At 37.2% G+C, this 72089-nt stretch overlaps 3 protein-coding genes across 6 annotated transcripts; 1 reads left to right on the top strand and 2 right to left on the bottom strand.

The window, feature by feature from the left end:
- Positions 1-14848: 14848 nt before the first annotated feature.
- On the top strand, positions 14849-18949 carry LOC141439155 (MYG1 exonuclease-like). Of its 2 annotated transcripts, none has more exons than XM_074103312.1 (4): positions 14849-15056; positions 15502-15752; positions 16601-17167; positions 18675-18949. In XM_074103312.1, exons 2-4 carry the CDS (start codon positions 15553-15555, stop codon positions 18835-18837), a joined length of 930 nt encoding a protein of 309 aa, XP_073959413.1. In that variant the 5' UTR covers positions 14849-15056; positions 15502-15552; the 3' UTR covers positions 18838-18949. The 2 variants fall into 2 exon arrangements, with proteins under 2 accessions (XP_073959413.1, XP_073959412.1); XM_074103311.1 differs by having other exon boundaries at positions 14849-15219.
- A 27328-nt stretch (positions 18950-46277) lies between these two features.
- LOC141439156 (uncharacterized) lies at positions 46278-50641 on the bottom strand. The gene is made up of 4 exons (XM_074103313.1): positions 49563-50641; positions 49455-49477; positions 49010-49074; positions 46278-48107 (listed from the first exon to the last, which is right to left on the bottom strand). Exons 3-4 carry the CDS (start codon positions 49072-49074, stop codon positions 47777-47779), a joined length of 396 nt encoding a protein of 131 aa, XP_073959414.1. The 5' UTR covers positions 49455-49477; positions 49563-50641; the 3' UTR covers positions 46278-47776.
- Positions 50642-55895: 5254 nt separating this feature from the next.
- LOC141439154 (uncharacterized) lies at positions 55896-64033 on the bottom strand. Of its 3 annotated transcripts, XR_012452563.1 has the most exons (6): positions 62023-64033; positions 61806-61930; positions 60796-60861; positions 60558-60698; positions 56239-60398; positions 55896-56007 (listed from the first exon to the last, which is right to left on the bottom strand). XR_012452563.1 is itself a non-coding variant. In XM_074103309.1 (5 exons), exons 1-5 carry the CDS (start codon positions 62300-62302, stop codon positions 60129-60131), a joined length of 882 nt encoding a protein of 293 aa, XP_073959410.1. In that variant the 5' UTR covers positions 62303-64033; the 3' UTR covers positions 55896-60128. The 3 variants fall into 3 exon arrangements, 2 of the variants coding, with proteins under 2 accessions (XP_073959410.1, XP_073959411.1); XM_074103309.1 differs by having other exon boundaries at positions 55896-60398; XM_074103310.1 differs by lacking the exon at positions 60558-60698 and having other exon boundaries at positions 55896-60398.
- Positions 64034-72089: the final 8056 nt, after the last annotated feature.

The raw sequence follows: 72089 nt of genomic DNA, 5'->3' as shown, positions 1-72089 counted from the left end.
CTCTGGGAGCACCTCAGTATCAGCTTCTTCCATTTGACCGCATCCAGCATTGAGCTGCTAGAATTGTTGATAACCGGGTGCTCTGATCGGCTTAATCTACTGGCAGTGTGGAGGGATAAGTATATCTCTCTGCATGTTGAACCGCATATGTTTTGGGGTGCTCAGATGAATTGTTCGGATTGTTGCCTGCAGCCGAACTTCGAGTAACCATCAATAGCGGACAGACTAGATTGCTCGTTCGTGAACCACTGTTGCCAACTTCACGTGCGACGCAACACCTAAATGTTGTGTTAGTGATGTTTTGTTTTGTAGTTGTCCTTCTGTTTGTTTTAACTAACACTAGCATAAGTTTTTTCAACTGTATTACTAACTCAATGATCCAAGTTGGTGGAAAATAAAAAATATTATTATTTCATACAACCACCTTGATGGTTGCCACTTGGCAGGCTAGTACCGTCCGTTTTAAGCGGAACTTTTTACATCGTACGACAAAAATATGAGACCGGCTTCCGTGGTGACATACGAAGGAACACAAATCTTCAGTGTGTAGAATACTGACCGAAATTTCTAACAGTACCCAATGCTAATAAATATCTCAAACATAAAACTCGAGGAAAATGACAACCGTCGTAAAACGGTAGGCGTGGACCACAATAGGTCGTGACACAACATGTCTAGCACGCCTCACTCCGTCACCACGTGACCACTCCAAAACTACGTCGAAAAACGAAACGATACTACGCATCATGCTAGCACAGACGTCACTATACATTGTCGTCAAAGGGGTCAATAACCTTTAAGTATGGCTTTGCGAACCTTATCTAGTTTTAAGGCGGAGAAAATGATGGATTTTATTTTTTTCAGGTTAGCTATGACTGATTTGTAAGTGATAAGGTTTTAACCCGGTCATTGCGTTGAGATTTGTCTTTGACATGTCTAGACGTCAACATCCTGAAAAAGTCCACTGCTGGACATAGGCCGCCATCAAGGTTCTTTACGCTGGCTGATTGTATGCTGTGCTACCCACAGTCAATGGATTCCCGTCTTCCGGTCCCAATGCCAGAATCTGACGACCCAAATAGCTGTTCCCTCACACTCCTCTCTTTTTTAGGCATTTTTCAAGGGGAACGAGGTACATAAAGTACATATGTGCAGTAGGTAAGGTATACATATATGTATACGCACACCAATAAAAAAATTGTTTCGTTCGTACAGACGCATTTTAGAACAAAACTACCACAAATGCAAAACATGATGACTGATGATTCTAATGGCCAAGATTGTCATATTTAGGTGCTTGAGTAGAAGGGTAAAATTGTGAAGGCGAAATTAGCCTGCTCTACTAATAGTGCTTTGGATAACTAATTTTACATATGTATACTCGTACCTACGTCTATGACAAATTTTAGTATCACAAGTTACAAGCGGTAATCCGTAAGGGGAAGTGAAGGACAATGAAAATGAAAGCAGTAATGAAAATGAAAGTGGAACGCCTTTCGATAAATTAATCTTTGACTTAACTTAAGTATGTATAGTTAGGAATGTTAAATCGTTTTACTTCAAATGCGTGTGTAAAATGAAATTATCAGTGGTAGAATCTAAGGCCGGCCACACATTCTAGGTTATGATAACCGATGGTTATGCCTGCACAGTGCATTTGTGCAGGCATAATCAAAAAATATCAATTTGCATAATTTCAAATTTTACTTGCGCAGGCAAGGAGTTATGTCATACAGAAGTTCAGTTATGCCTGAACAAATGAACGGTGCAGGCGTAACCAGGGGTTGTGTGGCCAGTTCAAAGAAGCTAGCCAATTTTATATTCTTTAACGGGAGCAAAGCTGCCGTAGGTATGAGACTACTTTTTACAAAATAAAATTACAAAATCTCAAACTGTTCCAAATTTAATGTCTGTAGTCACAACCGCAATGACACATACTACTTATCTATAATATCGTACTTAATAATATTGTTGTGTCTTGTGTCGTGAATAAATGTATTTTCTTTCTTTCTTTTAATTCGCTAGGATTGCACAGGTGTTTAAGCAGAGTTTAGACTTGCAAGAAAAATCGTGCAATCGTGCACGATGCTTAGGGAATTCTCATGGGAATTTTGTAAAATCCCGGAATCCCAATTCAACAACCGGATCCATAAAATATCTCAAAAATGGCTGACCCGATTTATATGAAACATTGCTAAGAACCACCGCAATAATAATAATAATAATAACAAACAGACAGACAGCATCGGTGTCAGACTAACACCTCTCTCTTTTCGTTTAGAGTAAATAAATATGCCCTTGTCGGTCACAAAAGAGGTCTCGAATCAGCATGGGATTGTTTCTTTAATTCAATTTAAAAACCACGTTGATTTGGTAATCAAAAGACTTGATCCGACGCATGTTTTGCGTCCTGCATTTAGCCTTGACAACTCAACACCTCCAAACTTATTTAATCAACTGTGTCTGTAGTGAAACCTCATCTTTGGTTTTTATTTGTATCACGTAAACACGCAACTTTTGTGTAATTTTATAATGGTGGTAAGTTTGATGGAAGTAATCAACTGATAAAAAAAATATCGACATCAGTGTTGCTACCTTGTTTTTTCGGAAATCGCTAGAAAATGTGCAAAAGGTCACCAGTTTGTGGGAAATTAGCCCCAAATATCAATAAATGTATGAAAAAATGCAAAGAAAAGCCATGAGAAACGCTTGAAGAATAAGACTCTATCAGTCCCAGAATTCAATGGATAATATTACATATATTGTGGAATTAGCTTTGAACAAATGTCAAAGTCTTGGTAGCATAGTGGTTTAACCTCCTATCCTAAGCAGAGGGTCATGGGTTCGAGCCCGAACACGAACATTAGTTTTTCGGAATTTATTTGCGAAATTATGAGAGCGAAGGACAACATCGTGAGGAAACTTGAACGCACTGGCGAAGAAATTTAATAGGCTGTGTGAAGTTCCCAATCCGCACTGGGCCTGCGTGGGAACTACGGTATAAGGCCTCTCATTCTAAAAGGTTTGTGCTCTGCAGAGGGACATATACAATCCGAGATGATAGAATTTGTAGTTAAGACATATATTTATTTATCCGTCCGCAGCATTGGCAAAACGAGAGTAATGTTTTGGTATTAACACCAAGTGTGCACATGTTTCGAAATCTTAACTTCATGTTAAGGAAAAGTAGAAATGTAAGTACGTGACCGCCATAAAGTAAATGGCCATAACCGTTGATTTGATAAAAACCTGCTCGCGTTTAAGAGTTCATTATTGAAAAACCAATTTGAGCACGCGGTAATTTTTTTGTAAAATAAATACATCGACTTGTTGATTTTACAACCAACCTCGTGTGTACTTTGCCTTAGAAATTGCACAAGGTTTAGTTTACTTCTTCCCAGCTTATATAGTTTCCACTGCTGGGCACAGGACACCTCTAGAAATATCCCTATAAAATCGCTATTTCCCTTGATCACGCTATATATAAACTGAAAACGACTCTACCGATTTTATTCATCTTCTTTTTATAAGTTTTCTAATACTTTGTAAAAGGTTTTTATTACGGAAAAAAATGTAAAGTTGCATAAAATAGTAGATTTTTCAACAAGGGGCTAAAACAATCCATAATGACACGAGAATTCGAATGTCTATTAGTAGCAAATAAAATATGTAGTAGGGTTTCGCGTTAAACTTTTCTTTTCACTTTGAATGAGAGGGAAAAAAAACGACGTTCTGTTCAAAATTAAAATAGCAAAAAAAATGTAACGCGTTTTTTTTTTTTTTTATTTAGATACATTGCATATTTAGCCAACAGATTCAAACTTGAAAACTATTTTTAGTAGGGATAATAAAATGAATTCATCCTGATTATAATTGAATATAGATTCATATTCATAATCATTAATTGTGTTACACGAAATTAAATCGTGTTTTTAAATATTTTTGTACAGTTGTAATTTTGAGGTTATTTCCACGCTCTAAAAATTATGTATAGGTACACAATCACTGAAAATGGCGATAATCCTCCATTAAAAAAAAAATACTTTAATCCCAAGAGGTTAGTGAGGAGCTTTAGTTCCGATACTTTGACTTTGATATTATTTTGATACTAAAGTAAGATAAGAGCATGAGAAGTGAAAAAAATCTAATTTAACCTGTTAATAGAGACGTGAAATTTGGCACGAGTTTTTTATGCAACATTAATACGATTCACGATGTTAGGAATTCCTACAGGTTTTTTGTGAAAATCAATCATAATTTACTTAAAATGTTAAGTTTAAACAGTTCATTATTAAATCAGTAGGTGCTTGTCAAGATTTTTTTTTACCAGTTATCCAAAAAAATTATCATCATATATTTCTAATTGAAATCGAGAAAAGAAATTACATATGAACCTACGCGTCTCTTTAGCTGTATAAAATATCTAGTGCGTAAGAGTTTCACTCATTATTAGTAATGCGCCATGCCATATCTTAAAAAAAATAAAGATCAGAAGATTATTTCGATTAAAATGTCAGGCTACCTTTCCACGCTTAAATTAGGGCTGTCACCTTACAGTTCTGATAGAATCGATTTATTAGTTTAATAATATTTTTTAAACAATTTTGGAGATGAATTTGTTACTTTTTTAAATAATAATCAAATTAAAATGAACTCACCTGTATCAATAGTCCAGTAATCAGTAACCGAACACTAGAAACCGTCCACACACATTGGTATTTTCCGAAACCGCTTGTTTCCCAACACGGTATACTTTCGTACTGTCACCGGGATCGGGTTCACTTGTGGTTAGTAACTCTAACACTGTATTGGCGCAAAACGAAATCTCACAGGAAACGTAATGGATACTAGTAACATTTCTCAGCGACCACCCAGCTGAAAATATTCACAATATTAATGACACTCGTGGCTACACTTAACACTTTCCGCTACACAAAAATATCATAGTGCAACAATCGATTGCGAATCGATTGTAACATTCCCACAGGACTTAGTCGCAAAATTTAATACTGGCCGATAATTAGCCGGCCGTCAAACTTTTTTCCGGCAAACTTTTTGTCTGGAGCGTGTCGTAACAGGCTGCGCACAAGTCATTGCACTGAAATCGGCCCAAATGTGCCACCGTGTGCCAACTTTACGAAAAAAAAATTTTCACCGCGTCAACTTTTCTCTAACTGCAGCGTTATGCAACAGAGAAGCAATTGCCTCTAAAGTTAGCACGTCAAAATTCTAACCTAAAAAATGGCGGGAAGTTTTGACGATTGCACTATGATACTTTTTTTTGGTTGTCACGTGTTGCCTGCTACCTTTTTTTATCGGTTGCGTGTTGTGCGCGGCTCGAGCGCGGTGTGACGCGGCCGCGACCGTTCCTAGCGGGGTCTCACGCGATACTGACACGCCGCGCGCTATCTAGAGCGAGCGATATACAGGATGCTTCAAGGCAAGGTGTAGACTTTACAAGGGATGCTAGATAGAGACTTTTTAAACTCTTCATTAACTGGAAGAAATTCAGAGGTCAATTTTTCCATTTAACTCTTCGCTTTTTGATAGTGAGGTAGAGTCGTTTTTAAGAGTCGCTAGACAGAGATTTTACAGATATACTTAGTTAGCTGAATGAGACCCTAGGATACCTAGTTATTATGTTAGAACTTTTCAAATTAGGTATAAACGATAACTTAACTTTCTTACACGTTATTTAAAATTTTTTTATACGCAAAAAAAATTCGTTCTATTACAAAATGATAAGGATTTCGAGATAGGTCACTCTCTTATACTTACTAATATTATAAATGCGAAAGTGTGTAGACTCTTGTTTATAAGTTTTTTATGCAATAAATTAAGTATTTTCATTTTCATTTTTTCATTTATTGTACATAAAACATGTTAAAATAACTGCTAACAAGAGAAAAAGATGCACAAACGCGAACATATCCCTTACTTAAAGGGATCCCTTCCAGTCAAGGGCCCAGTGCGGATTGGGAACTTAAAACTATTATCTTACTTAAAGAAAATTATTACCAAAGAATTCCTTTTTTTTCCGTGGAGTAGATTATATTGAGCACCGTAACCGCACGACATCGTGAGTTGCGTGAAACCGGTGGATGCAGGTGGCGAGTTGTCGATCATAGTGGCGTTCTAAGGGGAGACCTTTGTTCAGCAGTGGACGTCTTCCAGCTGATGATGATGATGATGATTACCGTAACCGCTCTCTACTTCTGCTACTGACTAAATGTACCTGTACCTACCTACACCTCTTTCTCTTGTTAAGTGCAATTTAAGTGTTTTACGTACAACGACGTTACCCGCGACTCCGTTATAACCGATCGCTATCCCGCGGGAACTATGTAATGTTCCAGGATAAAAACCATCCCATGTCCTTCCCCGGGCCTCAAACTATATGTAATCCGAATTTCATCTAAATCGGTTCAGCGTTTTAGGCGTGATGAAGTAACAAACAAACAAAAAGACTTACAAACTTTCGCATTTATAATATTAAGGGGTTGTTTCACATCCTTGATTAATTTTATTTGACGGATAAATGTGATGCCGTCTCCGTCTATTCGAACAAAAGAAACAGAAACGGCATCACATTTATCCATTAAAGAGTTAACAATAAAATACAAGAAACAAGCTCTTTTTAGGGTTCGGTGCCCAAAGGGTGTCAACGGAACCCTATTACTGAGACTCCGCTGTCTGTCTGTCCGTCCTTCTGTCACAGGGCTCTATCTCTTGAGCCGTAATACCCGCTATAATAAAAAATACTAAAAATATAATAAAATAAATATTTAAGGGGGCTCCCATACAACAAACGTGATTTTTTTTGCCGTTTTTTGCTCGTTATCGTTATTAATAACGGCAACAAGTAGACGCTTGAAATATTCACAGAATATTTATTAGTTGTATAATCTTTAAAAAAAAAAAATAATATAAAATAAATATTTAAGGTCTAATGTTGTATAGATAATGTAGGTACGTAACCCTTCGTGCGCGAGTTCGCCTCGCACTTGTCCGGTTTGTTTGTTTTCTCGGGGTAAATAAGCTACGGGAAGAAGCTAGTCCTATTAATATAATTAACGCGAAAGTTCATCACTTTCATCAGTATGTCTTTCACGTAAAAACTGCAGAACAGATTTAGATTTGATCGGTATTTCGAAGTGGCAGAGCGTCAAATTTTTTTGTAGACCAAACAAAAATGACTCTACCGGGTAGAGTCTACCCTATAAGTGACGAGTGAAGAGTGACAATACAATGCAATGACTCTTATATAAATAACACTAACATTAAACCGGCTAAGAGCGTGTCGGACACGCCCAAGATAGGGTTCCGTAGCCATTACGAAAAAAATCAAGTAAGTAATATTATGTGCATGAAACTACCGTGAGACTCACTCATATTAAATATAATGACCCGGATAACTCACGTCTTAAATCGAGTTTAGCTCGACATGTTTCGGGCTAATCCGTAGCCCTTCGTCTTCGGAGCAACGCGACTCAGCGGCTGCTGCAACACGCGTACTAAGGGCACGAAGGGCTACGGATTAGCCCGAAACATGTCGAGCTAAACTCGATTTAAGACGTGAGTTATCCGGGTCATTATATTAAATATAATATTATGTGCGTTATAACACAATTAAAACACTTACTACAGTCTTAAAATCGATTACCAGAAAAAGAGCGTATCTTCACAGCACTTACGCCCTTTTGTTAAGAAGCGCAGTTTTTCGGCAATAACTCAAAAACGGTACATCCGATCATGTTGAAACCAATTTTCGTTGAAAGTATTTATTAAGCGTTACCTTTCCATATTTTTTGCATATTTTTGGACAAACGGTTTACAAGATAGAGGGGGGGGACACAATTTTTGCTACTTTGGGAGCGATTATTTCCGGAAATCTTCACTTAATCAAAAAAGTTCAACACAACCTTACTATCCTATCCTACCCCTTACCCTACCCCCCCCCCCTTATCCTACCCCTTATCCTTACTATCTTTTCAAAAGAGTTATCGAACTATGTGCCACACGTGATGCGAGTTAAAAACATTTTTTTTAATTTTTTTTTTCAATTTCTGTTACGTGTATGGAGTGCCCCCCTATAAATATTTATTTTTGTAATTTAACTACAACACTAAATAGCGACTTTGACAAGACATCTGTACCTACTCCAAATTTCATTTATATACATCTTGTAGTTTTCGAGTAAAATGCCTGTGACATACGGAGGGACGGACAGACAAACAGACAAACGGACTTGACGAAACTATAAGGGTTCCAGTTTTGCCATTTTGGATCCGGAACCCTAAAAAGTAAGCAGCACAGAAAACAGAGGTAAACAATAGGCGACCTTATCGCTTTGGAGCGATCTCTTCCAGTCAATCTTTACAATGGAATGAAGTAAAGAATATGGAATTTGCAAATAATAGAATTCAAGATGTCCAAGATGTGACGAGGCCACATATGTAGATATTTGAATTACCTGCTGCCGGCTGGATATTTGGAATAACGCATAGGCTACTTTTTATCAAGAATTTTCTAGATAATGAGGGCTATCGCGTGTGAATTCGCCGCTGGAGGCGCCAGTGTAGCTAGAGGTCTCCGGAATGTCAAATCTCACTGTTTTTGTGTGAGCTACGCGGGTTTATTTAGGTATAATTAGGATTAGAATAATTTTGTGAATATTTTTCAATACCTATATTCGTTAGGAGGCCTGAATGTCTGTGTTTTAAGACAGTTTTGTCTTTCGGAAAAGTTTGTTCTCCCTTTTTTCCAAACAAAACGGGACTACGCATCACTGTGGCATGCTCGATATTTTTATAGTACGGTGTTTAGACATTACATATGATTTAAATGTAAATTTTGTTTTTACGCCCGTAGTAACAACTAACCACTATACTTCAGGCAGGACCTTTGTCTACAGTGGCGCGAACTGGTGAGCCCTAAAACGGTAGCCCTCATTGGCATGCATAATTATCCTGAAATCTCAAACGTTAAGTATAGACTTAAAAAAACCGGCCAAGAGCGTGCCGGACACGCCCAAAATAGGGTTCCGTAGCCATTACGAAAAAAATAATTAATATTTTTCTAAGGATTTCGTATTTTATACGGGATCTTCCAAGTTTAGGTATATTTTATACCTTAGGCTGCTATTTACTCATAAACTACTAATAATTCTCAAGAAAACTTAGCCGTTATAGTTTTCCTTGAAAGATTGATATATTTACTACCATCCTGAATTTTTTCAAATTTTTCCACCCACCAGTTTAGATTTTAGAGGGGGGGGGGACGCCCGATTTTAATGAAAATTTGCACTTTAAAGTTGAATATTTCGCAAACGCATCACTGAATCGAAAAATCGTCTCAGCAAACCCCTAATGTTTTTAAAAGACTTATCCAACGATACCCCACACTATAGGGTTGGATGAGAAAAAAAAATCACCCCCACTTTACGTCTATGGGAGGTGCCCTAAAAAAATTTTTTTTTGAATTTTTAACTATACCATTTTGTCGGCATAGTTTACTTATATATTCGTGCAAAATTACAGCTTTCTAGCATTGATAGGCTCTGAGCAAAGCCGCGGACGGACAGACAGACAGACAGACAGACATGGCGAAACTATAAGGGTTCCGTTTTTGCCATTTTGGCTCCGGAACCCTAAAAACAGGGTTTAATTTAGAGCTTTCCCACGGGTATTTAAAATAACTGCCACATTTAGTGACTAGCTTTGGCCCGCGACTTCGCCTACCAACAATTCGTTTATCGCTAACCCGCGAGGCATATGCTCATTTCCTATTGGGTGGGAGGGTGCGCGAAGTACTAGGTGGGGGTAATGAAATCTATCGCAGCGCTCATAGTGGCCAAAAGAAGAAATAATCTAGGCTCTGTCATCTGTCAGACTCATATGAATCTGTCATTAACAAAGCAATTTGTATAGACTTTAACTATCTAATTTTAGTAATATATGTTTGTGTTATGATGCGAGCTTGAATTATTGAACACTGTCCCTGTTTTGTTCTTAATTCCTCTACATCTCGGACATGTCCAGCAACAATTTTCCTTATGAAACGGTCTGTGGTTAAAATTTTATATCGAGTGATACTCACAAAACCGGTCTTCAAAATGATACTAATTTTGATCTGAAAACGATATTTAATTTATTACTAGCGATATAAGAACAATTAAGGTAACGGCGCCTATTACCGTGGTACTTAAGGAAGTTTTCAAATGAGTCCCAAAAATTAAGGGTATCAAAGCTCCTTAACAAACGAGAATTTTTTTTTTATTTAAGAGCGTTTATTGAACTTTCAGTGTCGTGACTTTTTGGGCTTGTTTTAGTTATTAGTATTTGATAAAATAATTATTGAAATAAAAATACCCAAATCTTCTATTACCGTGGTAATGGACAGATTGAGCTTCTATTACCGAGGGTATAAAAAACAGCAATTTTTTACCATCGGTAAAAGGAACCCGACTCATGATTTGGAACTTAATACCGAGGGATTAAAAAAAGGTAGGTAATGGCTTTGGTTCTGTGTAGTGTATATTATATTGTACACCAATTTTTTTTGAGTAAACTAAATAAAAAAACTAAAGTATGATTTGAATACTGTATCCAGCCCACTGTATTTTTTATGCTTATGCCACCAGTAATATCAATATGTACCCTTAGTGTAAATTTTCGGTAACAAACTACGTCTCGATCGCGTTCGCGTTAAAATCTCAATTTGTTTGGAATGGAAACACGAACAGCGCCTGTAGCGGAATATTTGCGATTATGTTCGTAGCGCGGGAGGCTGAGCAGTAGTTAGTACTTGTGCGAAATACGAATTGATTAACGATGCGTCAGTGCATTTGTGGCACCTTATATATTCTGTGCCAGTGTGTACGATCCTTCATACTGCGCTAGTAGCCCGTTGAGCGAGCGCGAAGTGTAAGTATATACACTTGAGCGTTCACTTGTGACAATATCGAGCATTCACTGTCTTGAAAATTTCGAACTGAGCAAATAACAGAGGCAGCTTAGAACCAAACATCGCTACGAACATTTACACGATCTCACTAGAACGCTCAAGTAAATGCTCGTCAAAATTTTTATTGAATTAAAAGAATTTCTTTGCTCACCCGCGACCTTATGGTAGTTAAGTTTATGGGTACCTACCTATTATATTGAAGCACCTATACCTTGAGTAATTCAATGGTATGTGTGAAGCTCCAGTCCGCGCTGGGCCGCGTGGGAACTACGGCCCAATTTCTCTCATTCAGAGACGAGGCCTGTGCCCAGCAGTGATGAGCAGTGGGACGTAAATAGGCTGGGATGATGATGATGACCTACCTACCTCCCGAAAATACTTAAAATACAAACTGAGACATGGATGCACAGAAAACCCAGAAAAATAGACCAGCACTGGGAATCGAATCCAGGTCCTCAGCATTCCGTGCTGCGTGCTATAACCCCTACACCACTGCTGGACACGATATCTTCCTATGCATACATATCTCAGGTTGCTTATTTCTACTTTGCTAGTTAAGCAGCACTAGCGACATCTATGCGGCGTCGTCAGACGTCACACTCTTTCGCTTCTTTGTCACCTACCTCCCTCTAAATTTATGGTCTACCTAAGCCTGAGGAGTGAAAAAAATATTCAAATTGAAATTCAAAATTCAAATTATTTATTCAGTAAATAGGGCGCAAAGGGGAACTTTTACACGTCATTTTTTTAAACTACCAGCGCTTTCGGAAAGACCATCATTGCCAAGAAGAATGCGCCGCAAGAAACTTGGCAGAAAGTCATTTTTTCATAATAATATAATTACAAATAAAATACTTAAAAACTATGTTATACAATTAAAGAAAAAAAATACAAAAAATAATAATAATAATAATAAAAATACATACAATAATAATAATATATACCCATCTAGATAATGTAACCTTACCGTGTTTCCCAATTCAACTTCTGAAGAGAGTCGCTTCAAGCGACTCCTAGCGCCATCTAATTAAGAGAAACTGCTATATTCTACATCGCACTATCGAAGTTTCTCAACTCAGATAAATAAATTACAAAATTCAACTTTCAATAATAATAGTAAAATTGTATAATTTTGTAAAAGAAGTACTTAGTAGATAAAACGACGAGAGAGTAGTAGCATAAAACGAGCCATTTTACCCGAGACGTTTAAATAGCCACCCTCGCCGTAGACACGTCGAGGGGAAAATGGGTTTAATGTTCGAGTTTTACACTCTGCTTTTCACTTTGTTGGCGAGGAAATTAAATATCAACAGTGGAAACAATTGTTCACTTGCTATGTGCCTTTTATTGTTCATGCATTACTATACTTAACAACTAATTCTACTATACATAATTACTATTACTTAATTACTATAAATTTTTACTTTTATTTATCTATTTTCATTAATTTGATTGATTTTTGGTTTTAGAAAAAAAATATCAAAGAAATATATGTAGAAACTTCTTTATTTGTGGTTGTTTACACCTGATTGCATTGGTCTTAGACGAAGATTTTACTTTATGCACTAGAGCATAAAAAGTAATTTTATGTCGCTTAGATCCAGCACAAATACCTACGAACTTTACGAGCATGAGAAGTGAAAAAATAGTATTTTCGCCATAATTACCCATACCGCTAGCGCAGCTCGGTACAACGCTGGCAGCCAGCAGTAGGGAAGCTACTACGAAATTCGTATCGTACCGTACCGTTCCTCTCACTCTCGTATTAAATAAAGTAAGCGTCAGCGGGACGGCAAATAACGAAGTTCGAATTTTACACCCAGCAGTACAGTACATACATCAAGCACATTACTCCCTCAGGCTTAATACGCGAAAAAAGGTCCTTGGGTTTTTCAGGGGGGTTCCAACCAAGTTAGCCTGCGTGTTACGATCACTACGATATACTGCAATTAAGTTTTTTTTTTAATCACTTAGTTGCAACCCCGTGAATAAAAGCCAATGCCTAATGGCATTATGAGTTGTTGCGTGTACCTTGCTGCTGGGCGCGCACGTGGAGTTGCTGAGCACCAACCAGGCCCTGTACTACGAAGTGCAAAATTCGAACTTCGTATCTTGCCGTCCCTCTAACGCTATTATTATTTCATACGAGAGTGAGAAGGACAGTATGATACGAACTTCGAATTTTGTAGTAGCCCCCCAGTACGCCGCGCACACGCACGCAATCCCAGGCACCCGCTGCTGGGGCCACTGGCGCTGCCCGCAAGCTGCGCCAGCGGTATCGGCCATTTTGGTTAAAATAATAGAATAGAATCTCGTTCGCAATTCCTTATTTACCGCCCTTAAAACATAATGTACTATTTTGTACATATTATATTGTACAAGTTTTACGCTGATGAATATATAAAATAAATTTTATTTAGCCAATATTTGTTAGTTTAAAAAAATCGTCTTGTGGATTTTGCCGTAAAAAAAAATATTATACGAACTAATCTATTCTAATTTGAATTTATCTTTAGTTTAATGTTATGTAATGTGTAGGTAAGTTATAAAATTGTATTTTTTTAAATATATATATATATATTTTAATTCGACTGGATGGCAAACGAGCAAGTCGGTCTCCTGATGGTAAGAGATCACCACCGCCCATAGACACCTGCAACACCATTTATTTATCTATTCCATATCTATATTAATGTAATAAAGAATAATCATGGAAGCTAATTAGACAAACGTTGGCAGTAGCGCTGCGAATCAGTAAAGGCCTTTGAGTATTTATTTATTTATGTATTTATATAGATAAATACTCAAAGGTAAAGGCGGAATAATACTACTTTAACGCGACGCCACGCCATGTCGTCTGACGCATGTTTCTACTGTAACTACGGGGCTACTACAAAATTCTAAAATCGAAGTTCGTGTCGTTCCGTCCCTCTCACTCTCGTATTAAATAATATAAGCGTCAGCGGGACGCCAAAATACGAAGTTCGAATTTTGCACTTCTTAGTAAAGGGCCCGGCCATATTAAAATATAATATAATAATGATGCCGTGTTGGCCGAGTGGTTTGACCTATGGCCTCTCAAGCAGAGGATCGTGGGTTCAAATTCCGGCTCGCACCTCTAAGTTTTTCCGAATTCACGTGCGAAATTACATTTCAAAATTTACGACGAGCTTTACGGTGAAGGAAAGCATTGTGAGGAAACCTGCACAAACCTGCGAAGGAATTCAATGGTGTGTGTGTGAAGTTCCCAATACGCACTGGGCCCGCGTGGGAACTACGGCCCAAGCCCTCTCATTCCAAGAGGAGGCCTGTGCCCAGCAGTGGGACGTAAATAGGCTGGGATGATGATGATGATATTAAAATAAAATAAGGGCCTGATTAGTACTGACATGCGTTGGGTAGCGTGTACAAGTGTGGCGTGGCGTCGGGTTTTAAATAGTATGTCCGCACCTTAGATTAGATTAGATTTTTAGAAAAATATGGCTCTGTCCATTGGAGAACAATTTTGCTAGTATCTAGTAGGTTTTGCCGGTGTACCTACGGTAAAAAAAAATCTAGAAAACGAAATATGAGAGGTAATGGTGGTGTCCGCACCTTAATTTGGACAATTTGGCACTGATTGACGTTTTGATTTTGATAATTAAAGTATAAAGCTAACAGCACATTATCAAAATTTTGTTGAGGTAATTAATAAATTTGATAGAATTTTTGATGTAAAGATAAATTCATACAAATCCTTCAATAAAAAATGAATTGTTGTTATTAAAATGTTCGTGTAAAGACATAAAAATCGATTATACTAAATCGATTCTGTTAGCGATTTACGGTTTTCCTCGCATAGGGCAGCCCTACGTTACCCATTCAATCGTTTTCGTTCATTCAATTCAAGATGGCGAATTACAGGATTTGCCGCTTTGCGTTTGCGACTAATTGTTCACATATATTATAAAGCAAAGAGTAGTATAATATACAAAGTACTCTGTGACTAATTGCGATAGCTTTTTTCGTTGTGGGTGACGTATTTATTTTGCTTTGATTGAGTCTGTTGTGTTGTCCGTCGTCGGAGCGTCGTTCGTTTTGCGTTTTGAGCTGTAAGTAACTGATTACTTGCCACGGCCTGTTATTGTCGTTAACTGTGTAATGTTTAGGAATTCTTTACGATTATTCCCTTTTTTATTCCGTGTTTCCGTGAAACATTCTGAACTTGGTGCCGCTCGTCCGTTCTCGAAAAGTACATATTTTCAAAACATGAAGGTTAGTAAAATCACGTGGCTTTTGCATTAATTTAGATGTAGTTGTATGTATAAATAAAGACAGTTTAGTTGTTTGTATAAAGGCATTCACACTTCAAAGACCCATATTGTGAATCGTCATCAAAATAACTACATAATTATTATAATAACGACAGTAGGTAGGTATGTTTGTTTCGTTAGTAAGGTGTTTATTAAACTCGGCGCGGCGTGAATTCGTTCAACCGCAATCGATTTCGGAATAAAACTCTGAATTCCTTCTTTTTAATCCATATATTTTTTCTAGATCGGGACCCATGATGGTGTTTTCCATTGTGATGAAGTTTTGGCCTGCTTCATGCTCAAGCAGCTGCCTGAGTATAAGGATGCTGAAATCATTCGGACTCGAGATATGCAGAAGCTCAAGACTTGTGACATAGTAGTGGATGTTGGTGCTGAGTTCAACCATGAGACAAAGCGCTATGACCATCACCAGAGGGAGTTTGCTGAGACCTTGAGCTCCTTAAGACCCGAGCTTGGTGATAAATACAAAATCAAGTAAGTTTAACAGACAATAACATACTACAGTCAAAACCATTTTAGCAACCAGTTAAATCAACACATCAGATGTAATGACCAAGAAAGAGGTCACAACACAATCTTATAACTGAAATAACTTTTTTTATTCTAATTTTACTGTCCCATTAATGTTGGTTGTTTTAAACACTTTTGACCTGTGTCTCCACCCACGGCGGAATTAAAAATCTAACTTCCGCATAAGAATTTCATGGTCTACCGTGTCAAAAGCAGAGCTAAGATCAAACAATAGCTTCTTTAGTCCCTATTTTTTACTGAAATCCAAATTGCCGTGGGTTGATAATTTGTTTCCTTTTATATGTTTTAAAATGAGGGTTTTATTAGTTTTTCGAAAACTTGACAAAATTATTGCTAGGTTGGTGGAAATTCGTACAAGAAAAACGTTATGTTTTAAGTTAGGAATGTGAAACTTAGGGAAAACATTAAATAATGAAATATGAATAAATTCAAAATAATTATTTACTGCTGATTGATAAGTATCACTAGAGCCAACATCAGTCAGTCAGTCAGTCAGCCAGTCGTCAGTCACCACATTTGTTTACCAGATTGCTTAATTCCATTGAATTCGAATATAGGCATCCTGCATTGCTCGCCACTTCCCACCACTTTTACCAGGTTGTCAGTCCACCTCATCACCTGCCTACCAACATTTCTTCCCCCGGTTCTGGGTCTCTACTCGATCACAGCCTTCCCCCATCTTCCATCACTACTGCAGCATATGTGTATAGCCCACTTCCACTTCCTTTGGGTAATTACCGTGGGCTGAAGGAGAGAGTTAGAGATTAAAATATAGTTTCATATTTTTCTAGGTTGAGTTCTGCTGGCCTCATATATACTTACTATGGTGAACAAGTTATTCAAACAATTGCTCCAAAGGAGTGCCCACTCCTACCTGACGATCTTAGAATTATCTACAAAAAAGTTTATGAAAACTTTATTGAAGAAATTGATGCAATAGACAATGGAGTACCCATGACTGATCAAGAACCTAAATATAAGATCAGAACGCATATTAGTAACAGAGTAGCACGCTTAAATCCAGAATGGAACTCTAACTTATCAATCAATCTTGATGAGATATTCAAGAAAGCTATGAAACTTGTTAGCGAAGAGTTTCTTTATGTAACTAACAATTTTATCTCGGTCTGGCTTCCTGCAAGGGATTATGTCAAGTCTTCTTTAGAAAATAGATTTGAAGTGCATGACTCTGGGCAGATACTGGAGTTCAAGGAAAGGTTTCCGTGGAAAGAGCATCTGTTTGACTTGGAGACTGAAATGGGGATTGGGCATGAGATCAAATTTGTGCTGTTCAATGATAAGCCAAGCTCTTGGAGAGTGCAAGCTGTTCCCGTTAGCCCCTACAGCTTTGTTACCAGGTGATTATTTTTGTTATTGTAATGAATATTTGAGTGATTGCCGGTTTCTGTTAGTCGCCATTGTTATAAGTTCCAATATATTATTCAAAACTTCTACCTAAAGTGTAGAGAGTAAATATGATTGACAGTTAAGATATAGACTGAAAACATAAACCACTACAGGTCAATTTGTCAATTCCCATGAGATAGGTTCCCCTAGTTCAAGCACTAGTGTTCCTGTATATACGTAAACTAGAGTTTACCTGTGGCTTTGCATAGTTAAACTTTTCGATCTGGTAGTTACAATTGAAATTCCGATATTTTACAAAATTCCCCTGGGAAATCCCAAAATGTATATTGTGATCTTCATTGAGGTTGTGTTAAGAACAACTGTACAAAATTTCATGACTAAACCCAGCATGCAGCAGTGGAAATTTCAAGATTTTATCCCTGTCCTGTGGGAATATCGGAATAAAAAGTAGCCCATATGTTATTCCAGACGTCCAGCTACCAAAGGTACCAAATTTCGTGACTCTAAGCCCAGCCGTTGTTATTTCAAGATTTAATCCCTATCCCGTGGGGAATATTAGGATAAAAATTAGCCTGTGTTATTCCAGACGTCCAGCTATCTATGTACCAAATTTCATCCAGATGCGTCCAGCTGTTTTAGCCTGACGGAGTAACAAACATACACACAAACACACAAACTTTCGCGTTTATAATATACTAGCCGTTACCCGCGACTCCGTCCGCGTAGAATTCGTTTATCGCTATCCCGCGGGAACTGCAATTTTCTGGTATAAAAACTATCATATGTCCTTCTCTGAGACTTTATCTGTATACCGAATTTCATCTAAATTGGTTCAATGGTTTAGACGTGATGAAGTAACAAACAAACAAATAGACTTACAAACTTTCGCATTTATAATATTAGTGGGATAAAGTAGGATAAGTAGGATTTTATTAATTAATGAGGGCTATCGCGTATGAATTTGCCGCTAGAGGCGCTAGTGTAGCGTGAGGTCTCCGAAATGTCAAATCACATAGTTTTTGGGCTTGCTACGCGGGTTTATTTAAAATTAGAATAACTTTATGAATATTTTGCATTACCTGAAATTAGTTATGGCAATTTTGCGTTACGGGGCAATGCATGTCTGTGTTTTGTGACAGTTTTGTCTTTCGGAAACTTTTTTCCTCCCTTTTTTTCCGAACAAAGCAAACTGGTTGCTCGATATTTTTATGGTACGGTTTTAAGGTGTATTACATATGATTTTAATGTAAACTTTGTTTTCACGCTCGTAATAACAGACTTTGAAAGCCACACTTAAAAACCTCACGCATAGTGGCGCCATCTAGAAAGACAAAAAACGATAGCCCTCATTGCATTACTTTGTGATGGAGAAAAATACTGCAGCGTATAACTCTCGTTTTAAAAGGAGACCTGTGTCTAGCATGGTTACTTATTTGGGCAAATGATCGCAATAATATGCTAGCCATTTGCTGAATCAACTGTATGTTTATATTTCAGGAAGCCCCTCCACAAGGACTGGTGGGGAGTTCGAGATGAGATGTTGAGCGAGGTCGCTGGAATCAAAAACTGCATATTCTGCCACAGCACAGGCTTTATAGGAGGCAACACGTCCCGCCAAGGCGCCTTAGAAATGGCAGTGGCCAGTTTAAAAGCCGATTAAGTGTTTACATGTTGTAATGTATTTTGGACAGATTTTTCAAGGTAAATCATATGAAGTCCTTTAGGTGACGCTGATGTAAATGAAGTATTGTTTATTAAACAATTTTTAACTATTTGGATAGCTTAGCAAGCTCGAGGGATGTTTTTTCAATGATAATATACACATACTTAAGATAGCAATACTTATACAACGTCAGGCAAAATAGACGCAGTAAGTCATAGTTGCGAAAAACCTAACTACCTAGTGTTAGTATTAGTCATTGTAAAAAATCGCTTGGGTGGATTTGCTTTATTCATTTTATTCCTTTAATTCTTTAACTTTATATTGATAGAAAAATTTCGCAGATAGAAAACCGAAAACGAGGGACTCTAAGTGGTGGTTTCTGTCTTTATTTATTTATTATGATGTACATTCAGAATGCTACCACACAGCGGCCACGCCGTACAAAATACGCATTCTTGAATCTACATAGGCACGACGACGTCTGTACACGCGTAAATGTGTGCGTAAGATACACAGGGCTGACTATCGCAAAACCCTAATAAGTGCTACCAATGACATTTAAAGGTACTTATATTATGTAGGTATGGCTTAGATAGTGCAAATTAATGCAATCGTTAATCTTACCTATTAATTTAAACCTAATTCAAATGTGTCTGTCTGTGCATTTAAGCATTATTATTTTCAATTACAATATATATACGACTACAAACTTAAACGAATTAGTAGTTATTTCATGTATTAATCGCGATAATTTCAGAAATCATTATTTATTTAGAAAAAGGAAGTAGGTAGAGTACCGTTACCATTTCGTAAAAATTATTGCTCCCGAACTTGGACCCGTGCGGCCGACATACATCGCGTTGCGCACCCGACTGCTTTCCTGCGGTTTTCCTGCAATCTGCGCTTGAGGGGTGGGGTAACTCGAACCGGTGCGGGGCAGAGCGTGGCTATTCTGTACGTTAGTACTATTATATATTCTGTAATGCTACTTCAAGTAACAGTTGTGAATTTGGAATGTCCTAAATTCCGGCCTACATACATCCCATCGGTCCCATTGCTCAGCACAGGCCCTCCTAACAAGAGGGCTCGAGGCCTGCAATAAAATAAAATAAAAATAAATAAAAACTGTTTATTTCAGACCATGTGATCCATATTAGGCTTTGATGAACCATACTACTAGATTCAAGATCCCATACAAAATCAAAGCGAAAAAGTGGCCGTGTTGCTTATGTCATAGACAGTCTTATACTCATAGCTATATATCTGTTTTACCTTCTAAATTATTTTAAAATATATACCTTAAGTCTAAGCAACAAAGATTCAAATAATAGTAATTGTATATAATACTTACGACGTATCGTCATAAGACAAGCAAAAACGTTCGATTAACAAAAGAACATTCATCTTTCAAAAAGATGTCATTCTATTTTAGGAACAGGGTAATAATGGAGTCGCAATTATTATAAGACAGACAGTTTTTTATTTCACAGAAATATAACACAAAAAAATGACATATACAAATATTGTCATGAAACGAAATGTTCTTATAGATACTTAACTGAATTAAGTTAACTAATTAGAAAATGGGTGATTGACAACACTTCAAAAACCTGCTTTCAAATTAAAAACACCATATTCAAATCGGTTCACCCGTTTAAGAGCTACGTACGGTGTCACAGACAGACACACAGACACACATTGCGGTCAAACTTATAACACCCCCCCTTTTTGCGCCAGGGGTTAAAAAGACAACATAAATGTTTTACCAGATTTGACGTCATCGATTCGGTTAATTCTGTGCACTGTATTTTGTTTCACGAGAATCTGCAATTAAGGGCAATATTATAAATATCATACGGCTTGAACTTGAAGCTTTACGTCTTCTTTAATAATATAGCTTCACTTCACCTCGCCACACTTAATCTTATATTATTTTAAACATTTATGTAACTTTACCTGCAATTTTGGAATCGCCATTTTCCGTAATCTACGCCTTTGGCTATTTCCAACTATGTCAAATTTATCAAAATGAATCGAACATACAGTCGAATTTTTGTGCGGTCTGTAAAGTTCTTCTTCTCTTTCTCTCGCGACAATAGATGTCCATTCCGCACAGCGAAAAGGATCACTAGGAAATCTACAAAAAAAATAAAATTATTTTAAAATGAGAACTACTCTACGAATTTTTTGTTCCAGAAACACCGATTATTGGCAAGATGGTTGGCCAAACAATAAATTATTGATTTTTAAATGTAAACTGCCAATTTTTACGTACTTTAAATAAAATACTGACTTGTACTTACCTAAAGAAGGATATTCCTTCAGAAACCCTAGTGTTACGGTGGCTGTTTCCGCAATTTATAAATGAACATTGTGGCATTTTAACACGTCCGCACTTTGGCTCTGGTTGACGCGTACTGTCAGAAATAAGAGCACAAATTTATTTTGTGCTCTTATTTCTCTGGCCGTTTTCAGAGCTGTGACCTTGAATCTAGTAGTATGGTTCATCAAAGATATTAGGTGTTAGTTATAAAGGTATGTTAGTAGAAATTGTTAGCTAAAACACAAATAAAAGGTGGCTATATTGGAAGGATATCTGAGATGCAGGCCCAGTGTGCATTTTGAAATTAAACACACCATTTAATTGCTTCGCATATATGTGCAGGGTTCCTCAAGATGTTTCTCTTCACCGTAAAAATTGTGGTATGAATGTAATTTCGCATAGGGATTCCGAAAAGTCATATGCGAGCCCGGATTTGAACCTACAGTCTCTGATAGGCTCTCACAAACCACTAGTCTACTAAGTCTTGTTCGAATTCTGAGTGTATGTGTATCATACAGAACCATAGGTAGATATTGTGTCGCTTGCGGTCTGCAGTTTGCAACTAGCGGTTGATTAATATAAGAGAATATTACCATGAGTCCACTGGCGTTCTAACGCTTTGAGTGAATCTAAACTGTTGTAATACAACAAATTATTCTTTTAAATTAATAAAAATAAAAGTTATTGTGGAATATTGTATGAAATTTTCAGATGGTGATTGATAACTATTGTTTTATTTCAGTAACTTTTGGAAAGAATGTCTAATGTTATCCTGTAATTTTCTTCAGATATTACTAAAGAACTCACTTATCCTGTTGCTTCTCCCTTTAGGCTGCTTTTCGACCTGAGATGTGCAAAGGTTTTGGTTATGGGTCATTTTTTTGTCCGTTCTACGTCGAAAGTTTTGACTCGAAAATATTATTATTCTCAACTAAATTGTGCTAAGGCAAAATAAACTTAGCTTAGTATTTTGAAATTTGTCGCTTTGGGTAATAGGATGATCTGACTGTTGAACATTTTTGCTGGGACGCGAAGAAGTTTGTTTGTCATGTTTGACAATTACTCGAAGGTGTTTCATTGACGACAGATGCCTTTGTCTTCCTTTTGGCTCGGCACTTGGTTTCATCAGGAATTTCTGGAAAAATATTATAAATGAAAATAGAAATTTATTCACAACTTGCAATAGGATTACAGAACATATGTACATAGACAATAGTTTTTTTTTTTTAAGAAAGTGTGAAGCAGTGTCTGCTCAACATAGTGTTGGCTGTGAAGGCGATAATCTATATTAATAATTTCGTACCGGTCTACGGTAGACTCGAACGAAATGCACATCAAATTATTGAGCGTAAAAAATTAAGTAGTCAATCCGAGTCGACAACTTGTAGGTGGAAAATTCGGATTATCGAGTATTTTCAATCAAAAATGTAATAAATTACTAAGTATATATAATGGCGTTGCGAAGTAAACATGTCAATGTGGCGTTGGTGTCACGTCATCTCGCGACACGGGTGTCACAGACATTATGACCTCTTAGGTCTATTTGGGCAAATAAGATTTAGGAGAAATATCTACTAGTGAAATACCGATACGTAGGTTAGCTGTGAAAGTACGTTTGTGATAATATTAAGGCTGGGAATATACGTCAGATTTTTCGATAAGTACGACAGTCTTTCATCATGTCAGCCGAAAGACGTCCACTGCTGGACATAGGCCTCCCCCAAGGCTCTCCACTCAGACCGGTCTTGTGCTTTCCGCATCCACCGCGATCCCGCGATCTTAACCAAGTCGTCGCTCCATCTTGTTGGAGGCCTACCGACACCTCGTCTCCCGGTCCGCGGACGCCATTCGACAACCTTCTGGCCCCATCCGCCCTTCCCGCGCATCTGGCCTTCTTCTGGTCTGGACGACAGTCTTTACACTCGCAAAAAAATTTTTTCAAACATATTATTATGAGTCTACATTTTACCCGAGCGAAGCCGGGTTTTCATCTAGTATATAATTAAAATGACCGTTATTTTTATTCCTTTATTTAAATTTTACTAAAAATATTAAGTACCTACATCTTCTGTTAGTTGACAGTGTTGATACAAATTTTCGAAATTTATAATTTTTTTCGGTTGGTATTACGCAGTTTATTTTTGACAATATTCATCACCGAAAACGCCCGTTCTACAGCAGCATTAGCAAATGGCAAACTCAAAATGGCCGTGGCAAGTTTGGTTAAATTAAAAAAAGCCGGCTCTCCACAAGCATTTTTATAAGTTAATACTTCTCCCCAAAACTCGTCAGCTGTTTTGGTTTTTTGCCATGGTTGAAAAGGTAAAATTCTCCACTCTTGTAGCGTCACATCAACTTTTTCCGCTCCTCCGACTACATCTTTGAAAGTAACAACGATTTCTTTGATATTAGGTCTTACTTGGCTTGTCGCGATTTGTGGCGAGAAAACGGTTTTTTTTTTCTAACCATTTAGTATTGTTTGGTAATCGTTTTGAATTTCCTCACAGAGCCCAATAAGGCACTGAGTACACCTTTCTTTGATGACGTTTAACTCTCTTGCAAGCACATTCGCAGATTCTTCGACAAACAGATATCCCAAGTGAATGCAACTAGTATTCATAATGTAGTCTCTGAATGCGAATGTAGCCAACACATATTGTCTCACGTTCAGTAATCGTTCAGGGGGAATTAAAATAGATAAGTAATTTGATAGCAATCCAGTCAGTTCTGACAACAATTTCAGAGAATCTACATCGTCTGACTAAAACATTTTATTCACGTCGGTTATGTATGGTCTTCAACGATTGCTTTAAAAACAATAAATACAGCCTATTCTGCTTTGACGTAAGCATCGGATGTAATTGAGATGCCGTGTAACATCTTTCATTGTCTTTTGAAAGAAAGAAAGAAAACATTTATTCGTGACATTTTACAAAAAAAAGGAAAAAGGAAATCAAGGCAAATTTTGTCACGAAATGGTCCCAACTCAACTCTTTGCTATTCTGAAGTGACGTTCTAACACATCCCACTGCTCTTGTATTTTTGTAACTGCTTCAATGCGAGCTAGCCATCGTGTACCCGACAATTTGTCAATTTTAAGCGGTTTTTTTTCCACATACTTAATAGTCTGTCTGTAATCAATTTGTTAATCAAGTTGAATTACCAAACCAATTGTGAAATTCTTTTACTATGAATTCTAAATGTGTGGGTAGCACAGCTAAATGCGGTACAGTTTCATTCAGCATTGAAGAGAACGAATGATGCTCGCCGACCATCACGTTTTCACCATCTATGCCAATGCCGATTAAATTTACATCTAAACCATCTTGGATAACTTGTCTTAAAAAGCTTTTACCAATGTGTCAGCGTCACCGGCATCAATCTCTAATAACTTATAAAACTTGTTCTGCATAAATCTCATCTTGACTAATGACTGTTTAAACTAGTCTCGATTCGGTTTTGCCCTAAGGTTGCTAGTTTAACACTAGCTTCCAAATAGTTTCCGACTGCTCGTGCTTTTTAGCTGCAGTATGAAAGTTTTTTTAAATCGACATACCAATTATTTACAGAATTTCCGAATAAAATGTACAGAAAACGACCTCTCTCTAGCAACTCTGTGTGTTAGCCAGTTAACCAAATCTAAGTTTCATAATATGTCGCATGAAATTGACGAGTTATATTTCCTTTGGGTTGAGCTAACTCTGACTCTGGAACTTATTACTTTTCTAACTTTTATTTAGACGTTGTCACTGCACGGCAAAAACGCTTCTACTTACTAATTATGCTGAAAAATCTAGCGAAGGGTAATTCCGGACGAGCCACAAAATTTTGAAATTTCAACATTTTTATTTCGCAACATATAACACATGATTCGTCAGTCGGACCAACAAATGCACAGTTTTCGATGTTTTAATAGATTTTGATTTAATAATATTAAATAATACTCGTAATACAAGGGATTATCTTAAAGTACCTCTATATTAATTAGACGATCTATTTACACGTGCGACGGTCTTGGACAGGCGTGCCCCTGAAATTTCGACAAACTAATTATCGAATTTCGTTTCACCGAAACATGAAACATGAAAATTATGGCAGTAATCTCTGGTTCATATTTAACAATAAAATCTTCTCCATTCGTTCTGGTTGTATAGAACTGCGCCTCTCACTCAATATTTGGCCCGATTTTGAAAAAGTCCTTTCAGATGGTACCGAGGTAGAGGTCACTGAAAGTTTGAGAGTTCCGGGTATAGAATTGCCTGCGCCTGCCACCATTTCAAAGGGCAGGACACTCATTTCCAGGAATAATGCGTTCTTCTAGATATTGCCTTGTTATAACTATGCTGCTGCTAACTATGTAGTTCGAAGACGCTGACGTTGCTGTCTTGTATTTTATGAAACTAAGCTACTAAGCTTTCAGACGGATAGCAAAGCCACTTTTAGTTTTTGGTATATTCTTTGGCTCTGATATGTTTGTACACATCTCTATCTGAATTGACTTTTAGTACATTTATGGAACTTTTGCACCCTTTGAGCACTTTCTGCAGACATTTTGACAATGATTACCCGCAGACATATGAATTCTTTGCCCAGATCCTGGTTTCGAAATACTTACTACGTTTTGCATAATTTCTAAAGGCTGATCAATAACAGTGTTTTGGGTCTGCGAGGAGGCGACTTTCTCTTTATTTTTTATGAAGAAAGACAGTGACTGTAAGCAATCGTTTATATCCTTTTCATAACTCGAATTAATAGATTGATTGCTGCTAAAATTATTTAGCAAGTGTTTAAATGCTTCCTCCAAAGCTCCAACCCAATGCACCTAAACTTCTAATACTCTCCAAAAAAAATTCAAGTTGGTCTTGATTATGTAAGTGTAAGCAAGAGGTGCATGAATTGAATATTGTTGGTGCAAAAGTTTACAAATTTATTTAAAACCTTCAATTGTTTTAATCAAATTATTTATAGACGGTACATGTATATCGTTAAATTTTACGTCTATTATTTCTTATAACCATAAATATAACAGTTTTTAACATTGTTAATTCCTCTTGCCATAACCCGAGGTACCACTCTTTACAGCTGCTCTGTACTTCTTCCCATTAAGCACCGTAAAACTAGACGTATTAAAGCTATCGAAAAGTTTATCCATTAACTGAACAAATTGAATCAAATTCCGACATTCTGCTGGGACACTTCCTCTTGCTGCTAAATTGTCTGTGGCCAGATTGTATCTTCCGGAAATTATCTATGATCTTCGAAGTAAACATAGCAACCTTCGGCTGCTTCCATGACCATGCGTATCGCGTGACCGCGATGGAAAAGGAACGCGGGAACTTCACAAACACTGCGCCATTCTCGTCGCATACGCTCGCCCGCATTTTATCATATATGCCAGAATCCCCATATATGGGAAGATAGTTCTCGGTGTCTTTTATCAGGTATGTCTCAGAGGTCAGTAGCCCGTTCTCGTAATAAATAAATAAATATCATGGGACACTTGACACCAATTGATCTAGTCCCAAACTAAGCAAAGCTTGTAATATGTGTACTAGGCAACGGATAAACATACTTATATAGATAAATACATACTTAATAATCTTCCTTTTGTCTCTTTCCGCTTCTGAGTAAGATGACGTCACCTGCCTAGATTTTTCCACAGCCAATGCTTCCTTCAAGTTAGCTAACAACCAAAAGTAGTACGTTATTACATAGGCCGGGAAATTTTCATCAGTTTAAATTTAGGAAATTATCCTTTACTGCGGCTGAAAATAACATTACAATGTTGAAATTCACGTTTAAAATAACTAAAATCAAAATTTCAATATAATAATGGTGAACAATTCCAATAAAATAACGGCACCCTAAAAATATACAAGTCTTACCTGTACTTATGTTGTTTTAACTGACTAACTTTTTTTACCCTGAATGACGCCATCGTTTGTGCTATTTACAGATCGTATCTTATTTTCCATGTCACTGTCTTTATCTTTACTGATGTCATTTAGTGTCTGGTCTTCCACACTGCTTTCAGATGTAATTTTATCTAAATAATAAAAAAAAACTAATAATTTTTTTGTGCTGTAATGTAACGTCATAAGTTCTAGTTTATTAATATCAACCCCTTTGGTCCCAAATATTCTTCTTTAATTGGTTACATAGGGAGCGATAGAGGTGGATATAATGAATCATCTCGATACTTCTTGTTTTTGGTAATCCTTCTTTTGTCTGTTTCCGCTTCTAAGTAAGGTGACGCCGCCAGCCTAAATTTGCCCTCAGTCAATGCTTCCTTCAAGTTAGCTAACAACAAAAACTATATTATTGCAGAGGCCGGGAAATTAGGAATTACCGGCCAAGTGGATACAGGGATACGAGGCTGGCAATCTCTTTTCACGCCACGTTACGTCACGTCATGTCACTGCCAGATTTTGATTGATAATATATTGTCACCAGATTTAGATACGCATGTTAAATTTCAAGTCTATCCGACCACTGGAAGTGGGTCAAACAAATTAAGCTTTCAAGATTCCATCTGGACAACTAACTAAATAAAAGCTATAATCACTTCATACTTTTTTATTGACATGAGAAAACAATGACTGCTCACCATACTAAACCTACAGTATTGCTCCCATGCCCCATACAAATTTACTGATTCCAGCATTCATGGCAAACCAACGTGATAATAAACTAGCAGTTTCATAAAATAACTAGTGCATACACACCTGAATATATTTGAAGGCGGTTAAAAATAAATACTACTTAATATCTATATATATAAAAGGCAAAAGTGATTGACTGATGTATCAACGCACAGCCCAAACCGCTGGTTCTAGGGATTTCAAATTTAGCACGTAGGTTCCTTTTAAGGTCTAGGGGTGCACTAAGAAAGGATTTTTCAAAATTCACCCTCTAAGGGGGTGAAATGGGGGTCCAAAGTTAGTATGGGGAAACAAGATTAGTTAGACTATTTTATTCGAAACTTCACAGGAGTATTCTTAACAACAAATAAGTAAACATGTGTTTCAGGTTTTTTGAGAATTCAACCCCTGAAAGGGGGTAATGTGGTGACAAAGTCAATCGAAAAGCAATCGTTGATATTTCAACGTACAGCCCAAACCACTGGACCTAGAGACTTGAAATTTTGCACATAGATACCTTATACAATGTAGGCATCCACTAAGGAAGGATTTTTGGAAATTCTAACGGTAACGGGAAAAAACGGGATTTATATATTCGATTCCGAGTGACCCTATCTCAGTAACTGTAATAACTAGACTTCAAATTTGATTCACAAGTAGGTATTACATTAATTAAAACATCGATTTCAGGATTTTTGAAAATTCCCAAGGGATAAGGAAAAAACGGGATTTACATATTCAGTTTAACTGAACTCTATGAACTATAATAACTAGACTCTTCAAATTTGGCATAGAAGTAGGTGATTATAATAGTAAAAAAGTTTTAAGGAATTTGGGAAGTTCCCACGGGATAAGGAAAAAACGGGATTTATATTCAGTTTAACGGGATCGATTTTTCATTTTACAGGTCCTAGAAAACTGATATTTTGCATATACTTAGGTTCCTTGAGGAGTGTAGGGGAACACTACAAAAGGATTTCCCGAAGTTCTGACGGGAACGGGAAAAATGGGATTTTTCGTTTTACTGGTCGCAGAAGGCCGCAATTTGGCATGTAAGTTGCTTGAGAAGTGAAGAAAACCATTAAGAAATAATTTCCTTAAATTCCCATGGGAAAGGGAAAAAAACAGGATCTTTCATTTTAATGGTCCTAGAAAGCTGAAATTCGGCATGTAGGTTGCTTGGGGATTGTAGAAGAGCGTTAAGAGAGGACTTTCCAAAATTCCAACGGGAACGGGAAAATACGGGATATTTCGTTTTACTGATCGCAGAAAACTCAAATTTGGCATTTAGGTTCCTTGGGGAGGTTTTAGGAAAAAACAGGATTTATCGTTAGTATTATTGCAATTTTACATTAAACAGCATTAGTATTATTGTGGAACGATTAAGAGATAATTTGCCGAAATTCTCACGGGAAAGGGAAAAAATGGGACTTTTCGTTTTACTGGTAGAAAGCTGAAATTCGGCAATGTAGAGGAGCACTGAGAGAGGCCTGTCCAAAATTCACACGAGAACAGGGAAAAACGGGATTTTTCTTTTTACTGGTCGTAGATCGCTGAAACTTGGCAAGTGTGTTCCTTGGGGAGTGTAGGGGAGCATTTCCCGTTTTTTTTATGGGAACGGAAAAAAACAGGATTTTGCGTTTTACTGGTTGTAGAAAGCTAAAATTTCAAAATTCAACATTTTATACTGCACGTACGCTGCAAAAAGCTCTTTAACCGACTTCGAAAAAATGAGGAGGTTATGCATTCCGCTATATATATTTTTTTATGTTAGTTCACCGATTTCTCGCTCAATTGTGGATCGATTTTTTAAATAATTTTTTATTCGAAATAATATCTACTCCTGAGGTAGTCCCATTGTCACCAAATCAGAATCTGATGACGGAATCTCAGGGAAATCGAGGGCAACCCTCAAATTTTGTAGGCACGCATTACGTTTTTTATATAATTATCTCGAGTTATTGAAGTATTTGCGTCTGACAGACATCATCTCATGTTGATGAGCTGATGATGGAAGGTTAAACTCCTTAACGGTTAGGAGTTAGAGGAAGTTTCTTTAAACATCATATGCACGTATAGGTAGACCTTTAGTTGTATTCTTTCTGGTTATTCAGGTGAGCTGATGATGGAAGGTATAACTCCTTAACGGTTAGGAGGACACATTAAGTACCTACGCTAAACCAATCAACTCATTACGTAACAAAATTTATCCATACCTGTAAAACAGTATACTGTGACAGGACAGGCTGACAGACCTAAATTTGGCACACATGTAGATAAAGTATCATAGGAGTGCACTAAGTAAGGATTTTTCGAAATTCCCCATGGGAAAAGGAAATATTTAAATTTGTCTGCTTCTTGGTTGTTTGGGGAATCTCTGGAAAAACTGAGCGGATTAATAAAAAAACTATCAGTAAAAGCTTTTTAAAAATCGATACCCGAAATAATAGAAGCCTGTTTCAATTCAATTGCGGACAGTGTGGTTTTCTCTTGAATTCACTTATTCCTATCCTGCGGGAACAATCCTATGCCGCGTAGGTACGAAGTCGCGGGCAAAAAAGACATGACTTTCCTACCCTCTCCTCTCGCCGCGTATATAGCATACCTCTGCCATCAATCAAATCTAGTTTCGCCAGACATCTGCCTCCCTACTCCCATGTAAACATTTACAACAAAATTTGCAAAAAAATCAAGAACCCCAAAGACTTATCTGCTGCCAAGCTAAAAAGTGCTATAGAAGAACATCTAGCTAAACTGAATTACCAAGATACGGAAGATCTCCTTAAAGCCTGCAATTGAACGCCTGTAAAAAAAACAACACACACAAACACACACACACACACACACACACACACACACACATACATACACACATCACACACACACACCCACACACAAACACACACACACACACGCACACATATGTACACACACAATCATACACACACTTCAAGTAAGTTCACTTTTATTACTTTTAGGGATTTTGTATTTTTAAAACTTCATTTGGCACTCGCGATACAGACCCAGAGTCTAGTGCGAAGGCCGTCGAAAAGTCAGATGATTTTATTTGTATTTTATTCAAATGTGTATTTCTGTAATTTTTTGTGCACTATGTAACTTTATTGCTAAAATAAATTATTCTTATTCTTATTCTTATTCTTAAAAAAGCACGTGGGTTTTCTAGAATTACACCCCTGACCTAAAGATGTGAAACAGGGGTTCAAAGTTTAAGGAATTATGATCATCTAGGTTGATTTTTAAATTCTATAATGTGTTACCCCATATTTAACGCGAGCGAAGCCGCGGGCAACAGCTAGTTATAAATATAAATAAATAGCATGGGACACTTGAGTTCACTTGACACCACTTGACACCAATTGACCTAGTCCCAAACTAAGCAAAGCTTCTACTCTTGGCCATCCGGTCGTCATTATAATTTTCAAAAGTTAAATATCGTTGAAAAATGTGCACTGTATTACATTATCTACTTTCATTGCTGGGGAACTTTTAAGCACTTAATGATTCATTTTTCGAATCGACACCAATGCTACTTTTACAGTGCAAAATCAAATATTTGGAGACCTATCAAATCATCTTATAGAGGCTCCGGGTATAAAAATAAGGGTTTTAGCCCTTGATTTGTCAGGGATAGATACATAAAAAAACTGTTTTTAATTGTTGAATACTGTTTTTGTGGGTCATAAGGAGCCCCGAAAAAATAATGAAAAAAATCTTGAGCTTTCAGTTTTTCAGGAAACTCATGTTCGGTGTACCGGACACTGCCAGCGAATCAGAAATAAGAAGGGTGAAATTATTTACTAATCAAAGTTAGAGAAGTATGTAAAATTTATTCTGGGAAATTAACAAAATAACATTATTTATATTTTATGGGTATGGAACGCCAAGAAACAGTTTCTGGGATTCTTTCCGGGTACAAAACACATACGGAAATCACATTTAATGCAATAAACCGTAGTGTTTTTTTGCACAGGCAGCATCGTCCCTCAGTTTTTGTTGAAGGAAAGTGGCCAAATTCGTCATAGCGCACAGAGTCCACAGGTCTTGGTTTAGATGGATTTTTGACTTCGTTGCATTGAATTTTGTCTCTTTTTGCCGATCTGTTAGCTTGCAACAAACCCATGATAAACGTCGAGACGGAAATTTTTCAGAGCGACTGCTCCTGCAGAAGCCTTTTTATGACGTCCTAGCAGCCACGCGTTATTTATACAGATGTCAATCATTTGCACAAATATAGCCATGTACCATCTGCGACACTTGAACAGAGTTTTATATAATGCTATTAGCATGTCGGCTAAATCCACTCCGCCCATGTGCTTGTTATACTCTTTGACCACTTTGGGACAATCGACAGCAACTTTTGCCCTTGCATTTTTGCAATAACGTTCAGTCTTTTCAACTGGTTCAGTGCCCACGTAAGAACTAATAAATGTCACTGCCTTATTATCGTACCATTTGACAATAGCAAGCTTTTGATCTGATACTACCTGTGCATAATTTCCTCGAGGTTTCTTTTTCATATCTTTATCGCCTGGTAACAGTTTTTCAGCACTCCTTAGCCTATTACTTCTGATTGTCCCTAATCCAAAGATTCCATAATCATGTCGCAGGATAAACATTAGTTCCGGCGATGAAAAAAATTATCGCAGTACACGGTGGCTGGTTTTTTCTTTATACTTTTACATAAAGCAAGCACGATTTGTGCTCCAAATCCAACAGAAGCTTCCTTTTCTGTAAATGTATAACCTCGAAACGTGTCTTCAGCTCCGTAAAGAATGAAATCATAAATCATGCCTGAAACTCCAGCTCGAACATAATTTTTAAAACCCCACTTGGTAGGTTTATCCTTCATGTATTGTCGACGGTTTCCTGCTTTTTTTCCCTTATAGGGTTTCATCATCTCGTCAATGCTGAACTTAGTTTCACGTTCTTGGGCTAAACAGTTTTTGCGTATTTTTTCCAAAAAGGCCGCATTTTGTGGTACCTGAAATGAAATCCAATAAATATGGAAAATGAAATTGGAGTAAATAAAATATAAGTACTGAAATAAAGGTTTGTGTATCTAGAAATAAATACGAGTACGTACCTGTCGGAAGTATCCACGGTATTGTCGGCAAAGTGAATGTATCGTCTAATTTTTTGGAATCGCTTTAATGTCATGACGTCTGCAACCATACTAAATCGTAACTTTTTGCTCCAGTAATCGGTGTATGATGGCATTTGAACTATTCCCATAATTATGAGAATAGCCAGAAAGTCTCGTATATAATGTGGGGCGATGGGAGACAAGCGATAAGTCGGAGTTCTGAGTAAATACTGCCTTTATTGTAAAACCTTAAGACTATTTATATGACACATAATGGGAGTGTGTGTGAGGCGCAGCTCACACTACACGTAGTTCGTCTTCTGTTAAATTGATGGATCTTCCGAGTTTATACAGGGAGTACACGTTCGTTTGTTCTACTACATCCGATAAAATATCCGCTGAAAAGAAAAGTGAGAACAGATCCAGTGCCGTATCAATTTCAGCAATATTTTCGTAGTCTTCGTCACATTTTTCTAATTCTGCTTTATGATTGAAAACAGTCTTTTTCCACGAATAGTCCAACGCCATTTTTTTTACTTTTCTTTACTTTTTTGGCAGTAACAGGTTTTTGGCTCTTTGATCTTGTCTTACGCTTTGCTTGAAGAATAGGCCTTGATGAACCAGAACGTACTGATGGTGATGAATTTGAAGATGGCAATGATTTTTTTGCGGGTATTTTACGGCGAGCGTTCATTTGATTCGGAGAATTCAAATTTTCAGTATCAGTATGTTCAGACTGTTTAGAGGAAGATAGTTGACGATTAAGTCTTCTTGGTTTTGGGACAAAAGCTGTTTCCGGTGTTGAAGGCCCAACTGAAGGCAAAGAAGGCAGCGAAGATATAGATGGGATCATCAAATAATCTGGATCTTTAGCATTATTTGGATACACCTCTGCAATAATAGGAGATAACGGAAATGTATTGTCATGATTTGTGTAGTCAAACCCTTGCGCTTGTTCCGAACTTTCCATAGTTTCGTCCATTATATTTGGAGGTTTTTCTTGTATCAGACTAACATTTTCATTGACAGCATTTTTTTCACTCTCAATCCCACCTGCTGATGTAATATTATCAAGAGGGTGATTGCAAAATTTGTTAGTTATTTTGTCATTATCACAAAGATTAACTCCTGCGTCGTCATGTAAGCTGTCTATGCTTAAATTCATAAGGGATGAACTAATTGATGGTGCTGGAGATGAACTACCGGAGTCAGATGACTGCAGTTCATCTTTGTCACTTTCAGAGTTCTCGCCTCCGTCTGAAGAAGCACTCCTTAGTGGCACAAGTGCCAAAATTTTGTCATTGCGTCCAGGTATGAGGGTGAGGATGCAAAAAAAACCAAGCATAATAAAAAGGAAAAAAAGCAATCAACAGTATAAAACAGGCAAATTTAGCGGTGTGAGTGAGAAATGATGATGGGCACGTTTTCGAAAGTTTCCGCCTTTTGTATGGGGAATGTTTCCATTTGGTAATATTCCCCATACAAAACGAGGAAACTTTCGGTAACTTGCCCATCACTAGTAATAAATACAATGCAATCTATTATATGCAACCGCAAATTCCAATTCTTAGAGTGTTTACAAAAAGAAAACCAATCCATTGGTAAGTTGGCTATGTTCACCACACCGAACATGCAAGCATGACATTTATTCACTGCGTAGCTGGCGGTGTTCGCCACACCGAACATGCCCCATACTTAGTACTTCATTGTGAATATGGCGGTGTTCGGTATCTCGAACATCATATTTGAAGTATCACTGTCACTCAATTAAAACAAAATATAAACTAAAAACTATTTACATCGATTCAATACCTCATTGGTAATATATATTGTCATTTTTATCAATGTAATGCCAGATAAAACTGATGTAATGTTATAAATACCTTGATAATATTTCGCGGTTGCCGTCTCGCCGCCATTTTGCATGCACTACTGACAAATCAGTGTTGCCACAGTAATGATATAATTTTCTACCAAGATAAACAGTATAAAGCCACTATTCAAGCCAAAAATTAATTAAATAAATACAAAAATGTGTCTAGTAGATTTTTTTTAAATGTATGTTCGCCACAGCGAACTCTGTCCAATTAAGGGTTGACACAGGTACATTTTCTTCATTGACATGCTGTTCATATAATCTTTTTTCATTAAATCTACTTATAAATTGTTCTAATGGTGTAAATGTCGTTATTTTTTTTTTTTTCAATCAAATTATTTTCAAATGTGAATGCAGAAAAATTACCTAAAGAACCAATTTTGTTGACATCTTCTGGCAAGTGTATTTTTTTTGTGGGAATGGAAGACTGTGACTGTCGGGGCTTAGTCTTTATGACTTGCCTTTCCTGCACAGATTACTAATATGTAGCTAGCTACAGATAAGACAGTCAATTATTGTTGTTTCCTATTATTGACGTTGTAGCGCTGTTAAATTTTACAGTCTGTGGTACTTGTTTGACAGTCGTAGGGCTTTCCACACGTCGATATAATCATTATCGATAGTCTCCAATCAATGCTAGTGATGCGCTCTACGATAAATGGGAGTTACGGATGTCTTGTACTAATTTCATTTTTATTCATACTCCTATAAGTTATGAAATAAAACGACCAAGTGTTTTTAATCATTTATTCATTAAAGGGTCTCTTTCCATTAAATTTATATTTAAATAAAATTTTGAACATGAAGCTATTATTGCAAAGGTTAGAAAAACTTACCCTTAGACGAGAGTGGTACACCATGAACCATTTCCTTTTCCGTGAACAGGCAAGCATACGAATATCGAATCCGCGCACCTATTCGATCGAACTGAGTATGGTCAAAATATCTTTTACATACGCGTTTCAACAACAGTTGACTCTTGGTTAAAGCCCGCAAATAAGGGCTAGTCGGTACTAGCAACGACATCCAAAGATAACGTAAATAGTCGTTTTTGGGCATGCAAAATAGTTTGTGAGTGGCACTTGTTGAATTACAATCAACAACACAACACTTGAATTTTGCCATGTTGGAAGTCACTGGTATATCACTCGCACTAAACACTACCGCAAGTAGAGTATTGTATTGTTATACAGAGGAGGATGGCTACTCATGGAACTACAACTCGACCAAAATGGAAGGAGAACGCAAGAGAATACCCGCACTCAACTCAATGTTTAAAACACAATGACGGGTAAGGACATGACAGCAAAGAAATGGCGGCGGTCCACAGATTGTAATAATATCATACAAATGGCAGCGCTACAACGTCGATGAATGAAACTAAACTGTCAGGCCCCTGCTTTCCTGTCTCAGCGTCCTTTTTTACAGGGTCCACAGACGCGAGGTCCGTGATCTATTTTAGATTGTAGGATGTGTTAAAGGGCACGATCCGAAAAAATCCTCATGGACACTGGGAATGGAGGGCCCAGTAGTTCCGGAATTTTACCGGCTAAAACCGATTCCCGCCCCTTTCATTTCTGTGGTTGTTACCCGAACAACTCTAAGCCTAGTCTTTATGACTTGCCTTTCCTGTCTCAGCGTCCTTTTTTACAGGGTCCACAGACGCGAGGTCCGTGATCTATTTTAGATTGTAGGATGTGTTAAAGGGCACGATCCGAAAAAATCGTCATGGACACTGGGATTGGAGGGCCCAGTAGTTCCGGAATTTTACCGGCTAAAACCGATTCCCGCCCCTTTCATTTCTGTGGTTGTTACCCGAACAATTCTAAGCCTGCTTCCAGGTGTCAAGAATCAGGCCCATAGGGATTCAGATGGCAACCCCAAAAATTTTTGCGATTTGGATATTTTACATGCTTGTGCGGGAGGGGAGCTTAGAACTACCCACGGGGCCTCGCCTCGGCCATTTGCTGGCCGGGAATCAGTAACTAACTATGCTGCTGCTAACTATGGAGTTCGAAGACGCTGACGTTGCTGTCTTGTATTTTATGAAACTAAGCTACTAAGCTTTCAGACGGATAGCAAAGCCACTTTTAGTTTTTTGTATATTCTTTGGCTCTGATGTGTTTGTACACATCTCTATCTGAATTGACTTTTAGTACATTTATGGAACTTTTGCACCCTTTGAGCACTTTCTGCAGACATTTTGACAATGATTACCAGCAGACATTCGAGAATGAAGCTGCCTAACGTTCCGCGGCTAACTTGATCCTCTTGCCACTACGACTTAAGACTAAAGTATAGTAAATCCGAATTTCCACCATGATGATATTATGAGCGCCTTCGCTAATACGTTTTTGGATAAAGGCCTGTTTCATGTGAAAATTATTCACTATAAAAACTCTTTGCCCTGCGTGGAATTAAGAGACAACAAACAAGCGTTAGTGTACCAAGAAATGTTTGCTAGTATGATAATCTGTTGAAATTTCCGAATTTTGTGCTGAAAGACCAAAACTAAAACAAGCGTATTAGGTGCAGAACCTCCAAACAAGTTGTGGGACAGCAGTTTCCCGTATCGCAGCCTAGAGTCACCACCCGCTCTAGTAGAAGTGTAGGCTTACGTAAGGTGTCACTACCCGCACCGGTGAAGGCTTATTTCCCGCTGGACAGGGTGAGCTATCAGGGAGAAACAACTTATATAAAGGTACTAGAGAATTTTGAAAAGAGAGGTGAAAATATGATAACGCCAAATTTCAAAAGGATTCCTGAAACAAACAAACACTCGAAGATCCAAGCGACTATATTAAAGTAGAGAAAACATCCGAAACTGAATGACGCTTAAACTATGACTAGGATTCCCGGCCCAGAATCTCAAGTCCTGCAATTACCTTGGCATCGATTGATTCCGCGTGGCCGACGCTGGAGACAATCGCATCGAGACCTACGGTAAAGCAGCAAAATAGTCATTAAGTTTACCAATGATGGTTAAAAGTGGAACGTATAAGTAATAAGTTTTGGGGACTACTGAGTCCCAGGTTAGCGAAGTGAAATCTTATTGTAATACCAGACTGGTACCATCCTATATTTATAATTAACCTATAAGAGTACAGAGAGTTCCGCGGTAAACCAACTCGAACACGTGATTCCACTGTAAGTGAAGCCCGTGCCCGCAAAACTCGATTACTCAGTGCAATCTTTTCATTCAGAAATCATTCCATGTTTAAACTAACACCCAGGACAGCTATTCTCGATCCATTAAATTCCTTACAGTCCGGGGGTTTAACGAAATGAAATAAAGTTAAGTGGAGTTAGTAGAAGGTGGCTTGCAGTCTTTGACATGCCACTTTCCCAGCGGCTTTCCATTCATGTCCTCCAGTTCATAAACCAGACGGGATATTTTGCGAAGGACGCGACACTTCTCGTACTTCGGTGCTAATTTAGCTGCAAAATATTTGCCAGCATTGCTTTGCTTAAATGTCCGTTTCCACACTTCGTCACCTACATTGAATTCGATGTCACGACGCTTATCGTTGTAGTATTTAATGTTACGATCATGAGCTTTCTGCAACGATTCTTTCACCGTAGAGAAAATATCCTTAAGTACGACAATTTTATCTGCGTAATCGCGTCTCGAGGAGAATATGATCTCCTCTACAGTTTCAGGATCGCCATAGATCGTACCATCCGGCACCGCTTCGCGTCCGTGCACTAGCAGGAATGGGGAGAACGACGTGGATTCGTTAACAGAAGTATTGAGTGCGAACTGAATTTTTGAGATATTTACGTCCCACGTTCTATGGTCGGATTCCACGAAACTGGATACCGCGGTAACAATTGTTTTATTAAATCTTTCCACTGTGTTGACTTGTGGGCAGTACACTGGCGTATAATGAAGTTGGGGAATGCTATAAGTAGCAAACAATTGATGGACGTCCCCACCCGTGAAGTAAGAAGCGTTGTCCGCAATTATAGTTTGAGGAATACCGTGCACCATGAAGACATGGTTCTCTAAACGTTGTGAAATAACTTTGCCCGTTGCCCGGCGCATGGGGAACAGCATACAGTACTTGGTAAAACAACATACGACCACTAACAGAAATGTATTTAGCTGTCTCGAGGGCGGTAGAGGCCCAACAAGATCCAAGCTGAGGCACTGGAACGGACGACAGCAAGCTTTTGCGCTTCCCATGAATCCAGGGGTCGGATGCTGGCTATGCTTGTACGCTGCACACGTGGAGCAACGCGCAACGAATTTAACCACGTCTTGATACATGCCCGGCCAGAAATAGCGAAGTTTTAACCGTTTGTAAGTTTTTGCAGTACCCAGATGTGCTGCAGTAGGGACTGAATGATTAGAGTGCATGATTTCATCACGGAATTGCGTCGGTATAACCTCCTTCCATTCAAAATCAGACATGAGGACATTATTTGTTTTCGAGTAACGGTATAGGCGGCCGTCTTTCAATTGAAAATTTGGCACAGACCCTGGATTTGCCTGGCATCTCTGGTAAAGACTAAGGTACCATGCATCAGTAATAGTATTAATATCAATCGTATGTACTGGGACCGCTCTGGATAAGGCGTCTGGTACAATATTTTCCGATCCTCGTCGGTGCTCGACCACGAAGTTGTAAGGAGATAAACGACAACCCCATCTCTCGAGGCGTCCCGTGGGATTTTTCAAGTTAAGGAACCATTTTAAGCTTGAATGGTCCGTTATTATTTTAAATTGGCGGTCCCCTTCTAGGTACGGTCTGAAATGTTCAACCACGTTGACGACAGCTAAGGCTTCCCTCTCCGTAGCGGAGTAATTCCTTTCCGGTGGCGTGAGTGACCGACTGTAGTAAGCCAGCGGGTGTTCCTCGCCATCAAATTCCTGGGTCAAAGTTCCGCCAATGCCAAAGTCAGACGCGTCACAATGCACAGCAAACGGTTTGGTGAAATCTGGGCAGGCCAGGACAGGTGCTGTTGTCATGGCTAATTTCAGCTGGCTGAAGGCTTGCTCAGCCTCCGGTGACCAACGAAAAGGTGGAGCGCCTTTGCGAGTCGAGGTCAACTGGTTCAGAGGTCCCGCTATGTTACTAAAATTTTTAATAAATCGACGGTAGTATGATGCTGTACCGAGGAAACGTTTAACATCCTTACGGGACGTCGGTACAGGAAAGTCAGTTATTGCTTTGACTTTGTCGGGGTCCGTACGTAAACCATATTCGTCCACGACAAAGCCCAAATATTTAAGTTGTCTACGAAAAAAGTTACATTTTGATAAGTTTATGGTAAGATTAGCAAATTTAAGGCGATCGAACACTGTACGTAGTAGCGTGAGATGCTCTCTTCGTAGACGGAGGGAATTATCAACAAACCATCAACAAATCTGTTCGGGCGCCATGTAATGATAATATTTTTGGCCACCCTACTAGGATACGGGGGTAAACCCCAAGGAAAATCAGAAATTAGTAACGTAATTTATTCAATTCCGTTTTCAACGACGGAGACACTTATCGTACCTTAACAGTAGGGCAACTTAATTATGTAGTGGGTACAATAATTTTTACCCAAGAGTGGGTAGTTGGTGTCGAGGTTTGGCTGATCACGTTTATGGTATCTTTTTAAATCCCTAAAGTTATTAAAGTCGGCTTATCTTTCGCTGGCTCGTTCCCGCAGCGTTGCTCAGGTAAGCAGATACGGACGGGCGGCGCGGTTAGTCTCAACCCGTACCATACACCTCCTGAAATTGGTCAGGACCTCCGTTCAAGTAAGCCCCAGAAGCAGGTGTACGCATAGCAGTTGAAGTGGGAATAGATTGCATTACCATAAACGCGTAGTAATAAATATAACACTGAGTAGCTTGTTGCAAAATAAAATGAGGGTGGGCAAAGTTGCATGGCAAAGAAAATATTAAAAACCAAGGCGTAAACCAGGCAGGAAGTAATTAGGCTACTCAGTAGTTTATTGCAAACTAAAATAATAATATGTAGTTTATTATAAAATAAAAGTAGGGTGGGCAAAGTTGCAGAGTGCAGAGAATACTAGAACAAATTTTCTGTAAATGCATTGCAACGGGTATAAAGTAATAAAGCCGCTCAGTATTTCAATTTAAATTAATAGAGGTTGGGCAAAGTTGCAAAGTACATCAAACATTGACACAAAAGCATTATAATTGCATTTAAATTGCTAGAACGCACTAAATGATTTTAGGATATACCACAACAGAAAATAAAGGTATGTAAGGTCTCAGAATATAAGAAATATTAATCCAAAGCGTTGCAAATGCATTTAAATAGCCAAAAGGAAATAAAGTGTTTCAGTAATTAATGGTAAAATAAAATGAGGGTAAACAAGATTTCATGAGTACATGGAATATTCCAGGTGCTGCAAATGCATTTTGATTTGCAAAAGCTAATAAGGCAATTAAATAGAAATGTACCTAGTTATTATTTTCAACTAACAAGGAACGAAAGACAGGGTCTCCGGAAACATGCCGAGACTGACCGACGGGGTCGGTACCAAAAGTTTATGGAAAAATAAGATAAATTATAACAATAATGTTACTAGAATGCGATGATAAGCATCTACAAACATTTCACATAAGATAATGAGTAAAACAAATCTGTCCGGGGAACCCTGCCGGGGTTCGGGGAAATATTTAAAGAAATTAGATATTTAATTAATGTGAAATAAGTGCAACGGTGTGCTGTGCTAGGTTTAAAAACAACAAGGCAGCTGCATTAGCTATGCAAAGAAAGAATATAATATAATTTGACCAGGTGGCAACCGAAACCCTACCCTCGCATTTTGGGAAAAAAGTAAATGCAAGAATTCTTACTTTTTAGAGGAAAAACGTCCTGCCGGGTGTTCCCATTTGACGATTGTCAACTCCTTGTGCCGGACAAAAGGGTGCTCGCGTTTGCCACAGTCGCCGGACGCAATTTACGGATGCTGTAATATTGCAAGAAAGAAACTATTTAATACACGGTCGGCGGCAAATAAATTTCGATGTAACGTGTAATATAAGGTACTTACCAGGTTTCTATTTGCCGATCGACACTGATTTTGTTAGAAATACGGTACTATGAGGCGTCGATAGTCACACCTTTTACGGGTGCTGAAATACAAAATAAAAAACTGTTAAAAGCCGACAACGATTAAGAAAATTGCTAGCCACGCAGCCAATCGCCGAGATACTTACAAGGGAATTTTGAACTCGAGGTAACTTTAAAAATGTAATTGGTGTCGTAATATCGACAAACGCACAAATCAAAGAGTCTTTCTTAGCTTGAAACCGGTTGGTTTTTACAAAACACTTCCTTTAGTTCGTCAACATTCAGATTTCGCAGCATAAAATGCGCTTCAATTGTGAATGAATGTAGACATTTTGACAATACTTTTTATGCTTCCATAACTGCTTCCGCGAGTAAAAGCCTTAACAGTTTTCGCACGGTAAGTAATCATTGTGTAGGTCGCTTTTTTTCATGGGCTTTACACATTTCGAGACATTTGCTATGTAATTTCCCTTTTTACGTAAATTGGTTAGAAGATTTTTGCGAGTACAACTTTTCTTAGGGTATGATAGAATTTTTTGTACCTCAGCTTCCAACGCATGGTTACGAATTATATGTCTTGCAATGTTTAAAACTCCAGTCTCACAAAAGAAGCAAAAGTCCTTGGTCCTGATGCGAGCAGACTTCTGTCGGTTTTCATCGGTTGCTGTACTCGGTGTTTGTACCTAAAAGTTCATAAAACGTTGAATAAGTGTCGACTGTGATTGCGCTAATCTCAATCGTTAACCGAGTCAGAAACACTCATTTTGTATCATCAATTTGAGCACTCTGTTACACACATATATTTTTCACCTCACCGGCTAGGAAAGGCTTATTTTATAGCTCAAAATCTGCGCCCAAAAGTCTATTTTATCCGCTAGCGTGGAAAGTGATTTTGAATTACGAACGTCACGCAATATCGCGGGATCCAACTTTTTTTCTTTAAATTAAAATGAGAAGTCATTATGATGCGTTCAGAAACTTATGGTGTTATGCTATTGTAGTAGTTAATTAATTTCATGTTAATATTTAATCAAAATACTAATTCTTGCTTAATTACATGTAAAATAATAATAGTTAGAGTCACTTATAAAGGTACAATACGAATAAATCGTTTTGAAGTGTATTTTTCTGCTCCAAAATTTATCACTTTGTGCAAATTCAAAACACACCGTTTAAAAAGTTAATTAAAAATAAAATCCTATTCATTGAAATTTGTTATGTTTTTTGTGTTGTTCTAAAACCGCAGTAAAATCAAAATAAAGAAAGTTATTTAGAGATTTCAGGTCACAAGATATACATTTAATTTTATGAATTGTAATGCCTGCTGAGTTATCGGAAAAAGTGAAATATAAATAAAGAGAGAAAATGTTGGTGAATACCTACCACATTATTGCAGGGGGTCTATATTAATTCGCATAAAATAATTGGCGTAACGTTATTTCGCATAACATAACTGAATAGGTGCGCATTTGCCTGGATGTCTTTACCGTCGATTGCGATACATGTGATGCTAAGGCATCGCTCTTATTACTTTAACAAACTGATCAATATTGTTGATGTCGCTTCCAGAATCAACAACAAAATCAGCTGTTCTTTTGCAAGTTGCTCCGATTATCCGATACCATCCGGTGCGCCTTTGCCATGGCCACTTTCGGTGTAGTTCCATGTGAAGTTCTAAATATCTGGAATTTCTTCAGTTTGGTTGCCATTATAAAAAAACATCGTTTTATTACGGTACTGCGTGACAGGGCCATCGCTCAAGAAATGCACTCGTTTGATGCTACGTGGAATTAAGTCAACACAATGGGATATGCAAAAGAAGGTGGAAACAAAGGAAAAACAACTCAATTTAAAATACTTTTATTCTAGGTCTGATTCCAAGTATTCAATCTTCATAAAAATCTGTGTCATCAGTCACTTTCACTCTTGGCCAGACTCCATATCATCTCAATAGGATTAAGTTCACAGTGATATGGAGGAAGCTTAAGGACTTCATGACCATTTTCGTTCAATAGCTCTTCTGTTCATACACTGGTAGTGGTAGGCATAATAGTTCTGCCTTTGTAAAAGATTCCTCGAACGGGATGGTTTTGCTACAAAGCCATTCCCGTAATGTGGCTTTTAAATTTTGCATTGTAGGTGCTTTATTAACTTGTTTCACATAGTAGCTTGCAATGTCCATTACAATAACAGACTGCACACTCAAATTTGGGATAAGTTTTTCTTTCAGCCATTTTGTGATATTTTCCGAATTCATATCGTGGTGGTAATCAGCCATTTTTGATTTGGTGCTGAATACCAGGAGTGCATTGGGAACAAAGCCATTTTCTGAACCAGCATGGTGGACTACAATATATCTTTTACCTGGTGAAATTTTCTCTGACACACCACTGTTTGACGGGCCTTGCCAGGACTTTTTAACTCTATAGTTGAGATGGACATAGGTCTCATCCATATATACTATAGGCTTTCCTTCTGCCCTTTTTTCTGCAATTTTTCTTAGATACTTATGTCTCCATGCCGATATTTCTAACCGCTCAATAAGTGTTGACCTTTCATTTTGATTTGTTTTTAATTCAAAACCATTTTTTAGCAGTATTTGCCTTAAAGTTTCTCGACATCCCATAAATCCAATGGCTTCTCGGAGTTCTGTAAGTAATATTCTCAGTGTAGGAACCTGTTTTTTTTACTATGTAGAACTCATTGATTTTGTTTCTGATAGCGGAAATGTCAAAATCATCAAGGTTCGATACAGTTTGGGTACTAGACCTTTTTTTTACCAGGTGTCCTCCAGACACCTTCATTCAGAGACCCCTCTTTTTTAATTCTGTCTAAAGTCCTGACAGATACATCTGAAACAAAGAAAAAATAAATTATGGAGATAATTGTTATACCTACTATAACAATTATATATATATCTCGCAAGCTCGTCCGTTTAATACTCATGCTCAGCCAGCAATTGCCTACTTCCAGGCCACGACAATAATCTACTATTACTGAAGCTTGTTCTGTACAAGGCATTAAAGAATTTTACTCCAAAACCGGGTATTGTACTATGAATTATTTTTCCTCTTACATTACCGGCCATGATGTTGGTTTTGTACAAAGAAAAAAAAAACCTACCCCAAAACCCGGTTTTGTAGTAGGAACTATTTGTCCTCTCCCAGTGCTGGTAATGGAACTTGGTTATGTATGGGGAACAAGAGTGTCAAAGACCGTATTATATGTAATTTATTTAGTATTATGATATGTCCGAAAACATTCCATGCAGAGGCCTAGTTCATTCGGGCAATCCGGACAGTAGCATAAAGTATTTTTGCGTTTGTGTGTAGAATTCCAACAGTGTTTGCACCGTCGTCGTTTAGTATTGCCGTTGAGATCTTTAGGCAAATGCTTTGGGAGGTGAATAGCATGACTGACGCTCACTGTTGGAGGTGGTAATAATTCAGGAATTACTGATCGCCGAAATGAGTGATATGCTATTTTTTCATTTTTTTATTGTACAAATTTAAAAGCATCATTTGAAAAATATGAATGCCTACTTTTTTGTACCACCGCATCGTCTTGTGTTCACAAGTATAATAAGATAGCAGGTCATGTCTATCAACACCACTCATAAATTTATTGTATTCCACCACAATTTCAGGTTTCAAAATCATTTGGCCCCTTTTATTCGTTACCGGTATCAATTCTGGAGAATGTTTGGTGCTGATAGACAAGACGTCGCGCTTATCGCGCCACTTGCAAACACAGACGATACTGTTGTATCTGAAGATACTACCACCTTTCCTTAGCTTATTAGTGCAAACAACTGCAGGGTTTCCTTTTCTGTTAGCCCTAAGGGTGCCCGTGACATTTGTGACATTACGTACTAAAAATGTTGATCACTCTACGCTGTAATAAAAATTGTCCATGTATAAATAGCGTCCAGTGTTAAAATATTTATTGAAAAGTTTGCACACTACTTTATCCGTGTGGCCTCGCCCCCCTACTTCGTCGTCCCTTTTACCTTTATACATGTGCAATCGGAGTGCTAGGCCACACGGATCGGCTAACATATATAATTTAATCCCAAATTTGTGTCGTTTGCCTTTTAAATATTGTCTGAAGCCACTACGACCTCGACATAATATCATGGATTCGTCAATTGTTAAATTCTCGCCAGGAGAGTATAAATTATACATTTTTTCATTGAAATATTCCATCAACGAGTCCAAATTATGTTTTCCAAATTTCAAACATCGAACGATTAACAGAAATCTATTGCGAGACATAATTTTTTTAGCAAATAAGTGTAAAAGATAATCTTTACTCCAGTAATCTGAATATCTATTCACTTTCACTGTTCCCATTTGAAATAAAATACCTAAAAACGTCAAAAATTCAGGGACATCCAGTGATTTCCATTTTAAAATTGCGTTATTAAGTCGTCCTTGTAAGAAAATGTTGGTGAAGAATACCACACATTATTGCAGAGGCATATATTAATTCTTATAAAATAATTGGCATAACGTTATTTCGCATAATTATTAATTCGCATATAGTATGAATCTTCCCAGGTGAACTTTTCGCTTCGAGCCCTCTTTCAAACAAAGGCTCTATTATCGCAAAGCCGCTAGCTACCGAGTTGGCACGTGCCACTACAACATTCATATTAAAAAAACAAACGGTATCGTCATAGTATTAAGGTTCAAATTTAATGTCACTGATAGGTATTCTAGATATTACGTTTTGGTAGTGTAGGTAGGACGATAGACCACCCCGAGGCAATACGGCACTCATATTATTTTATACTTGGTGTTAAAAATAAAACACGGTTATTTATGATAAAGCGTTGTATATTTGTTATATAACAAAATCTAAGGCAACGATGTAAATTTAAGAATAAAATGTGTAACATAGGTATAATCAAAGTTTTTCCGTGTAAGTAGGTAAATAAACTGTTATAAGTATTTATACTACTAGATAAAATTGTGTCATAAAAATCAGATATACTTAATCAATTTTTTTTCTTATAATTATAGTAATTATTTTTAATTGTTAAAGGTCTATATTGCGATAATAGAGACAATGGCCTTTGTTTGAAAGATAAGGTCTCGAAGCGAAAAGTTCACCTGGGAAGATTCATACTAGTATGAATTTACATCGTTGCCTTAGATTTTGTTAAGTATATAACAAATATACAACGCTTTATCATAAATAACAGAGTTTCATTTTTAACTAAATATGAGTGCCGTATTGCCTCGGGGTGGTCTATCGTCCTACCTACACTACCAAAACGTAATATCTAGAATACCTATCAGTGACATTAAATTTGAACCTTAATACTATGACGATACCGTTTGTTTTTTAATATGAATGTTGTAGTGGCACGTGCCAACTCGGTAGCTAGCGGCTTTGCGATAATAGAGCCTTTGTTTGAAAGAGGGCTCGAAGCGAAAAGTTCACCTGGGAAGATTCATACTATAACATAACTGAATAGATACGCATAATGTGGATTGGCATAACGATAAGTTGGCACGAATTTAGTTAGCATGACCTTTGCATAAGTATTAAAAAGTATAACCATAAAATGGTAATTTTAACTTTTATTTGTCAAACACAATATATATTTAAAGTTTTACACTAAGTGAAAAATATTACTAAAAGTAGAATGATTATTTTGATTGTCCAGATTGTTTTAGTTACTCAATAATTAGATCTGAGAAAAGTGAACTACTATGTGAAAATATCTATTATTTGGCTATTATAACAAAATACCTAACATCGAAGGTTATAAGGCGGGAGCGAATCTAACCTTACAGTCGGTTTTGCCCTGACCAAGGTAATTCACTCGCTTGATAAAATTATGCGAACTCGTTTTATAACAGTTAAAGTTATAATTGATAATGTTCAATTATGCGTATTCATTATTATGGCCTCTTCATTACTGTTAGAATAAATAAAACATATTTATTTAAAAAATCGATCATTTAATTCATTTTTAAAAAGCAGGGAGCCCATACGCATTAATAGCGTATAGGCTCCCTGTTTCTGCGCGGTACTGCGCGAGCCGCAGAGACCGTGGTACGCCGCGCCCCCGCGACTGCTGCCGCTCACCGCGCTCGAGCCGCCTGCATGTCTTCTTCGCTCAGCTGGCGGCGCGACTCCTCTGCAAGTCCGAGGGCGCGGTACAGCCCAAGCTGCGTCTCGCGCAGCTGCCGGCGCTCCTCGTCCCTTCGGCTGCTGCACGATCGGCTGCTGTTCGCCCAGCAAACGGGCCTCCTCTTCATTTTCATTAGATCTGTTAACAATATAAGGGTTCTCTTAAACTAAACAAAACAAATGTCAGTTTTTATATTACCTAATGGTAGAATAATTACCACTCTGATAAATGACGACCGGATAGCCCAGTGGTTAGAGAACCTGACTATAAAGCTTGAAGTCCTGGGTTCAATCCCCAGTCGGGGCAGACATTTGAATGAAAAATGTGAATGTTTGTTCTCGAGTCTTGGGTGTTTCATATGTATTTATGTATATACTTAAGTATGTTAATCCATTGCTTAGTGTACCCATAACACAAGCTATGCTTGCTTTTGGACTAGGCTAGGTCAATGAGGGTTTTCACAGAGGCAAAATACTGCTAGATGTTGTTAGTATTGTAAGCTCCATTTGAAGTTTGCTTGTGATTGGTTATAAAGCTAAATGAGCCAATCACAAGCAAACGCCAAATGCACCTCTTGATACTTATGCCATCTAAAGATATTTTGGCTCCATGAAAACCCGCATTGGTGTCAAGCTTAAATAATAAATAAATATCACGGGACAATTCACACCAAATGACCAGGGTACTAAGCAACGGATAAATATAAGTATATAGATATAGATACATACTTAAATACATATTAAACACCCAAGAACTGAGAAAATTCATTTTTTATTCATACAAATATCTGCCCCGACACAGGAATTGAACCCGGGATCTCAAGCTTCGTAGTCAGGTTCTCTGACCACTAGGCCATCTGGTCGTCTGAAAGCTTACCATGATATTTATTTGTTTATTTTTTAATATAACAGACATAATTAATTATATATCTAACAGACATTGATAATACCATCTCTCTTTATTTTATTATTAATAACATGGGAATAAAGTATACCTAAGTAACCACTAAAAAAATTACTGGGTATTCCATAGGTACTTACTTTCGCCAGAAACAGCACAGCATTGGCAGCCAGCGCTGCCAGTGCTGCTCCTGTCCTCCGCGCATCTAATAATAATAATAATATCACAAGTATAGCAGGCATACCAATATTTAAGCAAGATTTTGTCAACAAAACAAATACAAGAATTAGCGAGTATTTATTTTGAAATCACCAACATCATTTGTCCCGTACAGAAAAAACCACATAAAATAGCTTAAAATTCAAGTTTCTTGATCGACGATCCCCAAACACAAGAGTTTTAGGTTAGTTTGTTGGTAAGCATGTTAGTGTCGTTCGATATCGAATGGAATAATTAGTAGCAAGTGCGTAATCACAAACAAAACACAATCGATCAAAAATAGCACCACACCACATACAGCATTCCGTGTGCGAAACGGTTAGTTGCATATTATTTGAAAACCATCTTACGATAGTACCTATTTACCTTTTTATGCCATCATCAGTCAGCTATAAAATATAACATATTTCATAAGAACACATTCTAAATTAATGTATTATTGCGATAACAACATGATATTATAGATATAATTACCTTGTTGAGCTCATTTTATTTCGTAAGCCACGCGGCTGCGAGCGACTTGTTTACGTTCGGTTCACTCACAGACTACCAGTGTTGCCAGGTCCAATTTGAAAAACACAGGAGATATATGTCGTAAAAGACAGGAGATTTGAAATAAAAACAGGAGAAAAAAATTACCTCGTAAACCATTAATGGAACTTTTATTTATTATATTCCATGGGTTATTTAATTTATGATTTATTATTAACATCTTCATTGACTACAAAGGATGAATATTAGTTTTTCAACTACATAAATTTACTTAAAAGTAAAAATATAATATTAACTTGGTTAAATTTAGGTAATTTATTTAAAGTAACAAGCTATATAAATCAAATTTCTCTAGCTGCATAACTCAAAGTAATTTAGTGATTTAAAAGTATTTAAATCCTATCACCGACAGCTCATATAAAATATCTATTTAATTTTAGTAACCAATATATGTTTCTGAATATGGAAGCTAGAATAGACTAATTGGCTTACTTAAAGACTAAGCATCAATTACTTTTAGGTACAATTCTTTATTACCTATATGTCTCATCTGCAAAGAAAGTGTTTTTGTTACTAAGGTTCAAAGTGACACAGATGTTACACACTACAATAAAATTAAAGGCCTTACACTAAAAACCTTGAAACGACCATAAATTCATTAGCTCTCTTAGTTTCATTTAGAAACTGTGGCATAGATTTAACCAATTTAAGGCTGTCTTGCACTCACTATAAGAACTTTGTAGTTGTATGGTTAATTTTACAAGTGAACTTCTAAAATCCAGGAGATTGTTAAAAAATACAGTAGAACAGGAGCAACACTCTAAAACCAGGAGATCTCCTATAAAAACAGGGACCTGGCAACACTGCAGACTACTAAGAGATATTACGTATGGTCGGTTAGGTTGGGTCATAGGTTTTGCTTTCTATTCAACGACTTATTTTTTCAGTGTCTTTCTTTAAGAGAAAGACAAAGGGCACTAGGCTCATACAGCAACAAGTCTGACTTAAAATGAAGAGCAGGACCTTCATGCGTACCACTTGCTAAATACTATTACGTTAATTTGTTGTGTTTTATAATCCACCAAACAATAATGAGCACAGAAACAAAATTTTAATAAACTACAACTATCCACTCTTACCGAGATCCCCAAGGACGTTATATAGACACTGGATAGTGCAATCTTGGACAGGGCTTGAAGATAGAAAATATGACCTTGAACGACGTGGCCGATACGCTTGCATCTCTTTCTCCTAATTAAGCATAAGCTTGGATTTCCCTATGGAATTTAAATGTGTACACTCGCATCACCAAATTTATCTACCGGTTATTATCCGTAAGAGATCAGAGTTGTCTTTATGCTGCGCGTACTTCCTGATTTTGAATACAGCTAGCGTAAAATTCTACTAGTGACAAAATTGCTTAAATTATGGTTATATGTCTTACACACTTTAAAATCACGGCTACCATACTGATCAACTGCTAACAGGTATTTGAATTTGGCATGCACAGGTAAGATGTCAAATTTCTTAAACAAAGTGTTGTATTTACCTTTAGAGTTTTTTTTTTCTTTTTTACTTATAATCACTTTTAGCAATCTTAGTTGTAGGTTTAAAATTCTATTTAGGTACGTTTGAAAGGTACGACCGTATGCAGCCAGTCCATAGCTAATTACTGAGTCAGCCAAAGCGTGATATAATGTAAGCAATGTCGCCCTGTTGAGTACGCACTTCAGGTTTTTAAACTTACATAGAATAGATCTGAGCTTATTGCAAACGTTCTCGACATGAGGTTTCCAATTGAAATTACAATCTATCGTGAGGCCAAGGTATCTATAGGTATCCACAACCTCTAAAGGATGACAATTACACATAGACAAACCATTATGCAAGCACTCGTAGGAGTGCCCGACGATTTCAATTGGCTCATGGGGTTTCCTCATGCGCGGAGAACTGATCAACATACACTTCGTCTTCGCGACATTAAGGATGATGCCATTATCGTGTGCCCACCGTAACAAATTATTAAAGTCAGCTTGAAGCTGATGCTGTATGGTTGCAACATCCCTATGGGCGCACACCAGGCACGTGTCGTCCGCGTACATGTAAGTGGAGCAGTGTTCAACCACGTTGCTAACGCTGTTCACGTGCATGGTGTAGCCCACAGGCCCATACACAGACCCGGTCGGCACACCATACACGACGTCTGCTTCCTCTCCTCTTTCCCCATTAATCATAGTATACAATGTTCGGTTTTTTAAATAACTACGGAACCATTGACTCACGGGACCACGAATCCCACACTCGTGCATAGCTTGCAGTAGCAACTCGTGGTCCAGCGTGTCAAATGCCTTTTTAAAATCTATAAACAACACAGCTACATACATTCTTTTGTCTAATTTATCGTTAATATCATCAGCAAAACGCATCAGAGCAGTCGTCGTGCTTCGCCTCTTACGAAACCCATGCTGCACATCTGATAGTACATTGTGGTTATCTAAGAAGTAATGTATTTGCTCAATCAATATTTTTTCTGTTATTTTATTCACTACGGACAAGATGGCAATAGGCCTATAGTTCAAGTAATCTAAGTGGCTGCCCTGTTTAAATATAGGGCGAATAATAGCTTTCTTTAAAGTATCCGGATATGCCCCGGTTTGAGCGCACATATTAACAAACTTTGCCAAGACAGGACTAATTTCTTTTTTAATGAACTTAAGGTCTTGCACTCGAATTCCATCAGTACCTGGAGATTTTCAGCAATTCAACTGATCTATAATCTTTTCAACTTCTAGTGCTGTCACTTTCCTAAATCGAAATGACACACAACTTGGTTTTACATACTTGTTACGATCCAAAAAAATATAGCCACAATGATGCTTAATTTTATCTATTTCTTGCGTAAAGGTTTTAGCAAAGTTTGTACATATATTACACAGTGAATCATGTTCTCCTAAATATTTCATAATAACACTATCCAAATTTAATTTTTTACTACCCAGCCATTTATTAATAACTGACCATATTTTTCTACAGTCCCCTTCACAGTCTAAAATTTCATTTTTTCTGTATTTGTTTCTAGCCACATTTAATAATTTGTTTGTAATATTCCTGTGTCTAGTATAATCTAGTCTCAGATTCACATTTTTAGGACAAGCCTTCCACTTTCTAAACAAATTATCCCTGCGGTCTATCATTTCCCTTAACGTATTATTTATCCATGGCTGAGATTCACGCGTCTTAATAGGTATCACTTTAGTTTTACAAGAATTGTATATATTATCGAATAAAAGATAAATTTTTTCATACAATAACAAGGGGCAATCTATCGATAAAAAACTATTCCAATCTATGTAGTAGTGAGTGTGAAGTAACATATTATTAACCCGAGGTGAATTAAAATTCAATTTTAATTTAATTAAAATAAAGTTCAGTTTTCTAATGTGCTCCACACTTTTGAATACTCTGGGTGCTACGCTACCAGTGGCGATGTGGCTGTCACGGGACTAATGCTGGCTTGGATGTCACCAAGTATTAGACGTTGTGCGTGCTCCGCTATATTTGAACACGATGGATGGCCCAAACAATTTGACCGCTTTGGCTGTATCATTGTTAATGAACATTTTGGGTGCTTCAAAGTATTTGGTGGCCTTGACTGCTACGTACTATATGACGCTGACTGTACAATACCCGGTTTTGGAGTAGGATTCTTTAATGCCTTGTACAGAACAAGCTTCAGTAATAGTAGATTATTTTCGTGGCCTGGAAGTAGGCAATTGCTGGCTGAGTATGAGTATTAAACGGACGAGCTTGCGAGTCCGTTTAACTAATACGTGCTAATACGAAGCCAGCAATTGCTATTCCAGCCGAGACTAATATAAAACTTTTCTCAAAAATGGTGAATAATTCTGAAATAGAATAAACTTTTTCTCAAAATATTATGTAAATGAAGGTTGGTTCACTTCATTTCAAACTATTCTTATCTATGATATTGGATCCATAGAGCTATCGAGGCTATGACGGACAGAATGACGGTTACATATAAAATGAAAGATATTTAAAATGTGCTGATAAAGAAATTACTGAAATAATAGCTCTAAATGTTGTTTCTCTTTTCAGCTATGGTTTATTTTAGTTATTAATTATTGTTTAGCTTATGTTACGCCACATACTGTGTGAAGGAAAAGTTTATTTGTAATAAATTTCTTATCTCTTTTCAGAGCAACGCAATTTGGCTTTTATTTCACCAAAGGTGCTTAATATTTGAAAACACATTATATATATTATAAAATTTAATTTTATTCCAATATTTTTCTTATGCTTTCCCGCCTTTTTTCATTTATATATATTATAAAATTTAATTTTATTCCAATATTTTTCTTATGCTTTCCCGCCTTTTTTCATTAAAAATAAACTGCAGGTGTATTTTTCCACGGAAAACACCACAAGCTATTTCAGACCCAATAGAAAAAGTCCGGAGTTCCAACAAAATATCTGATACCGGCCATTAGACTTGGCTGTATACGACTTGTGCCAACATTTCCATGGCCTTTTTAACTTAAAAAAAAATGTGACTGATTGCAGGCGCGCTAATTCATTATTGTCGAGCTAGTGCGGCTGCAAATATTTTTAACTTTTTAATTTTTCGCTGACCATAAACTATGCACTTCACCTTCTGATATGTAAAGAATAATGTCAACTTTTACGGACATTTTTGAGAAAAAAAGCATTACTCAAGTTTATTTTCACAATCGCGTTTTTTTCCCAATATTAACCCTTTACCAGGCCCTTTAGAACTAGCGTGTCTTCATACGTACTTTATATACTGTTACAACCGTAGTTAACGCCTTGTAAAAAATGTATTTACGAAAGTCTGAGATGTTCCTTTAAACCAGAAATTTAATAAATCTTTAAATAATTAAAATAATTAATCTTTAATCATCATTTCCTTACAAATAAGAAAGTTAATTTAATCCAAATGTATCTAGTTCTTAAATATTAATATTTATGCTAGGTTTTTTGTCTATGATGTAAATTGATGCTGATTATTTGTGTCTAGTCTAGTTTGTTGTATTATTTTGTTATATTGTTGTTTGCTGATCTTAGACAAATAAAACAGATTTTAAAAAAGAAAACTTTTTTTATTAAGACGCCATACGCATCAAGTGATGCGTATGGCGTTCGCATGGCGATTATCCGCCGCCTTTGCCGCGGCGGCCCACCTCTGACGCGCCGCCTGCACCTCCTGCTGCGTCAGCGGGGGGCGCGGCTCGTCAGGTAGGTGGCAAAGGCGCAATTTCTGTTGAACGATGTGATGGCGTTCTCGCGCCTCTTCAGTTTGCTGAGAGAACAGCGGCACCTCCTCCTGCCGTTGTCCCCTCAGGCCCTCAGCAAGGGCTCCATTTCTGCTTCATCTCTACTGTTGGCAAAAAGAGTTCATTTTTTTAAACAGTTTCCATTTTGCTCCGGGTCAATATTTTTTAGGGCAACTTTATTTTTATCAATTGACAACTAATATCTTAACATAAGTTTTGCTAAAAGTAAGATTAGTATCAAATGGTTTGTTTATTTAGGTACATAGAAATTGCCGATATAATATGAAATACAATTATGGTTTTTATACAACCATGACAATGCAAGAAATAATAAGCTTTTTCATATTAAATAAAGTGTCTAGTTTATTTACCACCATCAAATACCAATTTTTATAATGTGCCTACCTATAAGTTTTTGTTATTGCTTTTTTTGCTGACTGTATTTTTTGTTGACTGAAGGTGCATTGACATTAGATTTACCTGCATATCCATACCAAATTCCAAAATAATCCGACCATGTAAAATTTAATTTCCAATATTTGATCGAATTAAACAAATGTTGCATGTTTAATAAAAAAGGGAATTAATTACATATTTCATTCATACTTACTTCAACCAACAGCACACGAGGCGCCACCATTTACACCTATCAAAAAATAATAATTAGTATCACACAACACCGGCATGCCATTTTCAAATCACCACAAAAATTTGGCCCACATACAATAACACCACAAAAAGCTTATAGTGTGAAGCCAGACTCTAAACTCTTGCCAAGGATAAATGGTTAATAACAGCTTTCCAGGCATTGGTTGGTGATGCCTGAATGAATACATTCGGCTTTAGGTTAGTTTGCAACCTAACTAGTTGTAGTTGTAACATGGTACCTAGCAGGCACTTAATTGGTTAGAAAGCATGTCAGTGTCGAGTAGGTATGAATAGGAATAAGTAGCATGTGCAGACTTGCAAACAGATCATTTAAAACACAGTTAGTCAAAAATAGCACCACACCTGGGTGCAGCAGTGTAAAAGTTGAGTGTTGAGACCGTTTTTTTTTTTCATTCGGCGTTTCACCAGTGTTGCCACTTGCCAAATCGGTAAATTTGTTTGGAAATCTAAAAACAATCAGCAGTATAATCTCATCTGTATAAAATCTGAACGTATCATTTGTAATGCTGGCACTTCACTTAGCATATTCGCAGAAATATTTGCGTGTGTGAAAGAGATGCACTATATTGTTGCTAGCGTGAGTGATGGAGATGCCATTAACGCAACGCGAATACGCAATACCAAGTTAAGTGAGTCTAAGCTTTGTTGCAGTACAATTAAGTATTTTTTTAAATTACTTTTTGTTACTGTAGGATAGTTGATGAAATTCTTTAGATGGTGATTATTCACTGCTTTACTGTAATTCTCTTCCGATATCAGTAGTGAGCTAATCAGTCCTGCTGCTTCCCCTTTCAAAGCGGTCTTCAGATATTGAAATTTTTGTAGTGTGGGAATATTAGAGCTGCTGGACACCACACACATGAAGAGATTCTTGAACGTGGGCCACTCCTTCAATTCACCGTGAAATGATGGTAGGTCCAACTGCGGAAGCTTCACCTGGAGGCTTGACAAGGTTGTAGTTCTTGTTCGAATGTCGGGAAAGGTTACAAATTGATGAATCTAGGAGTCTATCCGTAATGGATTTTAATGAATAATATTTGGTCTCGACGGAGCTTCTTTCTTCTTCATATTCTCGATCAGAAGCATTTTCATATTCTTTGATTGAATTCTGTACGTTATCGTAGTCTTCCATATTTTTTCCAAATCTGTGCTCGTCGCCTTTATCTCGTTGGTGTCTTTATTAAAGTTATTTATGTATTCTGTTATTCGCGTTATTTTTCATTTAAATATACTTTTCTTTTTATTGCAGCACAAATTGTTATTGCATGGCCATAAGAATATTTAATCATGTCCCTACAAATATAACTAGCCTGCCATATAGGGTATGTATACGAACGTTGCATAATTGGCTACTGCAAAAAAGATTCTACACTATCAAAGAATTTCTGTCTTGCAAAGGGTAATCTTTATTATAATGAATATAGTATTTAATTTACTTGTAATTGAATTATACAATTGTTTTTTTTTTAAATAATTTGCATGCTACTGTGTAGTTAAATAGTTGTGTCATTATTATTCCTATCCACTATCTTATTGTTCACTATTTTCTGCAAATAAATGACTTATGACTTAGAACTGATAGATTTTCTTTTTGTTCAGTCTCCATTTTGTTTGTTGTTGCCGCTTTTTTTTCTGTTATATTCGTTATATTATGTTTTTTCTTTGTTCGAACTCGAAGGACCATAGTTTATGTTGAAGATTATGGTTGTATATTCACTATGTATATTGAAAATCCATGAGTATTTGCTTGCATCACTTTAATTTATTAAAGTCAAAGAACATGAGCTGAGCACACATACCGCTGTGCCGCCATTACCACAGACAACAGAACATGAACGAACAAAAGTAAGAATCGTTCTGAAACTAGATCCAAGTTAAAAAGGTTTAAGTAATACTAAACAAACGCCTCGAAATACAAATTTCTAGTATCTGGTATTTTACCAAAGAATTCATCAAGAATCTTGTTATTCACGATTTGGTCGTAAATATATTTATCAAACTTTAGTCGTTGGACTCTTCTCTTCTTCGTATAATTTTTGCTTCTCATCGAACCAATTCAACTCAAACTTTGTGTACTCCTCCACATGCTTATTTTACCTTGACCCCTAAAATTTGGAATTGAAATAAAAAATATAAAAAGATTCCAAAAAACAATCTTAATCTCTAACCCCAACTCCTGATTAAATAGTTCGCGGTCCTGTCGTATTCTATAGTTTCACAAGTTTACGCCGCTTCTTTTCTCTGCTGTGTTCTTTGGTGTCGTACATGACCTTTTCTTTCTTTAGTATCTTATATTTAAAAATACCATCACCCCGCTCGCACGTAACGATCGGCACCAGGATCCACAGCTATGATTCGTTTTTATTTCTTTGAAATTTGGATATTCGATTCTTTAGCCTCATCAATCTTGACCTTTTTTGACTTGAATTTGTCAGCTTTCTTTATGATTGTCACTTTATCTTAAATAATTTTACTTTTTTCTTCAATTCCTTTTTCCTTTACTGATTTCATAATTATCTTCTCTCAATTTTATTTCCATTTTGTTTTAATTTTTTCGTATTCATTTTTTAATAAATCATCATCAGCTTTCCAACTACTTTTATCTGACTCAGCATAACTGATGTCGCATTCACTCAGTCGCAAGTGTCACTTACTTTTTCAAAACTACGTTTTTTAATATTATTCTGCTTATTTTCTTTTGTCTTCCTTTTGTTATTATTATTTTTTCTCTGTCGTCTTAAATGATGTTCTTTTACATCAAAACAGGCACAATAACCAGAAGTAGTTCAAAAACAGCTCAATTTTTTTATATTTTATTGTATCCGTATTGGGCATAGAAATCACTTGATGAATAGCTATAGTGTTGGGCACAGGCACGAGGTCTTTAGCGGTTGAATCTAATGTTTTTACAGACATCTAAATCTCTTCATCAGACAAAAAAAAAAAAATCTTTTAATTACTGTTTAAGGCTCGTGTTCACCAACAGATGTTTAAATTTTAAACAACTGTTTAAACCGTAAACGGCTGTTTAACAATATTATGCTGTTCACCATGCACTAACCGTTGGTTATGTACCGTAATCGACCGATTAACTTAAACGCAGTATCCATCTTCGTTTAACCATTGGTTTGGCATTTGACGTACCTAAAATTTGTTACGAAATAAAAATGCAAGACGCTTTAAATTATATATTTGAAGAGGATAATGCTTTAGATGATTTTGAAAATATGGAAAGAATTTTGCGCGCTCCCCGTATATTTCAAACACGACGCAATTATTTCGAAGAATATGATGAGAAAGCATTTGCTACAAGATTTCGTTTATATAAACGTAGTGCAATGGAATTACTGGATTTAATTGAAAGCAAGTTGGAATTTACAAGCGACAGGTAAGTTTAAAATATTATAAATTGTTGTGGGTCATGATAGAAACTGGATAGTTTGACGTTAGATTTTTGATTTAAATATTTGTGTTTACTGACGTATTAAATAAGAATACCTACCTACAATATACTATTATTTTCAGAAACAATTCACTGTCACCCATAAATCAGCTGCTTCTCACTTTGAGGTACTATGCCACTGGAAGTCACCAGCTGACTATGGGAGACTTTGCTGGTGTCAGCAGACCTACGGCGAACAGGGCGATCCATCGAGTGACCGCAGCCATTGCCTCTCTTAATAAGAAATTCATACGATTTCCAGAAACCCCAGAAGATATTAGGAAAACTCAAATGGAGTTTTATAATATTGCCAAATTTCCAAATGTGATAGGAGCATTGGACTGTACCCACGTCAAAATAATTTCACCTGGAGGCAATCATGCAGAAACCTTCAGAAATCGAAAGGGCTATATGTCTATAAATGTTCAGGCTGTATGCAATGCCCGTCTTATAATATCCGACATTGTAGCTAGGTGGCCAGGTAGTACGCATGACGAACGCATTTTTAGTGCATCGCGTAGAAATGCTATGTTCGAGTTGGGCACATACAACCACTCGGTTCTTGTGGCAGATAGCGGCTACATGAATAGAAGCTACATAATGATGCCTCTTGATAGGGTTCAAACAGCTGAGGAAACGTTATATAATGAGTCACAAATAAGGACTCGAAACACCATAGAAAGATTGTTCGGGATGTGGAAGAGACGGTTTCCTGTACTTGGATTGGGATTGCATGTCCATTTAAAAAACTGCCTTCCAATAATTGTGGCTACTGCTGTCCTTCATAATTTACTCCAATTCAAGAGAGAAGAATGCCCTCCTGATGACCCTGCTTTGGAACTACCTGCTCCTTGGGAAGCTATAATAGAACAAGGCAGGATAAGACAGCAGCGGCACCCTGATAATGCCAGAGAAGTAAGAGACATTAACCCAGTCAGGAGAAAATTAATTAATAACTATTTCAAAACACTGCAATATTCATAATATTGTAGGTAACACTTAGACAATAAATGGTAGTATGTAATAAATACAACTAGTTTTATTAAATGGGTCTTTATTACAAATATTAAAAAAGGGAAAATAAATATACCAAATAACCTATAAGTAGTAATAATAATAATTCATTTATTTCTTCATTAAATTTTCGGTTTTAATTTTTTCTTGTTTTAATTGCTCTTCTAAAATCAAAATCCTTCTTTTAGAATCTTCCTCTGAGTTTTTTATCAGAGTTTTTACCAAATTTATTTTTTCCTGAATAAGCTGGTCACTCAGACTTAGCTGGTCAGGTGCGGGTCTCCTTCTTTTTAGCCAGCTATTTCCGCTTTCTCTAAGCACATCTGATACTGGCCTTTTTAAGGAACTTGGTGTCCACCCCTCCCATTTCAAATTGTTTTCCTGTAAACAATACATATAATATAATAGTATAAATAAACTGTGTAACAAAGAACAGTAAATACTGCTTATTTGAAAACAAATTAATTGTCACATCCACTCCAAACACACCATAAACACACATAATAATTTTATTACTGAAAGCTCTTGAGGCATGCCTACCGTATTAAATTTTTTTTGTACTGCGGCATTTTTATTGTCATGACTTGGTCCAGCAATAGGGCTCTGGCTCTGTGTGCATAACGGTTCACTATTCTCCATTATCTCAATGACATGCATTACTTCATTTTCATTATTAAGAAACTGAAACCAAAATATTAAGTAAACATCACACTTTCATCCATCTTGGGTAACAACATTATGTAACAACAACAACAACATAGATATTAAGTAAACAAACCTCAGTGTCAGAGTTAATCTGAGGGCACTCATTAGTAGTTGATTGAGTGGCAACATTTTCTTTATCCTGAAAATAAAATGTAGAAAAGTAATTAGATAATGCAGCTTTACTTTAAAGCACAGTTTCTTAAACTTTTTATAGTCGTGTCTGATGGACCCCTTCTGATTTAATTGAGGGGAAGAACAAGGAGCTAATCATCAGTATTCACTAAATATTATTTGGTGTTTATGTTCTGCTAAATAAACAAAAGCTAAAGAACTTTAGTAGTTCCACCAGACCAGACCACATGGCCTAGTGGTTAGAGAACCCGGCTAATGAAGCTTGAGGTCCCGGGTTCAATTCCCGTGTCGGGGCAGATACTTGTATGAAAAATACGAATGTTTGTTCTCGGGTCTTGGGTGTTTAATATGTATTTAAGTATGTATCTATCTATATAATTATATTAATCCGTTGCTTAGTACCCATAACACAAGCTTTGCTAAGCTTACTTTGGGACTACGTCAATTGGTGTGAATTGTCCCGTGATATTTATTTGAATTTTTTATTTAGTTACTTTTACATACTGAAGAGTGCTAACTATATGCTGCATACCTACTTTTTTTTAGCCTACTAAAGTGACCCACGGCTGGGCAAAGGCTTCCCCTTGTTTCCACCACAAACCTACTTAAGGCGATATCTTATAAACATCTCCCATGGACTTCCAGTACTCCTGCGACAAACCCTTAGGGGTCCATGGAGCACTGGTTCAGAAACCTGCTTTAAAGCTAGTAATATCTGAAGATAAATATCTGTCGATCATACAGTTATTGAACATAACAAATATTATAATATTTTTTAGAACCAATATGGCAATACTTCAAGATGTCACTTTAGAGCCAGTTATGCTCCGGGGCAAGCTTTTTTGCTAAATCTGTATAGTGGCACAATTTAATAGTTATATCTATGGTTATATGAATAAATTACTATATTTTCTTAAAAGTTACGATTTTTAATCACTTTTCAGTACTTACATTTATATCTAGGAAAGCATCACCATCATATGGATTCTCTAGTCCTTCCAAAGCAGGTCCCAAGATTGTCTCTATCATGCAGCCCGCTCCAGTACTTGGAGGAGGAGGTGGTGGTCTTCCACCGCCTAAAAATAATAGCATGTGTAATAGTGTGTGTGTTATGAACTAAGTAGGAAGGTAAATAGTTATCATCACGAAAATCACCACGTTTGCTTACCAGTCTTAAACATCTCTCGTTTCCGACTCGCAGATTCTTTTTTTGTTTGGCGTTTGATATTCTCCCAGCAAGTTTTTAAACTCTCGGGAGCACGTTTGCAGTAAGTGCTTATAGCATTAAATTCATCAGACAGGAGCTTCCAACCATTTACTTTTTCGGCATTTGTTGTAGCGTCGGATTTTTTATTTTCTATAACGGTTCTATATTTTATTACCAGTTCTGGAAGTACCGCTTTCTCGTCACTGGTGAAATTTACTGTACGCTTGCGTTTATCCTCCATATTCACAAGTAATTAATTCAAAAGCAGAGTGAAAACTTGAATCCAAACCAAACCAACGTTTTTGTTTTGACAACTGACCTGACAGGAAAAATGATACTAAATAATGAATACCTACGTTCATTACGAACATTACCTCTGACAGAACGGTCATTACATTTTGCAGTATTATAATGTTGCCCGACCATTTTTGAACGATGCACTGGTAAAAGCAAGATAAGCGGATGCGCTCCCATCTTCACAAAGTAGTATAATACCATTCGGTCATTTTTGACTCATTCGTTCAAAAACGATTGGTTTGTTAACCGATGTTTAGAAAGAAATGGTGAACACGAAAAAAAACGCGGTCTGTTTAAACAACTGTTAAATTTTAACATGCGGTTACGTAATCAATGATTATGTTGTAGTTGGTGAACTCGGGTCTAAGAGTTCTTTGTAGGCTGCTTCCGCATCAGGTATGTCTCGGCCGTGAGTGACAAAACTGTCTAAATTCCGTAACGTAGCTCCTCCTATATCCATCTGCTGCACCTTTGCCGTCCATGAGTCCATCCATCCCGTTGTAGTGCAGTCATTCTGTACCTCCACTGAACCCAGTTGGTTCCATCCAACTTCGAGATTTGAATTTTACTCAACTCCATGCTTATTTAGTTTTTCTTCATACGGCTGGGCCCATAACCACTTAAGAGGGTATATTTTACTATAAGCCCTAGCAAGTGACAGTGTAGAAGATTAAATCAACGTAAATCATACAAAATATTATGTTTCAGCATTCGACAAATTTATTTGACAAGACACAGCTTTTTTCCTTTTTTTTACTAAGGTGTCACATCACGTACGTAGAGGTTTCAACTTAACAAGAAGCTGATCATGTACTCAGATTGTTGCCCTGGTCAGAACAAGAATTCAATTGTCACAGCTATGTTGATGCTGGTTACTAAATTATCTCCAAAATTAAATTCCATTGAACATAAATTTCTCGTACCCGGTCATACACACATGGAAGCCGACACCGACCATGCGTTGATTGAGTGTAAAAAAAAAAACACACCAATATGGATATTCACCTACCAAGAGATTGGTGCCAACTAGTGCGCACAGCTTCGAACTAAACAGCAAAGTTTACTGTTATTGAGTTGACTCATGACATGTTTTATGATTTTAAAAATTTCCTGAAACAAAGTTTTACTCTTAGAAAAACAAATACAGCCAATGAAAAGTTCATTTGGAGCGAAGTTCGATCAGTTTTGTACACCAAAGAAAACATTTCCCGTTTTATCAATTCTAAAAATAAAAAAATGTCAACAATAAATCAAAACACAAAAAACAAATCCATCAAAAGTCCAATATAAATTTACCTAAGCATGTACTCGTCTATACTGTAGTAGCACTCCTTTAACAAAAACTGCTTTAAGCTATGTTTAAATTTATAATAGCTTGTTATTGTTTTTAATTCAGAGGGTAACCTGTTGAATAATCTCGTCGCCTGATACTTTGCACTGTGCTGAACAACTCTTAATCTAGGACGAATAGCTGGTGGTATGTATATAGCACCTTTATATGTCAGAAGTCGTTACCTTGCGTTTAGATTTTGTCAAAGGACCTATTCAAATAATGTTACAGTTGACAAGATCCGTGAGTTGAGCAATGTTTGCCAAAGCGGATATTGGAATGGCAGGAGGAAACCATTGCTAGCGGATGTGTTTGTAGAGGTTTCTGATGAGCATTTTTCCTCGTCATGTCCATTACCTATGTTTAAGTTTGATATGTGGGTGTCAAAATTCCAGTAAGTGATGTTTTGTTTAGTTACGGGTTATCAATTATGTCTGCAGAGCTTTGTGCTATTTATGAGGCCTTTTCGTATGTTCATGTATTAGGTTATCATAACATAGTGATTTTAACCGTCAGCAAAAGTGCGATTCAACATATAGCTCGTTGTACGTCGGGGAAGCGTTGTTCTTCTACGGCTTACAGAATTTTGGAACTGATTTATTCCTTCCAAAATTCTGGCAAGTGTTTAAAAATTCAGTGGATCCCTTCACATATTGGCTTAGTAGGCAACGAGGAAGCTGATCGACTAGCCGCGTCTGCTGTTAGTGAAGGAACAGAGACCGTGATTGCTCCTGAATTTTCTGAGGTAATTTTGCGTTATAAGAACAAATGTCATGACCTCTGGAAAGAGCATTTCGACAGCCGGTCTCAGTTCAAGGGTATTTGGTATAGGACAATGCAGTCTGAGCCTCCTCGTGTACCTTGGTTTGATGCTGTTAGTCTCTCCAGAGCTGTGCGCATAGACTTCGATCTGGTCATGTTCCTTTAAATAAGTTTGCGCATTTAATGAGAAAGGCAGAGTCTCCAAATTGTATTGAGTGCGATGACGTTGAAGATGTTTAACCACTTATTAATGGAGTGTGTAAGGACTCGAGCCAAGAGGAATATGTTTTACTCAATTTGGAATGTCAATATCTTAAATGTTGGTATTTTCCAAGCCATATTGTCGGAGCCTTGGTCGCAGGCTGCTAGATTTGTATACGGATTTTTAGATAAGTGAGTAGAGAGATTTGTGGTAGACATTTGTTCCGAGTTCTGTGTAAAAGAATCCGTGCGCAGGTTTGCCACCCTGTGGCAGGGGATCCGGTGGTATGGTTTGGAGGACATGTCAGTCCCTCTTGGCACGAGTTGTTACTCATTTAAATCTTATAGCTGTTGTGGTGTGTTTTTATAGTTAAGGCCTTTGGGAACTGACATGTTCATTATCGTTTGATCAAAGTTCCATAATAAATAGATTAAAAAAAAAAAAATTAAACCGTGCCATTTCTTAGTTTTTAAGTAACGAACTTCAATTTTCATCCAAGTGTTGTATAAGTTCCTATAGAGTTAGAAGTTAGCTTTATCCTTATCCCAATTTACCTAAAAATTATGATTATAAGATCTCAACTTACCTTTGTTCAGTATTGTGATTTTGTGATGAATATGTGCCTTAAATGTGAGTTAATTATTCATTTTGGAGAAGTTTAATAAACGTTGATTATTTTTCTAAAAACTTGTATTTATTTACACAATAAATATGAATGTTAGCGAGGGGTATAACTCGGCTTGTATTCTTTTAACACTTTTTTTCACAGGGCTATAATTTTTGCAAGCTGATATAAGTTAGGTTAATTTTATTTGTCACGGGGTAAAAAGTCAAAAAATCTATTTCTCAGAGTATTATGTTTTACTTTACTTCAAGCAACATTGAGCTGGGAACAAATAACGCTGAGTTATAGGATTTTACAAGTTTATGTATATCAGTTTACACCAAGAGATATTATGGGTGCTCCGGGGGTGCACCATGATATAACTGAACTTGTATCATCTAACACTGTCACGATGCACATAGGCGATCGCTGACATCTTAGTTAGCTCAGCTCAAGCTAGATGGCGCTTTCCTCGATAAGGGATCTCTGAGCAGAATGATGGACGAACTCTAGAGATCGCCACCGTAGTTTTCACTTGATTCATTTATTTACGTAATAATATGTATTTAATATTTAATTATTATTTACTTATTTATTTTATAAAAGTAGGCATTTTATTACACTCATTTACTACACGAGTTTGTACGACTAAATATATCTATAACCAACTCACCCTTGACCGTTTTGTCGGCCAAGGGGGGTGTCGTCGATCAGCTGTGACCGGGGGAATTCTAACTGTAATATTCTCGCCCTTAAAAGCTGAAGCACAGCTGTAAAACAACTCATTCAACAGCTCACACTACACTAAACAGCTCTCTCGAAAGCTCCATACGCCCAAGACTTGGTAAGTTCTCTGATATTTAACTCTTGTGTTTTTCTGTGTATTTTATTATAATTATTTTCTTATAATTTAACTTTGTGTAATTGAACTGAAGGCTTCCCCTGGCCAGGGAATCTTTTATTTCAAACATTTCTTATACTTAATATTTAACACTTGTTAATTTCTCTCATCCGTTGTTATAAACTCAGAACCTATGTTAATGCTTATTACTTTATGCAACGGATGCTTACCGGTGTTAAAATAAATTCAAACTCAGCTAAGTGACGTTTAATTTCAAATGTAATCCTCTAACGGTTATTTAGTGAACTGTTGTATTTCAAATTTTAACGGTCACTTAGGCTATTTATTTTTACCTTTTGTTTTTTTTAAATAATTATATAAAACTAGAATCACTTTCCTTTGCCTGCCAGTAACTCCGTATGATTGTCCTTGCCACTCACTGCAATTCAGCACACCCTAAGAGTTGGGGCATCGCTGCAGAGGAGTGACTGGCAAACAATCTAGCACTGGACCACAACTGACACCACCTAATTTACAGGGCACCTTCGTACGGCTCACACCTTCGTACGGCTTACAAGCTCCGTACGGCTACAGCTTTCTCCGCTCTGCACGGCTACAACTTTCAAAGCTCACGGCTCAGGCGGCTCCTTTACGCCCTAACCTGACGGCCTTAACTTCCGGAGCTCTGCATATCCTTCCTGGCTCGTCCAAGACCCTGATCGTTCCGGCGTGGAACACTTGTCCAGGCTGCTCGTCCTGCCGCCCTAAGGCCCCTTTTGACCTCGGCACCGACGACCACTCAGCTGGACCAGGCCCCCCTGCTGTGGCCAGCCCTCTTCGCTCCGGGTTCTTCTCTCCGACTCCAGGGAAGTGTAGGCCAGATAGACCGAATAATCAGAACCGATCTCAATAAAATCGCTTGAACTTACTACCTGAGATTCTCGTAATACTTTACTTTTCATTTTGTCAAACTAGGCCTGTTATTTTTGTGTTTAATTTTTAATTAAAAAATTGTTAAAACGTCTTATTGTTTTACTCAAAGAGTAACCTACTAGGCCTCCTTTAAGGTCAAACCTCCCCTCAAGAGGTCTGGCCTTGACAGTGGCGCACATGGGTTTTTTTTTTTGAGAGGTTCTGATTGTTACGTTTTTCTTGCCTAGAATTGCAGTGATTGTGCAAAAATTTATTGTGTATCTTGTGTGTTCTGTGTATCTCGCAGTAAGTACCCTGTTTTTCTCCCCCCTGTATGGTGGTCGGGGCTTAGAATAACGCCATTCCCCGTCTAGGAATTCGTAAGAGGCGAATAATAGGCATAACCAGTGTTTCTGTTACCGAGATCCCTTAAGTGGTTCATTTAATAGTTTTTTTTATCTTTTAATAACACATATATTTTTAAACTGCTTTACCGTTATCTTTAAATTCAAATACTCTGCCGACCTTTGACCACTTTCCCGTCAACGGCCTATTTGAATTTCAACTGTCACTTGCCACAGTTGAAACGGACGGCGTCTTAAAATTCAAATCTCAACGACAATTTCAAACTATACCCTAAAGTTAACTAAATATTGTTGCATTAACTAAATTCAAATACGTTAACGGTTCAATTCAAATTCTACCTTTTATCAAGTTAAATTTAAACCGTAACTGACGCCAGTTATACCTTCTCTAATATTGTTCACCGCTGCTTCAAGTGAAACAGTTATTTTAAATTTAGTGACTGCCAACCACTGAATTTGAAATTCTAACGATTCAAATCATTTTTTAAATAACGTATTTGAAATACCTACAATTTTATAGAAAAGCAACGATATTTCTAAATTTTTAAAATATCTGAACCACTATTTAGATCTTTCATCAAAATCAGTTTATCATTATCTCGGTAAACACACTAACTTTTTTTTTCCAAATTTACTAATAACTTAAATTAACTTCAACGCGGTCTCTTAATTTATTTTACATTCGAGCATTACTGGGAGATACACAACACTATTATTTCTTGTGTCCTACTTGTTAATTTAAATAGCACTGTAACATACGGAGAATTAAATTTAGGTACTGTGTGTCGAAGAAATACCACATCTGGCATACAACTACACAAACCACCATCACAACTCACAACATTCATATCATACTACTCGAGTGCTTGCTAAAAATCAACTGGTCGCAGAGTTAATAAAACCAGTTATCTCTTATTTCTTATATATTATGCGTGTGCTCTCTATATTCGACCGTCTGTTCCCTGCTTAGAGATCATTATACTTCGATCGCGAACAGACAGGTTAACGCTTTTTATAAAATAGATTAGGGTAATCTTATATTTAACTGCGGTATTTCGTAACTATGCTCTGCCATGGAATTACTTACCGCTCCCTCAAGCGCAGGTAGTAACCGCGCAAGCTAAATAAATGATAAACAACCTAATTACTTGCCTAGCAAGGTTGTTTACCTACATTTAAATGCACCTAGAACAGCAGTCACACGCATCGCTTTCCACTCAGCCATGTTTAACTCCGGCTCATGCGCAAGCATGTTATTTTTTAAAACCTCTTATCTCACTTCTTATTACGTACCTAGCAGCCCAATTGTATTTATTTATACTTAGATTAACTTATTAGCGCTGCGCATCCGCGCGCAGACAAATCTTAGTCACATCTCTTATTATTATTAACTTCTTTTAATTTGATAACCCGCGTGCTTAACACTTAAAATGTCTATACTTCGTCAGACCCTCTCGCGGTCAATCTATAATCGCAATAACATTAATTAATCTGTCCTAAGCCCTTACCCGAGAACTTGCAACTCGTTAAAAAGTATTTTAATATTTTGGATTACGGAATCGTGCGGTTGGTAACACGTTAAATATGCCCTTAACCTCTGTAATTCAAAGCTCTAATGATTGGGACGGATGGTAATTCCAATCACAGATTAATTAATTGTTTATATGCTTCAATAAATAATGCATTACTTGCTTCCTTATCAATGTAGGTACTAATTACATAATGCATCTGGACGGGCGATCAGCTGTCGCGCGCCGTCACATCAGTCTCCATTTAGCACCGTCGAATGCGCACGCGTATTAATTTAATTTTTGTCTTATCACACTCCCTTATCACTTAGACGCACGGTTCTATTTATAGAATCAAGTCATTTTAGCGCGCCGCCTCCGCGCGGACGTATAATAGCTGCACCCTTTTGCACTATTATTTCTTTAAATCTTATAGCGCGTACATATTACTTGGTACACGCTAAACTAGTATAATCATTTGTCGCGGTCCGCCACTCATTATTATAATATTAATTGATCTGTCCTTAAGCCTTTACCCGAGAACTTGCAACTCGTTAAAAAGTATTTTAAAATTTGAATTACGGAACCCGTGCGGTTGGTAACACGTAAAATATGCCCTTAGCCTCTGTAATTCAAAACTCTAATGATTGGAACGGATGGTAATTTCAATCACAGATTTAATTAATGTCTATATATTTTTATGAATGCATACAACGTCCACCTTCCATTAACACATTTTATTCCTTTGACATAAGGGTCAACAAGCCTCTGTTGTTGTTTGACCCGCCATGAGAGTAGAAGTATGATCATAGTATGAGAGACGACGTATGTAAGCGTTATGTCATAGTGTAATTTTTTTTATCGAAATTTGCTATGAGGCTCAAATTTCTTTTGGAGGGACGGGCGTACTGTCACGATGCACATAGGCGATCGCTGACATCTTAGTTAGCTCAGCTCAAGCTAGATGGCGCTTTCCTCAATAAGGGATCTCTGAGCAGAATGACGGACGAACTCTAGAGGTCGCCACCGTAGTTTTCACTTGATTCATTTATTTACGTAATAATATGTATTTAATATTTAATTATTATTTACTTATTTATTTTATAAAAGTAGGCATTTTATTACACTCATTTACTACACGAGTTTGTACGACTAAATATATCTATAACCAACTCACCCTTGACCGTTTTTGTCGGCCAAGGGGGGTGTCGTCGATCAGCTGTGACCGGGGGAATTCTAACTGTAATATTCTCGCCCTTAAAAGCTGAAGCACAGCTGTAAAACACTCATTCAACAGCTCACACTACACTAAACAGCTCTCTCGAAAGCTCCATACGCCCAAGACTTGGTAAGTTCTCTGATATTTAACTCTTGTGTTTTTCTGTGTATTTTATTATAATTATTTTCTTTATAATTTAACTTTGTGTAATTGAACTGAAGGCTTCCCCTGGCCAGGGAATCTTTTATTTCAAACATTTCTTATACTTAATATTTTAACACTTGTTAATTTCTCTCATCCGTTGTTATAAACTCAGAACCTATGTTAATGCTTATTACTTTTATGCAACGGATGCTTACCGGTGTTAAAATAAATTCAAACTCAGCTAAGTGACGTTTAATTTCAAATGTAATCCTCTAACGGTTATTTAGTGAACTGTTGTATTTCAAATTTTAACGGTCACTTAGGCTATTTATTTTTACCTTTTGTTTTTTTTAAATAATTATATAAAACTAGAATCACTTTCCTTTGCCTGCCTGTAACTCCGTATGATTGTCCTTGCCACTCACTGCAATTCAGCACACCCTAAGAGTTGGGGCATCGCTGCAGAGGAGTGACTGGCAAACAATCTAGCACTGGACCACAACTGACACCACCTAATTTACAGGGCACCTTCGTACGGCTTACACCTTCGTACGGCTTACAAGTTCCGTACGGCTACAGCTTTCTCCGCTTTGCACGGCTACAACTTTCAAAGCTCACGGCTCAGGCGGCTCCTTTACGCCCTAACCTGACGGCCTTAACTTCCGGAGCTCTGCATATCCTTCCTGACTCGTCCAAGACCCTGATCGTTCCGGCGTGGAACACTTGTCCAGGCTGCTCGTCCTGCCGCCCTAAGGCCCTTTTGACCTCGGCACCGACGACCACTCAGCTGGACCAGGCCCTCCTGCTGTGGCCAGCCCTCTTCGCTCCGGGTTCTTCTCTCCGACTCCAGGGAAGTGTAGGCCAGATAGACCGAATAATCAGAACCGATCTCAATAAAATCGCTTGAACTTACTACCTGAGATTCTCGTAATACTTTACTTTTCATTTTGTCAAACTAGGCCTGTTATTTTTTGTTTAATTTTTTAATTAAAAAATTGTTAAAACGTCTTATTGTTTTACTCAAAGAGTAACCTACTAGGCCTCCTTTAAGGTCAAACCTCCCCTCAAGAGGTCTGCCCTTGACAACACATATTATTTACTCATATTAGTCATTTGAATAGGTACAATTCACGGGTTTTTCGCGATTTTCTTCGAACACAATATTTACCGAAAAACAGTAAATGCACGTTTATAGAATATATTTATATGTATAAAAAAGTACTTCGGTAAATGCTATCCCCTTGGCTCACAAACCAGAATTTTTTAAATCTTATTTTCGCTCTCCTGTAAAATGACGATTTTGCACTTGTATCACTTATCACAGGAGGCATAGAATTTAAATCATGGTGACTTAGTCTCTGTAGATTTATCATACTAATTTGTTTACAATAAGTGACCACAAGACATGGGACCAATACCTATCAGAATTCAACTTCGCCATAAACACATCAAGACAAGAATCAACAAAGCACTCACCGGCTTTCTTGTTATACGGACGAGAACTAAGATTACCGCGCGTAAAAAATCAATTCCCCACCCCGACTGTGCAAGACATGAATGAAGAATTGAACAAGAATTATATGACTTAGTACAGAGGTACCAGTCATCCGCATCCAACTGTTAGGGTATTTCGATCGGTGATTACACGTAAAAGCAGATGATTTTGTATGGCAACGGTTTATGTTAAAATATGATATTGACAAAGAAAGCGACACATTAACAAAGGTATAACAGACATAGACAATATTATGTAGAGGCGCGTAGCCAGTACTAACTCTCCTCCTCGCGACTCTTAAGGCAGCAAGCCCAATTGCTTTTTCAGCTGAGCCAGCCTTGGTCCAGAC

This window comes from Choristoneura fumiferana, chromosome 20 (genome assembly GCF_025370935.1).
Source record: "Choristoneura fumiferana chromosome 20, NRCan_CFum_1, whole genome shotgun sequence".
Lineage (NCBI taxonomy): Eukaryota > Metazoa > Arthropoda > Insecta > Lepidoptera > Tortricidae > Choristoneura > Choristoneura fumiferana.
Note: the sequence above shows the minus strand (reverse complement) of the source record. Positions and strands in the feature narration are given on the sequence as shown.

Excerpts from the sequence above, each read along its gene's own strand:
- LOC141439155 (XM_074103311.1), top strand. The coding sequence starts at position 15,106 with ATGTTTAGGAATTCTTTACGATTATTCCCTTTTTTATTCCGTGTTTCC. Across the intron at positions 15,220-15,501 it reads CATATTTTCAAAACATGAAG|ATCGGGACCCATGATGGTGT; the intron begins GTTAGTAAAATC and ends TATTTTTTCTAG. Across the intron at positions 15,753-16,600 it reads GGTGATAAATACAAAATCAA|GTTGAGTTCTGCTGGCCTCA; the intron begins GTAAGTTTAACA and ends ATATTTTTCTAG.
- LOC141439156 (XM_074103313.1), bottom strand. The coding sequence starts at position 49,074 with ATGCGCGGAGGACAGGAGCAGCACTGGCAGCGCTGGCTGCCAATGCTG. Across the intron at positions 48,108-49,009 it reads CTGTGCTGTTTCTGGCGAAA|ATCTAATGAAAATGAAGAGG; the intron begins GTAAGTACCTAT and ends TATTGTTAACAG.
- LOC141439154 (XM_074103309.1), bottom strand. The coding sequence starts at position 62,302 with ATGGAGGATAAACGCAAGCGTACAGTAAATTTCACCAGTGACGAGAAA. Across the intron at positions 61,931-62,022 it reads ACGAGAGATGTTTAAGACTG|GCGGTGGAAGACCACCACCT; the intron begins GTAAGCAAACGT and ends TATTATTTTTAG. Across the intron at positions 60,862-61,805 it reads ATGCTTTCCTAGATATAAAT|GATAAAGAAAATGTTGCCAC; the intron begins GTAAGTACTGAA and ends TTTTATTTTCAG.